A 60,948-nucleotide genomic window follows, 5' to 3' on the forward strand; every position below is an offset into this window, starting at 1 on the left:
GGGTCCTCCTCAGCGTGGATTCAAAGGGAGGTGTGGTGTGTTCCCTGTGGTGGTCATAGGTACTGCGGGTCTTGCGCAGGGCTGGCGGCTTCTCAGTTTCTTGAAGGCTGGAGCTGAGGAGCCTCCTTCGAGAAGAGCCTGGCAGGCTGCTGAGGCCTGCAGAGCCTGAGTCTCGAGAGTGTTGCCTAGCCAGGGCCTCTGGGAACTCAGCCAGGTACCTTATGAAAGAGCGGCCCAGGCCCTGGCGTGAGCTGGCCCGCTTCTTGGGCAGGTGGGGGTTGTTAGCAGTCATCTCCTTGGTCTTTCGGACCTCTAGCTGGGCGTAGAGCTTCTTTAATTCATCCTACAAGGAAGTGGGGGGAGGGGGGAAGCAGCAGAGTCACCTCTGAGACGGCTGAGCCCCCCCCCCCCCCCGCTTCCCCCACCAACATGCTGCTGTCCTCCTCGGTCCTTGTTTAAACTTTTTTTTTTTTCCTGGAGGAATCACCTCTCCAATGAGCTGTGTCCCTTTCTTGTTTCTAAAATTCAGAAGTCATGACTCTGTTCCTCAAGGCCAGAGCCAAGCTGGTTCTGAGCTGGTTCCAGGCAGCCCTGAGGGTTTAGAGAGCCCTCACTTCTTTGAGGGCACTGTGATCTCATGGGAAATGGACCAGCATTGGGAGGCGGGACTAGGTATGAGACCCATGTGTATCTCAAAGGTTTGTGTTTTTTTTGTCTTTGTTTTTTTGAGACAGGGTTTCTCTGTGTAGCCTTGGCTGTCCTGGACTCGATCTGTAGACCAGGCTGGCCTTGAACTCACAGAGATCCGCCTGCCTCTGCCTCCTGAGTGCTGGGATTAAAGGCATGCACTACCACACCTGGCTTCAAAGATTTTTTGTTTGTTTGTTTTTGTTGTTGTTTTTTGAGACAGGGTTTTTCTGTGTAGCCTTGGCTGTCCTAGATTTGCTTTGTAGACCAGGCTGGCCTTGAACTCACAAAGATCCACCTGCCTCTGCCTCCCAAGTGCTGGGATTAAAGGCATGCACCACTACGCCCAGCTTCAAAGCTATTTTTTAAAAGATTTATTTATTATTTATACAGTATTTTCCCTGCCTGTGTGTCTGTATGCCAGAAGAGGGCACCAGATCTCATTATGGATGGTTGTGAGGCACCAAGTGGTTGCTGGGAATTGAATTCAGGACCTTTAGGAAGAACAGACAGTGCTCTTAACCTCTGAGCCATCTCTCCATGCCTCAAAGTTATCTTATTGACCTCTCTGTGCCTTTGTATCTTTGTTTGTTTGTTTGTTTCTGAGACAGGGTTTCTCTGTGTAGCCCTGGCTGTTCTGGAACTTACTCTATAGACCAGGCTGGCCTCGAACTCACAGATCCACCTGCTCTGCTTCTCAAGCACTGGGATTAAAGGCCTGTGCCACCACCTCCTGGTGCCCCTACATCTTCTATGTGACCAGTGTTCACTTCCTTAGAACATTCTAGGAGGTGTTACATGTCAGGGTCAATGAACACTCTCACGCTCTGACTTTCTCCCCAAAGCCAGCGCAAGGGTGAAGGATTGGTCTGTGTTCTAAAAAGTGAGGGGCAGAGGTGGCGTGGCTGTGGAGCACAAAGGCAGATTAGGCAGGACGCAGAGGATGAGGAAGCCGTAAGGAGACCTGCAGAGGCTGCTGGGTGGCTTCCCAAAGATGGTTTCTTTGCGTTGGGTTTATGAGATCACGTGGTCTCCTGATTCTAGTGAAAGAAAGGGGATCCTGGAGGCTCCTCTGCTGAAACTTCCTAGCCCCCACAGCTGATGTTTAGAGGCCAGCAGCCGTTCAACCTGGCTAGTCTGTCCCCACCCCATGATAACATGGGGGGTTAAGAGTGAACTCTTGGCTGGCCCTGGGCCTCAAGAGACTGGGCATCTGGGTTTTAGGGGCTTGTTTCAATACCATCGAGGCCAGCCTGGTCTACATAGCAAGTTTAGGATAGCCAGGGCTCTGTTACACATAAGAAATCCTGTCTTAGGTCGGGCATGGTGGTGGTGCACGTCTTTAATCCCAGCACTCAGGAGGCAGAGGCAGGTGGATCTCTGTGAGTTCGAGGACAGCCTGGTCTACAAAGTGAGTCCAGGACAGCCAAGGCTACACAAAGAAACCCTGTCTCAAAAAACCAAAAAGAAAAGAAAAGAAAAGAAACCCTGTCGTGAGCCAGGTATGGTGGCTTATGCCTTTAATCCCAGCACTCAGGAGGCAGAGGCAAGACAGATCACTGTGAGTTCAAGGCCAGCCAAAGCTATACAGAGAAATCCTGTCTCGAAAAACAAAACAAAAAAACAAAACAAAATAAAACAAAACAAAAAGCCAACAAAAGAAACCCTGTCTTGAAAATCCAAGCCAACCAAACAAAAAACTGATATCAAAGGAACTGAGGTGGGAGAGGGAGACCTACCCGAATATCCCCCGGGTCCAGGCTGCGCTCGCTCCAGGCTGAGGCGATGCTGCTGTTGAGGTAGGAGCCCGAGCGCTGCAGGTCCAGCTCATCCTCGTACACTTCCTCTAAGATCTCCTCCCGGGGAGGCGCCCCTGGCTTCCAGAACTGGCCGAGACGGGTGGAGGGGACAGGAGACACCATGGTGCCCTGTCCACTCGGTCCCTCACCTGCTCTGCCTTCGCCTCATCAGCCTGCAACCCTACTCCTTCTCTGATTTGGAAACCAAGGCTTCAGGGAATTTAACTCCTTGTCATTCTTCCTCAGCAGTGACACAGGCACAGTGTCCCTTAGGCATGGCCTTCCACTCTCCAACCCGCTTCTATGAACTGCTCCCCACATCTTCAGAGTCTACCAGATGGATTAAAAGGATACCAGAAAACACACACACACACACACACACACACACACACACACACACACACACACACACAGAAATAAATAAAAAATAAATAAAAAACAAAATAAAATTTAAAAAAGGATACCAGGCATGTTGGCACATGTCTTTAATCCCAGCACTTTGAAGTCAGAGGCAGGTGGATCTCTGTGAGTTCGAGGCTAGCCTGGTCTACAGAGTGAGTTCCAAGACAGCCAGGGCTACATAGAGAAACCCTGTCTCAAAAAATCAACCAACAACCAAACCAAAGCAGCAACAAGAACAACAACTATTCTCCCTCCATCCCTAGCTTTACGCTTACGCTTGCATGGGAACTGGAAGCAGGGACTAGCTCCCTTTCTCTACCAAGTCCTTGCCTGGTTGCTCATTGCTCTTCCTGTTATGGAGAGGATGCTGAGGCGGCAGGCCCACAGTGTTCTTTACCAAGGGGCTGAGGGCCTACCTCATGCAGTAGGGGACAGACCTTACCTTCGGGATGAAGATCAGAGCCAGTGTGGCCGTGACTGTACTGTGCGTGTGGAGGAAGAAGAGGAGAAGGGTCCAGTCTGGGTGCAGGGAAGGAACCAGCACAAACCTGAGGGCCGGAGGGGACAGTGTGACCATCAGTGCAGTAGGGGGCAGCCATCAGTGCGGTGGGGGGCAGCCATCAGTGCAGTGGGAGCAGCTATCAGTGCAGTAGGGGGCAGCCATCAGGGCAGTGGGGGGCAGCCATCAGGGCAGTTGGGGGCAGCCATCAGTGCAGTGGGGGGCAGCCATCAGGGCAGTGGGGGGCAGCCATCAGGGCAGTTGGGGGCAGCCATCAGTGCAGTGGGGGGCAGCCATCAGGGCAGTGGGGGGCAGCCATCAGTGCAGTGGGGGACAGCCATCAGTGCAGTGGGGAGAAGCCGTCAGTGCAGTGGGGTGCAGCCATCAGTGCAGTGGGGGGCAGCCATCAGTGCAGCAGGGGTGGGGATGGAGGGGTGAGGGGTGAGCTGCCTGCCTGCCTCACCTCACTAGCTCTCCACCCCAGGCCCAGCCTGGTACTCACCAGCAAGGCACCCTTCCATCCCTCTCGGGATTACAGGTGTAATCTCAAGGTTTCCTCTGCTAAGGAGTCCTCCTAGGTAATTTTACCCCACTGCCGCTGTCTACCTGGTTATAGAGCTGTGCTCAGGACCCTGCTAGGGTCACCCTGTGGCTTGCTTCTTCCTCTACCACAGGCCCAGGTCCCCACAACCACACAGCTAGCCTGCTGCTCTGAAGGTTAAGGAATAACAAGGGAGTGAGGGCTTGAGGGGGAAAAAAACACTTAAGACTGAGACATGGAATTAGGAATTAGACACACTTCCTCTTCTTGTGGATTGGCTCTCTCTCTCTCTCTCTCTCTCTCTCTCTCTCTCTCTCTCTCAAGATTTATTATTTATGATATATACACAGTGTTTTGCCTGCATGTACACCAGAAGAGGGCACCAGATCTCATTATAGATGGTTGTGAGCCACCACGTGGTTCTGGGAATTGGACTCTGGACCTTTGGAAGAGCAGCTGGTGCTCTTAACCACTGAGCCATCTCTGCAGCCCTGAGTATCTCTCTTGAACAAAATATAGGGTGTTGGCTATAGGAAGGTTATATGTGGAGTCCTGCTGGGCAGAGCAGCATGGCCAGGATCACTGTTAGTTGGATCCCCTCCCCTGGAGGTGGGAGGCATTGGCAGGGTGGGAGGAGTCTGAGGAAGGAGGGTTAGCCCTTACCGGGCTGTGTGGAAGGCAGTGGAGAGAAGCAGCTCGTTATGCAGGGCGATGCTCATGTAGCGAGGTTCATGGAAGGCTGAGGGGACAGCCCGGGTGGCATAGCAGAGGAAGCTGCCTGAACAGAGCAGCAGCATTTCCGCTGTGGAGAAAGAGGGAGAGAGAGAGAGAGAGAGGGAGGGAGGGAGGGAGGGAGGGAGGGAGGGAGGGAGGGAGAGAGAGAGAGAGAGAGAGAGAGAGAGAGAGAGAGAGAGAGAGAGAGAGAGAGAGAGAGTCCTTACTACCCCAGCAGCCTGCTGACCCTCTCCAAAACCAAGTGTGCTGAGCAGCCCAGACACCGGGGCACTAGTGCAAGAAAACCCTGGAGGTGACCAATCAGGAGCCAGCCGAAGCTGGACTCAGCAGAAGCAGCTCACCCACAACCATGATGTAGTCCCAGTGGTCATGGTGACAGAGGGAGAAGTGGCGGCCAGTGGGAGTGTGGCCTCGGGTCACCAGAGGTGTGTCCTGCATGCCTGACTCCAAGACGCCGGCTGTCCACACAACCAGGAAACCCAATACCAGTAGCAGGAGCTGCCCTAGCCGCTGCAGCAGCTGCCCGCTGCTTGGGTGTGGGGCCCGCTGGGCAGTTCGAGACAGAAACAGCTGGAGCACCCTGAGGGGAGTAAGGTACATGTGGAAACTCAGGAGGACCGAGGATGGGGCCAGAGCCCTGAATTCTGTCCGTTGCTTCCCAGCCCTCCAACATGTTTACCTCTCGAACTATTCCCAAAAGCTACATGGAGCAGGAAAGGCTGAGAGATCGTGGCTGGTTGTGGGGTACCGGAGAAGGTCTGACTTTGAAACACCGCTCCCCACCCCCCCACTCCGTGTGAATGAACTGGGTGGCCTGGGGGGAGCGGAGCAGTGATGGTGGTAAGTCAGGGCCGTACCTGTGAAGCTTCAGGGTAATGGTCCCATAGACGACGGCAAAGCCCAGCAGCCGGACCCAGCGCAGAGCGATGCAGCGGAATACGCTGGGCTTGAAGTACAGAATGAACACCTGGTGGCAAAGGGACAGAAACAGCTGCTCTCCACTCTAGATCCGCGTCACATGACCAATGCTCCCGGCATCTCCACAGCCTCACACTGCCCTTTTGTAGAGCTGCAGCTTAAGTATTGGGAAGGGTAGGCGCCTAGTCCTAAACCACACAGCAGGTCAGAGAACTCTTTTAAGCCTGGGTCTCTGGCTCCAGAGCTCACTAGGCCAGCCTGCTGTTTCTGAGAATAGGTAGGGGGAATTTATTTATTTCATTTCTTTTCTTTTTCTTTTTTCTTTCCTTGAGACAGTATCTTTCTGTGTAGCCTTGGCTGTCATGGACTAGCTTTGCAGACCAGGCTGGCCTCGAACTCACAGCAATCCGCCTGCCTTTGCCTCCCGATGCTGGGATTAAAGGCATGCGCCACCACGCCCGGCTTGGTAGGGGGAATTTAAAGTCGCCAAACCTTCCTAAGAAGGCAGCAAAGGATTCTGGAGGACGGTGACAGTTTTGGGGGTGGGGAAGTAAGGCCAGCTACCAGGTACAGACTCACGGGAAAGTAGAGAAGTAAGGATCCAAAAAGGATGGTTTCCAGCAGGAAGATTCCAGATGCCCGGATCCTCTGTAAGCCCAAGGGGAAAAGGTAATGAGAGCATCAAGCCCAGCCTAGGCCTGTCTGGAGGCTAGCTCTGGTCCTGGTCTTCACGCTTCAGCACTAGCTCCACCCTCTGTTCACAGCCACGCCTCCAGTCTCACCCCAAGGGCCAGGCTGGGTTCATAGCAAAGGTTGCTGGAGTTAGAAAAAGAACCTCTGGCATTCCTCCAAGCCTTGGATTCAGACTGCACTTTGATCTAGAATAAGATCCCTTCTTTTCCCTATAAAAAGCCAGACTCTGGTATAACATTTTCTAGAAACTCTCTCCAATGCCATCCCCTCTGGGCTCCTGGAGCACTCGACAGCCACCTCCATCCTTGCCCCTGTCTCATCGCTTCCTCCACGCCATGGGGGACCCAGATTCCTTCTCCTTGAAGAGTGCTTATGTAGTGGTTGGCGCTGAGCAGGCATTCAACTGGTATTTGTTGAATCAAATACAGTGCCTTCATGTTGCAAAGTCATTGCCTACTGTCACACATTCAGGTGCAGAAAAGCAAGATGGATACCCACTCTCCCAGGACTTAGCTCACTAGCTGAGATGGGTTGGGTGCATGCACAGAAGAGAGATGTGGGGCCTCCTTGCCTTGCTCCTGCGGCAATGGTAGGCGACCAGCATACTCAGGAAGACAGCCAGCATGCAGCAGGCCTGGCACGCCAGCACTGCAGTCCTCAGCGCCAGGGCCTCCTCCACCAGGCACGGTGTGGCATCCAGACAGCTGGTGCAGCCTTCAGGACACGGGTGGCACCGCAGCAGCTTCCCTAAGCTGCCTCGTGGGGACCCGATTTGCCCAGCGGTGTGGGTTGCACTCTCCTCTAACCCTGCAAAGAACAGGATGGATATGAGGAGGGGAACTTGCCTAGAGACTTCTGAGGTTCTGGACTTGGGTCCTGAGAGCTAAAGGCTCTTCTGTAGCTTATGCCCCAGGACTAAAAGCGAAAGGGTGCGCCCTATGTAGGGGCAACAGGAAGAGCTGCTGCCAGGCTGAGGCTCACTCAGAGGCTACCGTCTCAGGCCTGCGTGTTTGGGTTTATTCTCAGAAGGCACACACCTACGAACAGCCCTGCTGATCTTTCTGTCTCTTTCTCTTTTCTCCCCCAACCCACCCCGCCCCGACTCCTGCTTTTCTCTTAAGACAGGGTCTCAGTATGTAGCCCAAACTGGCCTTGAATTCATGGCAATCCTCCTGCCTCAGCCTTTCAAGTGCTGAGACTACAGGCATGCACCACCATGCCCAACCTCTCTCTGTTTGACTTTCTGCTGTTGACCACCTCCACCCTCCCCACACTCCACCCACACCCACACCCCCCACCCACACCCACCCCACCCCACCCTCCACCCTGCCTCCCTCCCAGGGTCACCTTCAACCTACCTTTCTTCTATAGATGTTCCATCACAACTTACCTTGGCTTGCAAAACCTCTGCTTAGCCCACTCCACACTTACGTACCCCCAGAACCACTAGTCCCGTAGAATCCAGGTCGGCAGCGGCAGAGATAGCGGCCAAGGACAAAACCTCGACTCTCCAGAGGGACACACTGTGGGGGTAGGGGGTGACAGATGACATCTGTTTGCATGATGTTTTTCTTGGGAAATGTTCCTTGCTGGGAAGAGCCCCCTCCATGCATGGCTTCTGGGTTTACATTAGGGATTTCACGGGAAGCTTTCTCTGCTTCTTACCCAGCCCCCCTCCCCTCTGGAAACTTCCCACTCCCTGCTGTTAGGTCATTTCAAGGAGTATCCAAGAAAAGAGTACAGGATGCATAACTTTTTATTCAGACTGGCAGGAACAGAAGCCTAGTGTCCCATTTCCTGGTGCCCAGTTGTTGCTAGGGCTAGGTACTGGGGGAGGTGAAGGTAAAACTCAGTGCCCAGTCCTACCTTGTGTACCTACACCCTGCTTCAAAGGGTTCTGCCCCACTTGGCACATAGGTGGTGTGATGGCTAGGTGTGTGTGTGTGTGTGTGTCTGTGTGTGTGTGTGTGTCTGTGTGTGTGTGTGTGTCTGTGTGTGTGTTTGAGACAGGGTTTCTCTGTGTAGCCTTGGCTGTCCTGGAACTCTGTAGACCAGGCTGGCCTTGAACTCAGAGATCCGCTGGCCTCTGCCTCCTGAGTGCTGGGATTAAAGGCGTGCACCAGCACCACCCAGCCATGATGGCTAGTTTTATGTCATCTTGGCATAAGCTAGAGTTTTCAGGAGTGAAGGGAGGCCCAAATGAGAAAAATGGCTTCATAAGATCCAGCTGTTAGCCAGCCGTGGTGGCGCACGCCTTTAATCCCAGCACTCGGGAGGCAGAAGCTGGAGGATCGCTGTGAGTTCGAGGCCAGCGTGGTCTACAAAGTGAGTCCAGGACAGCCAAGGGTACACAGAGAAACCCAGTCTCACAAAAACAAAAACAGAAAAAAACAAACAGACAAATAAGATCCAGCTGTTTAGCCAGGCATGGTGGCACACGCCTTTAATCCTAACAATTGGGAAGCAGAGGCAGATGGATTGCTGTGACTTCGAGACCAGCCTGGTCTACAAAAAAATGAGTCCAGGACAGCCAAGACTACACAGAGAAAGCCTGCCCCAAAAAACCAAAAAAGAAAAAAAAAATAATCCAGCTGTTGGACATTTAAATTACTGATTGATATGGAAGAGCCATCCCTGGGCTGGTGGTTCTGGGTGTTATAAGAAAACAGGCTAGCCAGGCATGGTGGCACTCACCTTTAATCCTAACACTTGGGAGGCAGAGGCAGGTGGATCTCTGTGAATTGGAGGCCAAGGCTACACAGAGAAACTCTGTCTTGGAAAAAGAAAAAGAAAAAAGAAAAAAGAAAGGAAGCAGGCTGAGCAAACCATGATGAGCAAGCCAGTAAGCAACACTCCTTCATGGCCTCTGCATCAGCTTCTGCCTCCAGGTTCCTGTCCTCATTGCTTTTGATGACGAACACAGTTACATGAAGCTGTGAGTGAACCAAACCCTTTCCTCCCCCGGGCCTTTTGTTCATGGTAACATGTTCATGTACAACAGTAACCCTAACTAAGACAGGTAAGTTTAAAAGACCCCCCCCCCCCCCCGTAGCCAGGCGTGGTGGCGCACACCTTTAGTTCCAGCACTCGGGAGGCAGAGGCAGGCGGATCGCTGTGAGTTCGAGGCCAGCCTGGTCTACAAAGGGAGTCCAGGACAGCCAAGGCTACACAGAGAAACCCTGTCTCGAAAAACAAAAAAACAAAACAAAACAAAACAAAAAACCCAAACAACAACAACAACAAAAAAGATCCCCATCAGGACCTATCTGGCTTTAACACGGGACTACTTTCCTCAGCCTAAGGCCATGCTGGTGGGACGCCAAGGCCACTTCTTTATTCTGCTCCCTCCTATGGCTGTCTGTTCAGCAAGGGGACAGCCCATGGCCTCAGAGATGGACAGGGAAGCTAAGCACATGGCTGAGGTCACTGGCTAAGAACAAATGTCTGTGAAAGGGCATTGATCCTGCGCGTGGCTTGGAGTTTGTCACCTTCACCAGTCCCAGACTGGTTCAAGCTTTGGCTAGACCCCTCTTACACCCACCAGCAGTTCTATTTACTTCGGTGAGTACCCAAGGAGCGTCCTCTCTCCCATGAGACACTCAAGAGCTGTGCCAATGTGAAGCATGTGGCTTAGGGAAAACTCAGAAGTTTCCCTAAAGGGGAATCCTGGGGTGCCGAGTACCAGAGTGGAGGGCAAACAGGGAGGTCCACTGAGGTTTCACAGGCACGAGAAGTAGTTTTTTTGGGGGAGAGGGGGAAGATATAGATAGAGTAGGCTGTACACTGCCCCCTCCCCCCCTTACAAAAGCCTGCTATTCCACCTCTGCCAACCCCAAGATGTCAGGGTGTCAGCTGTTCACGGGAGCTGGGTGGGGGAAGTGATGGGAAAAGGGACTCTGTGGACGCATCCTCCTTGCCTGAGTGCTGTTGAGATCACACAGGTGTGTGTTAGAGTACCAGCCTGGACCGCTCGCGCACTGATTGATGTCCACACTTTGGAGGTCGATGTCCATCTGCACCTGCCCCCTAGGGCAGCGAATGAGCAGTTAGGGGCACAGTGAGGATGCTAAGGCAATCACTAGATTATGGGGCAGTGCGGTCTTTGCACACTTTAGCCCAGGGCCAGAAGGGCACACACACAATGCAGATCTCCAGTGACATTAACCCAGTCTCTGTGGCAACAGTCCCCCTCCCACCAGGTTCTCTTCCCCACTTCTCCACTCTTTGGCATCTTGGGCTTTTCTGCTTTTCATCAGTGGGTAGTGGGAAAAGGCCTGTCAAAATACGCAGGAGCCAGGGCTCCAATGATCACTAGGAAGGGAATCTTCACACTTGCCCATGGCATCTACACACACAACATATGCAGTTCAGCTATTTACCACCCCTTTTACTCTGCCCAAGCCAGGTCTGAACTAATCGCAGCAAAGGAGCCCTGGACTGGATAAACCCTGTTGGGACTTAATTGGGAGAGCTCTGGCCAGGAGCCAGGATGCCTGCTTACAGGAGGGGAGCCCTGCTGGGAACAACGCATGGGGGCAGAGAGCTGCATGCCTGGCCATGCTGTGCTCCTTTGCCGCCCGCTCCCCACAGGCCCTGGGCCCTTTACTCTAGCTGAAGGCAGAGTCACTTCTCTGAGGAGTATCACAAATTACTGGGGCAGCATACAGAATAATGGGGCCTGCTCGACCAAGAGTCTGGTCATTGGCAATGACACTGGGGACTGAGACAACTCCTGGACAGGAAGAGAGGGCGTTGGTTCCAAGCCCCTGTCCAGGATTTTTTTCTTCTCCTGGGAAGCCAGGAACATGGCTTATTACTGTCAACTCTCCTACCTCTCCAGTCTCTCTCTCAGACCTGAGAACCAAGACCTGTTCTTGCCTGTACTGACCCATCTGCGCGCAAACCCACCCACCCATGCACAGATGCATGTGGACCTAACTGCATGTGCGCATGCTCACAGACATACTTATTCTGCTTAACATATAAACAACACCAACAGATCCACAGGCACATACCTGTAATCCTAGCACTTGGAGAGAGGAGGCAGGAGGATCAGGATTACATGTCAGCCTTGGCAACATGAGAAACTGTCTCTTTAGAAAACAAAGTGAAACAAAAACACAGAGAGAGAGAGACAGAGACAGAGAGAGCAAAAACAAAACCAATAGACGTGCAAGTGAATATGTACGAACTGACTGGTTCATGCACACAACATGCACACTCACACCTGAGAACGATAATAGGTAGTTATAGATTTCTAGTGCCAGCTGTAAATATACACAGTTGAATGCACACACACACACACACACACACACACACACACACACACACACATCTGTGCCCCCTAGACACACACATGTTCTTGCCAAGTGGCCTATACATAGTGCAGTAGACTTGTGTCCCCCTCATCCTCACAAACCCATCAGCTCCTTCCCAGACCCACTTACCTGACCTCTGGGGTGAGGTCCGGCTTGAGTCCATAGAAGGTGGCAGAGACTGTGACTAGCCAGCCAGGACGGAGCCGGCCGTCATGGCATTCCAGGAAGGGAGGAGACAGCTTCACCTGCCGTATGTCCCCCACGTATCCATCTGCCCGTTGCCACTTGGGACTGTCGAGACTCCTTAGGTCATTGGTCAGTACACGCTTCTGCAGGTCGGGGCCATCCGGGTCTTCTTCTGGATTCTCTTCCTGTACCGTGTTCCCAGACAGGTCCTGAAGGATGGTCTCATCCCCCATCCGAGTGGCCTGCAGGGCCAGCTGAAGGTGGCTGGCCCCTGGTGGAGGGTTAAAGGTCAGCAGAGCCCTGTAGGCTTTTGGGTCCCCCTCTGCCACGCTGCGCACAAGGGCCTGATACCACTCCACGTCCTCCTCCACGCTTGACTCCCGGATGTCATTGGCTTGTAGGAGCATGTTGAGGAAATTGGCGGCCTGGGCCAGGGTGCCCGCCGCTCTCTGGAGGACTGGGGGCATGCCTGCTCTGCCTTCTGCCCCGAGGACTTCGTAACTCTCACTGCAGTTAGCTCCCGAGAGCTGTTGGACATCTCCAGAGTAGAGAAAAGCCAGGGCTGCTTCAGCCCCCTTTGGGGGTCTCCACATGGTCCCAGATCCTGGCTTGGCTTGCGGGGGAAGCGGAGGCAGTGAACGCAAGGGCCTTTGGCTCCTCAGAGCCCAACTGCACAAGAAACAGTAACTCAGAAGCCCCCAAACAAGAGAGGGTGTGGCCGTGACCGCTGCCCTGGTGCCCATGCTGCAACTCTCAGACCCCTGGAGTCCAGGCTGCCTAGAGTTTGGGTAGCTCAGAATGAGATGCAGGCAGAGGCTGGTATGTAGTCTGTCCCCACACTTCTCTCCTCCCTCTCACGCGCCCTCCTTCCCTCCCTCCGTTTGTCCTCTCTCTCACATTAGTGCCATCTAGTCTTGTGTTTGTTTGTTTTTTGATGTGTGTGTGTGTGTGTGTGTCCCTTCTTGACCCCATCAATTAGCTTCTGGATATAGGTATGAGGGTCCTGCCCCGCCTCACTCAGTGTGTTTCCCACAAAACCTCTTAATCCTGGCATGCTACTCTTTTCTCTACGTCTGGTCCAGTATGCAGACACACACACCCCCCCAAACACACACACATACACCCCACATCTGCTCCAGAGAGAAAAGAGGGGAAGGGAGGGGACAGATTGTTCTCTCTCTATCCCCCTCCTCCCTCTACCTTTAGCTCCATTAGGGGAGATGGGCAAATCCCGTCTGGGGCCCCATAGCAACCACAGAGGGGTCCATGTGGTGTCTCCCTCCACCCCTCTGCCCGACTTGGCCTCTTGGCAGCGACTGCAATGGACATAATAAAGGGCTATCTGCGTGTCCTGGCAGTGTGTCCCTGATGCCCGCACCTCTGTCACTGGGCTGCTTAGCGGTGTTGAGATGGGGGAATGGCAAAGGCAGGTCAGAGCGCCCAGGAAAGCCAGAACCAGCCTGTGAGCAGACTGTGGCAGTTCAGGAACTAATGAGTCCTGTTCCACAGCCACAAATGGTGGCTCTTCCTAGCCCCACTTCTCAGATATGACACTAAAGCCCGGAGCACCCCGAGAACGCAGTTGCCCGGAGTTATGACTCCTCTGCTCCAGCTGTCACTCAACCTCAGAGCCATAACGACACCTCCTTACAGAAGAGTAAACGGAGGCCCCGGGATGAAGCCACATCCTTTGGGCTACACTGCGGGACTGTGACCGAGCTGGAGAGTCACAGAGGGTTCCTCTCCTGACCCCACCCACAGGATGAACAGGCACAGCAGCATGGGGCTGGGAGCTGGGGTTGCGGGTGGGGTGAGGTGGGAGTGGGAGTGGGGTGGGGTGGGGGTGGAGTCGGGTGGGGGTGGGGTAACAGGCAGGGAGAAGAAAAGGAACAGCTTTGCCTCCACTTCTCCATCTTCCTGTTAGCCTCCTAACTTCTCTGTGCCTACTTTGTGAAAACGACTTCCTCTCATTCTCCTCTCCCTCTCTTTCTTTTTTTAAAAATTAGTTTTGTTAAGCCGGGCGTGGTGGCGCTCGCCTTTAATCCCAGCACTAGGGAGGCAGAGGCAGGCGGATCGCTGTGAGTTCGAGGCCAGCCTGGTCTACAAAGCAAGTCCACCACAGCCAAGGCTACACAGAGAAACTCTGTCTTGAAAAACCAAAAAGTAAAATAAAATCAAATATAAAAAAGCTGAGCTTCATCCACTGATTCTTGTTTTTTAAAACAAGTTGTCCCTCTTTAGCCTAGCCTGGCCTCAATTTCTCCTGACTCAGCCTCCCAAGTACTGGGATAATAGGTGCGAGCTACCATGCCCTGCCCAGACTTTTCTTTAAAAATAAGGAAACTAAAATCCTGAAAGGTAAGGGACATGCCAAGATTCATGCCGCAGTGAGTGCCACCTCTGGAAACAGAATTCTGCACTGTGTATCTATAGGGCTTCCCTTGGCCTCTCTGATATTCCTCCCCCATTCTGTGGTGTGTGTGTGTGTGTGTGTGTGTGTGTGTGTGTGTGTGTGTGTGTGTTTATGTGGTGTCTCTGATTCTGTGTGCTGACTGATGTGGGGAGTGAGGAACTCATTCCATTACTTGGTATCACTAGAATCCATTAACACCCTTCCCCCAAAGGCTTTTTTAAAAAGCTTTTTCTAAGAGTACCTAACATTTATGTAGTATTTTAGAATTTGGCCAGTGCTTTTTTTTTTTTTTTTTTTTTCTACCTAATCTCCACATAAACCCTGTCAAAGTGGGATTGTGACTGACCCACTTTGACAGATGGCACTCTGGTCCAGAGATGACTATGATCATCAGGACAGCCTTTCACCGGGTAGCCCAGGCTTGGCACTGAATTCTCAATATTATTGTCCTATGTGTGAGATTTGAGGTATATGTTGTCATGTTTGGCTTTATTAAGTTTTTTTAGACTTATTTATTTTTATGTATACAGTGCTCTATCTGCATGTATACCAGCACGCCAGAACAGGGCATCAGATCAAATTATAGATAGCTGTTTGTTTTTTTGTTTTTTGAGACAGGGTTTCCCTGTGTAGCCTTGACTGTCTTGGACTTGCTTTGTAGACCAGGCTAACCTCGAACTCACAGAGATCGGCCTGCCTCTGCCTCTCAAGTGCAGGGATTAAAGGCATGCGCCACTACACTCGGCTAGATGGTTGTGAGTCACCATGTGGTGCTGGGAATTGAACTCACGACCTCTGGAAGAGCAGACAATACTCTTAACCACTGAGCCCTCTCTCCAGCTCCCAGGCTTTCTTAATTTTCTTTGAGATACAGTGTCACTGCCCTGGTTAGTCTGGAACTCTAGTTAGTCTGTGAGGCTTGCTTCTGCCTCCCAGCTGCTGGCATGAAAGGAGTGTGCCATTACTCCCAGCTTTTGTTGTTATTTTTGAAGTGAGGTTTTGCTCTGTTGCCCAGGCTGGTTTTGGACACCTGGGCTCGAAAGATCTTATTGTCTTAGCAGGAACACATATGTTTGGATGGTCATGTATCTCTAGTCCATGGTATAATTAGAAATAAATGAGCCATAAATGTTGAGAGGGACAGGGACTGCATCTGTTACACATCACAAACCTTGGCTATTGCAGATGGACTACAGGAAGCTCAGCATTCCTATAGGAGCTCTAGACCATTGTTCTTACAACTTTTTAAAGTGCTAAGATCCGACCACTGTAGTACACACGCACTCGTCTCCATATATAGTTTAGACTGACGTAAAACTCACAATCCCCCTGCCTCAGCCTCCCACAGGTTCTGGCATTACAGGCATGTACCACCGGATCTGGCTTATAAGAACCTCTTTTATAGCCTTTAAGAGATGTGAAGGTGTGATGGGAGGTTTTAATGTCAGTTTGCCACAAATTAGAATCACCTGAGTAGGGAGCCTCACCTGAGGGATTGTCCGGGTTGCTTTAATTGATGTGGGGGAGACCCACCCCACTCAGAATGTGGGACTGCACCTTCTGGTAGCAGTCCAGATTAGAGGGGGGCACGACTGAACGAAGGTTGTTTGTCTTTTGCTCAGTTGGTCTTCTCTCTTGTCAGAAAGTTAATTTACTCTGTTGCTGAAGCTGCTGCTGTTTTCTTGGCTGGTTTTGACCAGCAGCTCTTCTGGTTTTTGGCACAAGATTGGAACTGCTGAGGCACCCAGGTCCATGGACTGAGAAGCCATGGGGTTCTCAGCCTTTCAGGTGTGAGACAACTGTTGTTACTATTTCAATATATGCTTATTTAATACATTCTCTCTCTCTCTCTCTCTCTCTCTCTCTCTCTCTCTCTCTCTCTCTCTCTCTCTCTCATCTTGATTGCATAGGGAGACCTGTCTCAAAACAAAACCCAACTTAAGCCGGACATGGTAGCACATGCCTTTAATCCCAGTATTCAGGAGGCATAAGCAGGTGGATCTCTGTGAGTTCGAGGCTAGCCTGGTCTACAGGGTGAGTCCAGGACAGCCAAATCTACAAAGAGAAATCTTGTCTCAGAACAAAAGAAAACAAAACAAACAAACATACAAAACCAACTTAACTGTAGTCTAAGTCATACAAAAAAAAAAAAAATATATATATATATATATATATAGAGAGAGAGAGAGAGAGAGAGAGGGAGAGAGGGAGTGAGTATGTGTGTCTGTTTTCTGAGACAGGATTTCTCCATGTGTAGCTTTGGCTGTCCTGGAGCTCACTCTGTAGACCAGGATGGCCTTGAACTCAGAGATCTAACTGCCTCTGCCTACAGAGTGCTGGGATTAAAGGCATGCACTACCACCCCGTCACTTTTGTGTTTGTTTGCTTGTTTGTTTTGAGACAAGGTTTCTTCGTACAACAGCTCTGGCTGACCCTGTCTTTGTAGACTAGGCTGGCCTCGAACTCATAGAGATTTGCCTACCTCTGCCTCCCAAGTGTATATGTGTGTGTGAATATATGAATGTACATACATTTATATATATATATATATATATATATATATATATATATATATATATATATATAAATTCATATATATATATTCATCCTATTAGTTCTGTCCCTTTAGAGAACTCTGACTAGCCATTGAACCACCCAAGCTGGGTGGCTTGAGGGCAGGAGGATCGTGTGTTCCAAGCTAGTCTTGATTGCATAGGGAGACTTGTCTCAAAACAAAACCCAACTTAAGCCGGACATGGTAGCACATGCCTTTAATCCTAGTACTCGGGAGGCATAAACAGGTGGATCTCTGTGAGTTCCAGGCTTGCCTGGTCTACAGGGTGAGTCCAGGACAGCCAAATCTACAAAGAGAAACCTTGTCTCAGAATAAAACAAAGAAAAGAAAACAAAATAACAACTTTACTGTAGTCTAAGTCATACAAAAATGTATTCTAAATTTATTATTATTATTATTATTATTATTATTATTATTATTATTTATTTTTTTATTTTTTTTATTTTTTTTGGTTTTTTGAGACAGGGTTTCTCTGTGTAGCCTTGGCTGTCCTGGACTCACTTTGTAGATCAGGCTGGCCTCAAACTTACAGTGATCCGTCTGCCTCTGCCTCCTGAATGCTGGGATTAAATGCGTGCATGAGCCACCACACCCAGCTTATTAATATTTATTTTTTATTCGGGGTCTCACTACGTATCCCTGGCTGATTTGAAACTCACTATGTAGACCAGGCTGGCCTCAAACTCGCAGAAATTCACCTGCCTCTGCCTCCCTAGTGCTAGGACTAAATTAAGGTTCCTTCTTAATTTTTTTTTTCCAGACATAGGGTATAGGCCTGAACTGTTAAGGAACTGCAAGAGAGGTGATATTTCCTTTCTTTCACTTTATTTTCCTTGTTTTTTTGTTCTTGTCCTTCTTCTTACTGAGAGCTGTGCCCTACACCTCTGTGGGCTCCCGAAAACTTCCATTACCCCATGGGTTTCAGAGTTGGCCTCTTCTTAGGAGAAAAAGGAGCAGCTGGTCGGCAGATGGCGCTGCAGAGCCGCAGTCCTTGCCTTTGTGAAATGCTTCCCGGTCGGAGCATTTCCCAAAGAGCCAGGGATCTTTAGAAGCTGGCTTTTATTTTAGGCAGCAAGTGGTCTGTGGTTCTAGAGCACCCAATTTTCTTTCCCTCCTTCCTTGCTTCCTTCCTTCCTTCTTTTACTTCTTTCTTTCTGTCTGTTTCTTTCTCACTCTTTTCTTTTATTCCCTTCCCTTCTAGAAGGCAGAAGTAGCTAAGGGGAGCAAGGATAGAGAAGAAAATCTTTGCAACAAGACAGTTAGTTTTAAATTCCACTGCATCTTTTATAATGGATTGACCATAGATGAATAACTCACTGAGGGTCGGTTTGTTTCTTCATTTACAAGAGTGGCTGCTAATCCTTTCGTGCAGGATTAGAGGTGGATGCAAATTAGGGGTCTTTCATGAGGCTTAAGGTTGCACAACAATTCTGTATTTATGTATCGAGGGAATACTCCATGTCAGGCAGATTCTGACACTAGCAACAAACGAAGCCTTCCAGAACTTACATTTCACGAGGGGAGGCAGATTTTTTTTTCCTTTTCTTTTTGTGGTTTTTTAAGACTGGATTTCTCTGTGTAGCCTTGGCTGTCCTGGAAGTCACTCTGTAGACTAGGCTAGCCTTAAACTCACAGAGAACCAGCTCCTTCTGCCTCCCTGAGTGTTGAGATTAAAGATGTGTGTTATGTTATCACACCTGGCTGGGAGGCAGATTTCTTTTAAAAAGACTTATTTTATTATTACTAGTTTTGTTTTGTTTGGTCTCTGGCTGTAGCTCTGGCTGTCCTGGAACTCACTATATTAAAATGAAATAAATCTTAACTGAGCCATCTCTCCAGATCCATGATTTATTTCATTTTAATTGATTGGGTTTTGGACACAGGCTTCCTCTGTGTAGCCATGGCTGTCCTGGAACTCACTCTGTAGACCAGGCTAGCCTCAAGCCTCTGCCTCCCGAGTGCTAGGATTAAAGAAGTCTGTGCATGTGAAGGCCAGATGGATGGATTCCCTGGAACTGGGGTTACGGGTGGCTATGAGCTGCCTGATATGGGAGTTGGGAATTGAACTTGGGTCTTCTGGTAGAGCAGTCTGTGTTCCTAACTGCTGAACAGATTTTGTTTTGTTTTGTTGTTTATTTGTTTAAGACAGGGTTTCTCTGTGCAGCCATGGCTGTCCTGGACTCACTTTGTAGACCAGGCTGGCCTCAAACGCACAGAGATCCACCTGCCTCTGCCTCCTGAGTGCTGGGATTAAAGGTATGCGCCACCATATCCAACTCTTGGACAGATTTTCAATCAAATCACACATGTGCAATTAAGTGCAACAAAGGCTTGGTCTTCAAGCTCAGAGAGACGGCATATCTCCCTGGTGTAGCGAGGAGAGTTCAGTCTGAAGGTTGGCCAGTTCACTAAGCACAAAAACAGGGAAAATTAATCCAAGGAAAAGATTAGTTAGGTAGGAGATGTTGCTCACTGGTTGAGTGCTTTGGAGGTAGAAACTTTGGATTTGCTCCCCGACACTGAAGAAAAAAGGGTGTGGTAAGCCGGGCGTGGTGGTGCATGCTTTTCATCCCAGCACCCGGGAGACAGAGACAGGAGGATTGCTGTGAGTTCAAGGCCAGCCTGGTCTACAAAGCAACTCCACTAACGTAGAGAGACCCTGTCTCGAAAAACCAAGAAAATAAAAGAAAAAGAAAAAAAGAAAAACTGGTGTGGTAAATAACAGATGATGTTGGAAACGGGAGTGTTAGTAGAACTAAACTGCACCGGAGAGACAAGATACAGCTTGGTGGGCAGTGTGAGCAATATGGCAGCCGGAAGACCATCAGGGCTCTAGATATCTCCTTAAGGAGCTCTCTCTCTATCCTAATTACAATTGCAGGCTGTGGGGCTGGAGGAGTGGCTCAGCGGTTAAGAGCCCTGGCTGTTCTTGCAGAGGTTCTGAGTTCAATTCCCAGCAACCACATGGTGGCTCATAGCCATCTGTAATGGGATTTGATGCAGTCTTTTGGTGTGCAGATGTACGCGCATGCAGACAAAACCCTAGAATATATAAGTAAATACATCTTTATAATCTTTACAGGCTGTGAGTAAACTCCTATTTTGAAATGGCCCCACTGGGCTGGGAACATGGCTCAGTTGGCAAGGTGCCTGCTCCTCACTGAGCCCAGAGCACATCCATTTGGATAAGTTGGCTAGTCAGTGAGCTCCAGGGATCTCCCTACTCCTAGGGCTGCCTGGCTTTTATACTGTGCTGGGAATACAAACTCAAGTCTTTACATTTGTGAAACTGTCTAAAAAAAAAAAAAAAATGGGAGCATGAGCTCAGTGTTGGTGTGGTGGCACACACACACACCTTTAATCCCTGCACAGACACATCTCTGAGTTCGAGGCCAACCTGGTCTTCAGAGTACATTCCAGGACAGCCAGAGCTACACAGAGAAACCTTGTCAACAGCAAAAGTGGTACGAGACAGAGAATACACACACAGACACACACACAGACACACACACACACACATACACAAATACACACACAGACACACACACACACACACACACACACACACAAACACACACACCTACAAGTGCAAACATACAGAAGTGCCTGAATATACACATGAATATACCAAGCACACAACACAGTGGTTCCTGAATTCTTCCCCTCAAAGCTCCTTCAGATACTAAAACTGCTAAATTCTGCTAGCTGGTCCTTCCTCCTTATCCCCTGTGAGCCTCAACATGCCCCACAGGGACAATTGCAGTGACTTCCTGTCTGGTTTCTCTACCTCCAGTCTCACCTCCACACAGACACACACACACAAACACACACACAGACACACACACACAAACACACACACAGACACACACACACACAAATACACACACAGACACACACACACAAACACACACACACCTACAAGCGCAAACATACAGAAGTACCTGAATATACACATGAATATACCAAGCACACAACACAGTGGTTCCTGAATTCTTCCCCTTATAGTTCCTTCAGATACTAAAACTGCTAAATTCTGCTAGCTGGTCCTTCCTCCTTATCTCCTGTGAGCCTCAACATGCCCCACGGGGACAATTGCAGTGACTTCCTGTCTGGTTTCTCTACCTCCAGTCTCACCTCCACACAGACTTTTTTTTTTTTTTCTCCGAGACAGGGTTTCTCTGTGTAGTCTTTGCTGGCCTAGAGTTGCTTTGTAGACCAGGCTGGCCCTGAACTCACAGCAATCCACCTGCCTTTGCCTCCCAAGTGCTGAAATTAAAGGCGTGTGCCACCACACCCGGCTTCCAACCCCAGTACTTTATTTAAAGTAAAGCTCAATTTTTTTCATTACAGATTACATCATAATATTTTCATCTTTTACAATCAATAGAGCATTTAAAAATCAACAGAGCAAGAAAACAATCTAACAAAAATTACAAACAGTTCTGTATAACCTACAATAAAACATATAGTAAAAATCAATCAATTTCCAAACAATGGTCAGCATGACCTGATTATTATTTCTTTTTCGTTTTTGGCTTTTTGAGACAGGGTTTCTTTGTGTAATAGCCCTGGCTGTCCTGGAACTCTCTTTGTAGAACAGGCTGGCCTCGAACTCCTAGCGATCTGCCTGCCTCTGACTCCTGAGTGCTGGGATTAAAGGTGTGCGCCACCACATCCAGCTTGATTATTATTTCTTAAACAATACTGGGAAAAGTTTGATCATAAATTTCCCTGGGCTTTAAGCCATTGTGTTTACATGATGCAACATGGCTTGAAACTAAACAGTCTTAACACAGAAAAAACTCGACTTACTTCCTATCCCAGACCAACAGGTGTGCTATCCATCTTTATCCAAGCCTAGGATAACTGCCAAGGGGTCCTCCATTGTAAAACATCTGTAAAGCAGGACATTCCAAGCTCACCTTCTATTGCTCTCAAAGCAGGTTCTAAAGAAACTTTTGATTTACTATAAGAACAACTTTTACTTTTCTACAGTTAACAATACCTAACCAGGTACTGTTATGTTAAAGTCCTAACTTTCTTTTCAAGAAGTTTCTGCCTGGTTGCTCATGATAGTCAGAGCCAAAGCTCTCTCATTGTCTCAAGCCTTTGGCCAGATGCCTTCTTTCATCATTCTCTGTGGGGAAAAGTCTCCCAGTATAAATTTCTTTCTTTCTTTCTGTCTTTCTTTCTTTCTTTTTCTTTCTTTCTTTTTCTTTTTCTAAGATTTATTTATTATGTATACAATGTTCTATTATCATGTGTGCTTACACTCCAGAAGAGGGCACAAGATCTCATTACAGATGGTTGTGAGCCACCATGTGGGTGCTGGGAATTGAACTCAGGACCTCTGGATGAGCAGCCAGTGCTCTTAACAGCTGAGCCATCTCTCCAGCCCTGTAAATTTCATTAGGGCTGAACTCAAAGTGAAAAATAGAGAGAAAGGCAGTTTTAGGAGAAAAGGCAGATTTCAAAGGAGTTTTTAGGCAAAATTAGACCTGGACCATAGATATAGATAATATTTAAGGGCAGTGGTGATCAGCCAGAGATCTTTGGAACTTTGTCAAGCAAAGCCTCTACAACTTGTCATCACGTCTCTGACATCCCTTGCCAAGTAAGCAAGGCTACAATGTGTGCCTTCCTTTTTCATTGGTAGAAATGGGGTCCAATGGTGCTAGAGGGCAGATTTATGCCAGCTTCTGAAATTCAGTTGCTATCATTTCTGGAATTTTGTATGCCAGTTAGTTGTTAGACATAATAGATTCTTAGTCTTCTGACTAAGATCAAGTGCTGTTGTGGGGCAGTGGTGGCACACGCCTTTAACGTCAGCATTCAGGAGGCAGAGGTAGGTGAGTCTCTGTGAGGCCAGCTTGGTCGACAGACAGAGAAACCCTGTCTCCAAAAACAAAAAAAGATCAAGTGCTATTAAACATAGTCACTGGGCTGGAGAGATGACTCAGTGGTCAAGAGTGCTGGTTGGGTTCCCAGAGGACCTGTGTTCTATTCCAAGCACACAACTGTAACTCTAGTCCCAGAAGTCTGACACTCTTCCCTGGATTCTGAGGACACCAGGCAAGCATGTGGTGCACAGACAATACATGCATGAAAGAAAAACACCCACAATACATTTAAGAAACAAAACAAAACAAAAACCCGCTACTCTTCAAAATTAAATTATATAAATTTATAGCAATAGAGATACAGCGTAATGGTAGAGTGCTTGCCTGGCATGCAGAAGTCCCTGGGTTCAATCCCCAGCAATATATATACATATGCATATATGTGTGTTATATGTATACATATACATACACATGTATACATGTCTGTTACATGCATATATACATATATAAACTTATACATTAAAAATACCCCCCAAAAAGAACACCCCAAAAAACAGATGTACTACATTCTCAAAACTTGTAACTTTTTATTACATCTACTTATTTATTTCATGTGGTGTGTGTCTAATGTGCCATGGCACATACGTGGAGGCTAGAAGATGATTTTCAGGAGACAGTTCCATTTTCCACCATGTGAGTCACATGGACAGAACTCAGGCTTAGGCGACAAGTACCTTAACCCATTGAGCCACCTTGGTGGACCCAAACTCATAACTTTACCTATGCTCCTGGGATTATTTAAGCTCACTGCATGTAACGAAACCTACCACATAAAGAATGGTACATTAGAGCTCATGTCTTCCTGAATTTACTAAGGTCGGGTGCATATTAGCCACTGAGCAAGTGCTACAAACCAGTGGTTGATTCGTTGTTTGCTATTCACCTCGACTTTAAAAATGGTGGAGGAGGCTGGACAGATAGGTCAGCGGTTAATAGCACGTTCTGCTCTTGCAGAGGAGCAGAGTTCAGTTCCCAGCACCCATGTCCAGTGACTCACAACAGCTCATAATTACAGCTGTAGGGGATCTGGTGCCCTTTCTGGGCACCCGCACACACGCTCATACAATGTACACACACATCTTTAAGTGATGGCGGCTATGAGTGACTCTGATTTACACCTCCTGTCGATCAGTACGTGTCGCATTAGGACTAACACGAAAAGCTGAAGAAATTTCCAGTGGTTGAAAACTGTCCCAATTCAGCAAAGTTATCTCCATTATTGACAATTTGATCAAGTTTGTCTGTTTTTTTTTTTTTTCCACTGTCCTCTTGCATCAACAGAGGAAAATATCAGTAAAAATTCTTGTGCCAGCATATACCTGAAAGATGCTCCACCATACAAGGACTTTTGCTCAGCCATGTTCGTAGCAGCTTTATATGTAATAGCCAGAATCTAGAAACAACCTAGATGTCCCTCAACCGAAGAATGGGTAAAGATGTAAATGTGATACCTTTACGCAGTGGAATATTACTCAGCTGGCTAAAAATCTTGAAATTTGCAGGCAAATGGATGGAACTAGAAACAGTCATCCTGAATGAGGTAACCCAGACCCAGAAAGACACGCATGGTATAGATTCACTTATAAGTGGATATTAGCCCAACATAGATGTCCTTTGAGAGATCCCACCGCGGGGTGGGGGGGTGGGAGGGATTGGGACAGATACTGGAACTCTGGACTCTGGGCGGAACGATGAGAGTTGTATGGAAGAGTCGGGGGAGGGGATGGAAGGCCTGGGAATCAGGACCTCTACATGGAGACCATCAAGGCCGGCAGATCTGGACCCAGGTGGCCTGCGTAAACTGATGCATCAAGCAAGGACAACGCATGCAGAGAACCTAGACGCCCTGTTCGGATGTAGCCGATAGACGGCTGATTCTCCAAGTGTGTGTGTGGGGACGGCTGCCACTGAACCTCTGACATGCACTCTGGTGCTCACGATTTGGTCACTGCTCCTTGCAAGAAGGCTTTGCGGGCACACAGAGAAAGGGGATGCAGGCTTATCCTGATGAGACCTGGTAGGCTGCGGCCAGACAGTGGGGGAGGAGGGTCCCCTCTGTCAGAGGTCTAGGGGAGGGGAATAGGGCAGTAGAGGGAGGGGGGATGGGACCGGGAAGATAAGAGGGAGGGGGATAACAATCGGGATGTAATCTGTGAATAAGTTATAACAAATTTATATATAAACTCTTGTGACAATTACACTTCTTGGTCACTTGTCACCAGTCTGGAAAGGGCTGGGAGACTGAAGCCGGGTGGTTGAATTCATGCTTAGCATGTGCCACATCTTGGATTCTATCCTCAACATGACACACAAACACACACACACACACACACACACACACACACACACACACTATGACAATAAGTGGAAGTACGCATTTGGCAATCAGAATTGGCTATCGTATTTTTTTTTTTAAAAAGACTTATTTATTATGTATACAATATCCTGCCTGCCAGCCAGAAGAGGACACCAGATCTCATTATAGATGGTTGTGAGCCACCATGTGGTTGCTGGGAATTGAACTCGGGACATTTGGAAGAGCAGTCGGTGCTCTTAACCTCTGAGCCATCTCTCCAGTCCCGGCTATGGTATATTTTTATTTCTTGGAGATTGTGTGCCACATCCTTGATTCCCAGTGGAATTCATGATAACACGATGTAACTATATACACACCTTTTCTTTCCCCAAAGAACCAGTTGCTTTAACAAGGCACAGCACACCGCCGGATCTAGAACACCTTTTCAGTAGTCATTCCATAATTCACTGGATTCCAGGAAAGAGGACTCAGAATTTTTTTTTTTAGTTTTTCGAGACAGGGTTTCTCTGTGTAGCCTTGGCCATCCTGGACTCACTTTGTAGACCAGGCTGGCCTCGAACTCACATCGATCCGCCTGCCTCTGCCTCCGGAGTGCTGGGATTAAAGGCGTGCGCCACCACGCCCGGCTCAAGGACTCAGATTTAATGAAATGACTTGGCCAAGGTCACACATCCCAAGGAGCATAGATAGGACAAGACCCAGGGCTCCCAGGTCCAGACCCGGGTCCCAATGCCTGCTCCGCTCTAAACAGAAGAGTGGATAGGGCCCAGGCGCCCGGGAAGTGAAAAGGCCGGGGTCCGTGCCGGAGACTAAGGAGGCCACAGAACCAGCAACCGGCCAATAGCGAGCAGAGCCGAGACAGCGTCAGGCGTAACGGAGGCAGACGCTGCGTACCTTAGGGCAGGGGGCGGGACCTATCCAGGAAGTGACGTCTTGGGGGTGGTCCTCGGCGGCGGCGCGCTGCCTGGGCTCGCCTTGGGCTCCGCGCACCCCCCCCCCGTTCCCCCCGCCCCCTCTATGAGGCAGAGGCCGCGGCGGCCGTTAGCGCTGTCGCTCCGGGGGCAGCGGCGGGCGGGGCTCCGGCGGGGCCCGGCCTAGTCCCCACCCAGCCCGGCTCCCAGCCGCCCGCCCTCCCTCCCTCACCCCGATGCAGGGGGCCGAGCTCCGGGATGGCGAGGCGGCGGCGGCGGCCGCTTCGTACCGGGTCCTGAGCCGCCTCCTCGGCTATGGAGATGCGGCCCCCGAGCCAGGCCCGCCGCCGCCGCCGCCGCCGCCGCCCCCGGGCCATGGCCCATCGCCGCCGCCACCCTTCCTCGCTCGGCCCGGCCCGCGGGGCGCCCGGCCGCCGCAGCTGATGGTGTTCCGCAACGTGGGGCGGCCGCCGGAGGAGGGGGACGCGGAGGCGGCCCCGGAGCCGGGACCCTCGGAACTGCTGTGTCCCCGGCACCGCTGTGCGCTGGATCCCAAGGCCCTCCCGTCGGGCTTGACGCTCGAGCGGACCTGGGGTCCGGTGGCTGGACTAGAGGCGCAGCTGGCGGCTCTGGGGCTCGGGCAGCCGGCGGGGCCGGGGATCAAGACTGCCGGCGGAGGCTGCTGCCCGTGCCCGTGCCCCCCGCAGCCGCCGCCGCCTCAGCCCCCGCCGCCTGCTGCCGCTCAGCAGGCCGGGGAGGACCCCACGGAAACGAGCGACGCGCTGCTGGTCCTGGAAGGCTTGGAATCGGAGGCCGAGAGCCTGGAGACTAACAGCTGCTCCGAAGAGGAGCTCAGCAGCCCGGGCCGTGGAGGAGGAGGAGGGGGCGGCCGGCTTCTGCTGCAGCCCCCGGGCCCCGAACTACCCCCGGTGCCCTTCCCGCTGCAGGACTTGGTCCCTCCAGGGCGTCTGAGCCGAGGGGAGCCCCAGCAGCAGCAGCAGCAGCAGCTGCAGCAACAGCAGCAACCTCCCCCACCGCCGCCGCCTCCCGGGCCCCTCCGGCCCCTCGCGGGCCCTTCTCGGAAGGGCTCCTTCAAAATCCGCCTCAGTCGACTGTTTCGCACGAAGAGCTGCAACGGTGGCTCAGGCGGTGGGGATGGGACCGGCAAGAGGCCTTCTGGAGATCTGGCAGCTTCAGCTGCGAGCCTAACGGACATGGGAGGCTCTGCGGGCCGGGAGCTGGATTCGGGGAGGTGAGATTGATTGGCTTGGGGGGGGGGGCAGGCGACAAACTTCCATTTCTTTTCCCCTACTGCTAACACGATACTGTCAGTTGTCAAGCTGTGGACTTCTGGAAGAGGCCGACACTTGGGACTAAAGGTGGTAACATCTTCCATTAGATCAGAGCTAATTGTGGAAACAGCTTTCACTCTTGGAGAGTTCACACTCGGTGACACTTCTCAGTGGGTTAGCGTCTCTTGCTGGGGATGATTTGAAGTCCTGCCTCACCCTCCATCTCTGTACCTGTCCCACTTTTTAAGCCAGCCCCCCCCCCCATGTCTGTCATTACTAACAATGCTGGGAGGTTGCTGCAACTGTATGGCCTTGAGGCCAACAAGCTGTGTCAAGCACCTGCCTATTATTTGGACCATCTTGCTTATTCTCCCTGCGCACCTGCCCCCATCCTCTTCACATGTACATGCCTTCAAATGGCCTGAGGAGTTTGGCCAGCAATTAGCTGGCCATCTCTATTCATAGTATTTTCCTGGCTGTTTTTAGATATTTGCCATGTAAAGCCTGTGTGCTGACCACATTCTGAGAGTAGCTTAGGCCTGCTCTCTCTTTCACACAGACCCGAGAATTCCCGGTGAGGTATACACATTGACATCTAGGCTAGTTAATGACAATTCCAAACTTAGATGTAGAGGTTCCCCCCACCCCTGAATTTCTAAAAAGTGGCTGGACTTTTGGCATTAGGACATAGCTCTGCTGTGTCCGTTTATATAAAGCTGCCAGCTTTTGTATCCCTGAATGAGATTTACCTTGTGATATACCTGTGAATTGTAGTTCTGAATTTGCCTTAGACTTGAATTTGTGGCTTTTGTTTTGTTTTTAGACAAGCTTTTATTATGTTGATCAGGCATTGAATTCACTATGTAGCCCAGATTGGTCTAGATCTCTTGATCTTCCTCTCTCTCATCCCCCTGAGTCCTGAGTCAGCCTCCCAAGTGCCAGGACTATAGGCCTGTTGCCACCATGCCTGGCTGGAATTTGTCTTGGTGTAATTTATGTGATGGATTCTTGAAACATACTGACAGTGACAAACCAAGGCCAAAAAGCAGAGGAATTGATAACTTTGCTGAGCGGTAGAATCTGGGGGTGGGGTGGGGGTGTTGAATTTTTAAAGCTCCCCAGTGGATCGTTCCTGGATTCAAAACCATTCATTCTTGGATGTGGGTTTCTCAAGGAAACTTGAATACTCCGAGATAAAGGTATGGGATCAATTTGGCTTTGTTGCCAATGGATGCCATGGACCAAACCCAGATCCCTGGTTGTTTGCTCCAGTATGTTGTCCCTTTAGGTAGGACCTATGTTATTTTATTTTTTACTTTTTTTATTTTTTTGTGAACTGCTGAAGGCTCAGTTCTTGAAAAGTGTGTGACTGCTGAAACTGCATTTTCCTCTCCAGTAGTAGGTTCTGTATTTGATGCTCCACTTACCAGTATGGATGAAATTTGCATCAGCTGAGGGTGGAGGGCAGGATTGAAGCTGAGGGTGATGGCACAGGATGGATTGATGCTTTTTTTGTGGTTTGTCTTGTCTTTGTTCCACATTGACCAGGACTTCATCTAAGATTCCCGAGACAAGTATGAGGTGTGGTGTGAAATTAGCTGCTACGTCTAATAGATGAGGGAGTGGAAAAGGCATATAGCATTGTACGGTGTTTTGCCTTTCGAAGCAGAATTTAATGGCCATTGGCTGCTGTCATCAACCCTCACACCAAGCACAACACCGATGTCTGCTGCAGAGCAAATTAGGCTGCACCTCTGCAAAGAAGCTTAGTTCAGGGCACTGGAGAAAGACGTTGTTTGGGTCTAAGAGCTTTTTCTGATGAATTGGAGAAGAGCTAGGTATTTGTGTGTAAACATTTGGTTGACTTGACTGCTATTTGGAGGCATCATGTTGTGTAAGAATCAGGAAGCTCAGCATTAGTTGTGGGACGGAGGGCAGATCTGTCCTCTTCATCCTGCCCTTTTCATCGGTGAAATGGGACAGCTATGAACTGTCCTGTTCATGTCCTTACAGGGGATGTGAACACTGTATGGAATATTTTGTGCTTTTTGGAAGAGAAGTAGTAGATTGAATTGGTACTTTCCCCTATGCTAAGCTTTGGTGTTGCTTGCTATCTTTTCTGCACTTAGCATGTGCCAGTCTTGCTGGCAGCCTTGAGGCTGTGAGAACCTTGCTAAGTCTGGCCAGGGTAGTTGTGATGCCTGTGGATCTGTGTCTCCTAAGCGAGTCCTCCCTTGTTAGGAAGAGCAGTGGCTTGGAGTTTTCACTCGTCTTCTTGTTTGAAATGGTAGGACCCGAAGGTCTGTCTTTGCCAGTTCTGAGGCTTCCGGAGCCATGTGGGTTTCAGTTAATTATGGGCCTCCGCTGTCTTTGCCATGTAATTTGGGGCATTTATGGTAACCTCTAGGCATATTTCTCTTTGCTCTTCTCAACATCTAACTTTCCCATCTACACGTTTCCGACAGCTATCGCTTTCAGTGGCAAAGTATTTCCTAACAATCGTTTTTATAAGGCTCAGCAGTCTGCATTGGTGAACAACTCAGCTTCCTTTCACATGCTTTGGATTTGCTTAAGTGGACCTGCCCAGATATGCAAGTCCTAAGAATATAAGTATAGGTGGGACTGGAGAGATGGCTTAGAAGTTGAGGGTACTTGATAATCTTGCAGAAGCTCAGAGTTTGGTTCCCATGTACCCAGGTTGGACATCCAGGTTGGGTAGCTCCTCCTGTAACGAACGCTACCTTCAGGGGATGCAAGGTCCTCTTCTGATCTTAGCAGGCACATACATGCACACACATATGTAAAAATCCTAAATCTGTAGAAGCAAAAGAGTATGAGGGTCAGCAGGACAGCTCACCAGATGGAGGTGCCTGTGCCGAGTCTCATGATGACTTGAGTTTGAACCAGTCTGGGATCCATGTGATGGAAGGAGAAAAATGCCTCTCACAAGTTGTCCTCTGACCCCCGCATGTCTGCACCCACCCCAGACTTCTTAAACATAAATAAACGTTGCTGGGCATGGTGGCACACACCTTTAATCCCAGCGGGAGGCAGAGGCAGGTGGATCTCTCAGTTGGAGGCCAGCCTGGTCTACATAATGAATTCTGGGCCAGCCACAGCTACATGCGAGACCCTGTCTCCAAAAAAAATTTTTTTCTATTAAAAAAAAAAAAAGTGAGTTAGCTTTGAGAGCTCTTTATAGTAAGATTAAGCCTGCCAACTAATCAGATTTCTGTTCTTTAGGAGCTGGGCTAGGCCTTATATCACACATATGTCAGAATTCAGAGAGCTGGGCTTCGTGCCTGTGGGCCTTGGTATAATATAGAACTTTGCTATTTCAGGAAAGCTAGTGGAGTTCCCTTGTCTGTTTCACATGTGTTGAGTTGATTGTCTTCAGATTTGGTGAAAAAAGGCATTTATCTGCCCTGTTAGAATCATCACATAATACCCACCTGGTTGGGAGCAGCACTGTCCTCAGGGGTTTGTCTACTGAGTTTAACAGTACTGTCCCTGGCAGTCTTCATGGTTGTGAGAGGCTGAGATGGAGAGCAGTTCTATAGTGATGTTTGATTTGTTGGGGGAACGGTGCAATTCTGCATCAGAGAGGCTCTTTGGCATGAGTCTGGGGCCCTGCTGTCATGGGTAGACTTGGCTGAGAGCAGAAAGTTACTGTTTCTTTGGGTCTTGAGAGCCAGGGGAGGGGTGTATTTTGCTACTGTTTTTTTTTTTTTTTTTTTTTTTTTTTTTTCCTTTATTCCTACTTTTGGTTTCATTAAAAGGATTTTTAAAAAATGTGTATGTCTGTATGTATGTGCACATAAAAATTGTGCCTGATAAGGTCAGAAGAGGGCACTGGGTCCCGTAGATCTGGTGTTACGGGAAGTTGTGAGCTGCACAGCTTGGGTGCTGGGAACCACACTCAGCTCCTCTGGAAGAATAGCAGGAAACAGCTGAGCCATCGCTCCAGCCCCTTTTCTCCACCTCCCCATCCCCCTTGTTGTCTTTTTGAGATGCAGTCTGCACTGGCCAATCACCTTCCTGCCTAAGCTTCCTGGAGCTCTGGGATTACAGATGTGCCTGGTCTTGGATAGCCCAGGATGGCCTCACACTTACTGTGTGTGCGCGCTCAAGGCTGGCCATGAGCTGATCCTCTCGCTTCCACCTCCCACGTGCTCACATCACAGGGGTGCTAAGGCCACCATATCAGCCAGGCTCAAAGGGGCCTTTTTGAGTCATAACATGATATGCCGAAAGCAAGGTGATACTGTGGTGTGTGAGCTGTGTTTGGGTTTTTGTTTCATATTTTGTTGGCCTTTTAAATTATCTTTTTACAAACTGCTTGTGGCTGTCAGCTCTCTCAGAACAAGTTCCCTGGCTTTAAGACTTTTGTCTGTCTAGTGGAGTCTTGTGCGGTTAATATTCTCCTTGGCAACATCATTCCTGAGGGTTTCAACATTGTCAGGCTCTGCCCCTGGTTTTTCCCTAGAAGTTCCCTCCATCGGTTTTCTAGTTGGTTTACGACAGAGTTTTGGATATGACCTTGCTGCACAGATGTCTGTGTATTGGAAGTAAAAATGAACACATGGTTTTTGTGCTTGTAGCTAGCACATGAACAGACACTGCCTTGTGACGTGTTGGAAATGGCACAGGCTGCCTGGCTTGGCACTGGGTGCCTTAGAGGGGCAGAGGTGTCTTGGAGGCACACAGGCTAGTATGTGAGCATCCTAGTTTGGAAGGTGCTTTAGCAAGGATACATGCAGGCTTTAACAATAAAGGGATTTACGGACAAGAGTGGTAGATATGACGGTTCATTGTTTATATTCTGAGTTCCAAGGATTTTGAAAACTGGCCAATAGTTACATCTATGTGCTGTTGTCCTGTTTAGTCTAGCGCTTTTTTTTTTTTTTCCTTTTTGGAGACAGAGTTTCTTGTGTACTAGCCCTGGCTGTCCTGGAACTCTCTTTGTAGACCAGATTCACCTGCCTCTGCCTCCCGAGTGCTGGGATTAAAGACGTGCTCCACCACGCCCTGCCTAGAGTAACACTTCTAATTCCTTTTATCTCATTAATCTGTTGCAATGCAGATAATTTGCAGAGTGAAAGTCGACAGGGGTGTTCTCTTGCCTACAACTCAGGCCATGGCATACTTGACTCAAAGGATAGCAGTCACCCCAAAAGACCTTTGCCTGAAGCCTTCTGTCTGAGGTCACTTGAGTCATGACCTACTAAATCCTTAGCCTGCCTCTCCAGTGAGTCTGTTCTAAGATGCAAGTGGCCCACTGGCAAAGTTAAAGTACTATAATTTTGCACTGCAGTGTTTTTCGTGGTGATGTGGGAAGGTATCAGTAACCCATGAATATGGTATGGAGGGTTAGTTAGGATGCTTAGCTGGGCTGGGGATGGAGCTCGGTTGGTGGCCTGCTTGTCTGGTATGCTCAGAGCCCTGGGTTGGATTCCCAGCACTGGAGAATATGTTTCTTTGGAGGCCTGGGATGTATGGCGCTTAGCTTGACTTTAATCTCCAGCATAGACTGCATAAACCAGGCGTGCTTGTAACCCAGCAGTGAGGAGATGGAGGCAGGAGGGCCATCCTCAGCTACTTATCAGGTGCAGAGAACCCTGTGCCAAAAATAAAGTCACAAAACCGTCCTGTCAGCTGAGAATTGGGCTTTTACCATCCCGGATGTTTACTATATGAAAGGGGGTTAGGAAACGTGTGCACCAAACACATAACCAGCTGCTCATCGTTAGGCTTAGTAAATAGGCTCATATTGGCCATGCTTTATCTACACTCAAGTGTTGCTTTCCTCATGTTTTGTCCTCCCCTAGGTAGCTGCCATCCTCAGTTTTATTTTATTTTTTGTTTTTTCGAGACAGGGTTTCTCTGTGTAGCCTTGGCTGTCTTGGACTTGCTTTGTAGACCAGCTGGCCTCGACCTCACAGTGATCCTCCTGCCTCTGCCTCCCGAGTGCTGGGCTTAAAGGTGTGCGCCACCACGCCTGGCTGCCATCCTCAATTTTATGTTAAATTATTTCCTTGCTTTTTTAAAAAAAAGTCATCTAGATTGACCTTTTGATGAATGGTAGACCTTAGAATGCTCACAGGGTCTTGGGATAGGAAATGGGTTTTCAGTTAGGCAGCGTGTCCCGAGAGGGAGAGTGCTGCACGCCTACTGTCATTTCAGCCTCTCAGACCCTCTACCTTTAGCTTCCAGCCCCGAAGCGCCCATCTCTGCCAGGAGGAGCCATACAGCACTGTCAGATGGCTCTGCCTGGGTTTACATTCAGATGGTTTCTTTTTCTAGATCCTAGAAACTATGATTTTCTTCAAAATGTCGGGGGTGGGGGAGAAGATGAGCTGAAGTGAGAAGGCCCCCGCAAGACGTGTGCACTTGGGTACTGCTGTTCTTCAGAGCTTGGCACTGGAGAGACTCGTCCCTAGCATGGGCAGATGGCAGAGTGATGCAGTTTCCTTTGAAAAGAGGCAAACTGCCAAATGGCTGAGGTGTGAACCTTTTGAAAGGCCAGTGCTCTGGGTTTCTACTTGCTGAGTTTAATGTTGTACCCACAGTTACCAAATAAAAGTCAGCTTAGATGCTCCTCAGCTTCTAAATTCATGTCCAGTGGGATTAACTTTCCACTCTAGGCCTTTGGGCTGTTGGCACTAAGCTGTAGGCATGAGCAACTTTTATAAATGGAGACCATGTGTGGTGGTATCTTGTTTTTTTGCAGCCATGTCCCCAGTGTGGGCTGTGGATGTATTCAAGTGTGGGTGTCAGACCTCTTAGAAGGAAGCTGCCTATATTTCATCTCTTTCTTTGACACTAGGTGTATGTAGCCCTTGCTGGCCTGGGACTCAACTTATAGATCAGGCTTGCTTGCACTCACAGAGATCTGCCTCTGCCTCCCAAGTGCTGCTGAGACTAAAGGTGTGTGCCTTTTTTGTGTGTTTTGTTTTTTGAGTTATGGTCTTGTTATGTAGCTTTGAACTTGAACGTGTAATGGTCCTGCTTCTTTTCCCACGTGCTGGGAATAAGTACGCAGCACCACATCCAGGAAGCTGAGAATGAAAACCAAAGTTTTCATTGTCTGCTTTTGAAATTCTGTTTGCAGTTTGAGAAGCTCAGGTATTTACATTAAGACAAAAGCAGGAGTGGGAGAGAGATGGCTCAGCACTTAAGAGCACATGCTACTCTCACAGAGGACCTGAGATCATTTCCTAGCACCCATGTGAGGCAGCTCAGAACCACCTGTAACTCTAGCTCCAGAGAATCTGACACCTCTGGCCTTTGATGACACCTGTACTTACATGTGCAAACAAACGCACAGACACATAATTAAAATTAATAAAAATTGGGGCTGGAAAGATGGCTCAGAGGTTAAGAGCACTGGCTGTTTTTCCAAAGGTCCTGAGTTCAATTCCCAGCAGCCACATGGTGGCTCACAAGTATCTACAATGAGATCTGGTGCCCTTGTCTGGTGTGCAGGCACACATTTGGGTAGAATGCTGTATAAATAATAAATATAAATCTTTTAAAAATTTAATAAAAATTAAAAGCTGGTGTGGTGGCACAAACCTTTAATTCCGGCACTTGGCTGAAGCAGGCAGATCTCTGTGAGTATGAGGCCGGCCTGGTCTACAAAGTGAGTTCAGAACAGCCAAGACCACACAGAGAAACCCTGTCTCAAAAAACACAAAAACAAACAAACAAACAAACAAGCAAGCAAGAAATCCAAAAAGTTAAACAAGAATGCAAAGCTGGGCATCCTGCTGTGCACCTGTGGTCCCAGCAGAGAGAGTTCAAGCTCATCTCCTTAGTGAGTCAGGGGCCAGCCTAGACTACATGAGGTTCTGTTTCAAACAAAACAAAAACAAAGCACAAACAGTTTTTGTTTTGAGGCTGGAGAGAGATGGCTCAAGGGTTAAGAGCTCTTGCTGTTCTTCCAAATCACCTGAGTTCAGTTCCTGGTGTCCAGAGTAGCTCACCGGAGCCTAGGACTCTTCTAATTCCAGGGGTCCCATCTTTAGCCTCAGTTGACACCCACATACGTGTGACAGACAAGCATACGCATGCCTATAAATAAAAACACATTAAAAATTTTTTTTAATTTTAATTTTTATATGCATTGGTATTTTGCCTGCCTGCATGTCTGTGTGGAGGTGTTGGATCCCCTAGAACTGGAGCTACAGACTCCAATTACAGTAGCTGTCATGTGGGTGTTAGGAATTGAATCCAGGTCCTCTGAAAGAGTAGGCAGTGCTCTTAACTGCTAAGCCATCTCTCCAGCCCCCAAATACACATTAAAAAACAAAACAAAACAAAAACCCCTAAACCCCCTACATGTTTTTGCTTTGTGTGGGGGCTGGTGCAGAGATTGACTTCAGGGCACTGTGCGTGATTGGTGGCATTTCACTAACTAGGCTGTACCATGGGTCCTGAAAGCAAATACTTTGTTTTGTTTTGTTTTTGGGTTTGTTGTTTTTGTTTTTCAAGGCAGACTTTCTCTGTGTAGCCCTGGCTGTCCTGGAGCTTAGAGCCCCTCCCCCACTTTCAGTTTCCCAAGTGCTAGAAATAAAGGAGTGCACCACCACACCTGTGAATACAAATGATTTTAAATAGGATCTCATTTTAGATTTTTTTCTTCTGTAATAAAGGGTTTGCTTTGTGTTTTAGAACATTTGAAAGCCAGAGTTTTAGACATGTGTGTTCGCTTCTCCCCTTATTCTCCGTGTGTTTTCTTTCTTTCTTTTTTTGAGACAGGTTTCTCTTTGTAGCTCTGGCTGTCTGAGAACTCACTCTGTAGACCAGGCTGGCCTCAAACTCGGAGAGCCTCCTGTTTCTGCCTCCCCAGTGCTGGGATTAGAGGTGTGCACCACCACCCAGCTTCCTGTGTGCTTTCTTACTCTATTGGTTCAGCTGAGAGTTAAAAAGAGTTTACTTTTATTTATTCCTTTGGATCACAGTATTTCTGGAAGGTGAGCCAGCTGTGATATCTGGAGTCATACATTATGTAACTGTAATTATAATGTCTAGAGTCAGTCAATTGTGGGATGGGGTTTTAAATATTTTTAAAAATATGCATATGTTTGTGTGTGTGAACATAGGTACACTGGTGTGTGGGTGCTGAGGCCGCAGAACCCCTGCAGCCTAGTCAATGCAGGTGCTGGGAATTGCAGCTTAGGGCCTTTCCAGCTCTCCAGCTGCGGATAAGACTTTTTTAAAAGTCTGGTTTATTGGACTATAAGTTTGGCTTATTTGCTTGCTTTGTTGTTGTTGTTGTTGTTGTTTGTTTGTTTATTTGTTGTGTGTTTTTTGGTTTGGTTTTTCTTTTCTTTTCTTTTTTTTTTGGTTTTTCGAGACAGGGTTTCTCTGTGTAGCCTTGGCTGTCCTGGACTCACTTTGTAGACCAGGCTGGACTCGAACTCACAGCGATCCGCCTGCCTCTGCCTCCTGAGTGCTGGGATTAAAGATGTGCGCCATCAAGCCCGGCTACTTGGTTTGGTTTTTCAAGACAAAGTTTCTCAGTGTAACAGAACCCTGCCTCTCTTGGAGCTCAATTTGTAGACTAGGCTGGCCTTGAACTCACAGAGATCATCTACCTGCCTTTGCCTCCTGAGTGCTGGTGTTAAAGGCGTATGCCACCACACACAGCTGGGGTATAAATTTTATGCTACAAAATTCACCTTCTTTAGGTGTCCAGTTGTATTGATTTTGGGGTGTGTGTGTGATACTTTGTTTCAGACAGTTTCTGACTATGTAGCTTTAACTAGCCTAGAACTCAACATATAGACCAGGCTAGCCTGGAACTCCCTTCAGGTGGTTGGTATTAAAAAGGTGTATGTCTTCATGGCCAGATGATTTTTCTTTCTTTTCTTGCATGGGGTGGGGGTGGGGGTGGGGGGTGCCTCCCTGTTATGTAGTACTCACCTTTGGCTATTCTAGAACTCACTATGTAGGCCAGGCTGGCTTGTCTCTGCCTCCTGAATACTGACATTAAAGGTCTACACCACCATGCCTAGCCTGGCTGATTTCTGACAGATTTATGTAGTCGTCAGAACCTACTTCTTGCCCTTTGTGAGCACATAGCTTGTTTCTACCCCCTCAGTAAAATCTTTGTCATCTTGAGGTGAATGAAAAGATGTTTTAAGCCAGGCAGTGGTGGCTCATACCTTTAATCCCAGCACTCAGGAGTCAGAGGCAGGCTGGTGTCTGTGAATTCCAGGCCAGCCTGGTCTACAGAGTGGATTCCAGGGCAGCTGTGGCTGCACAGAGAAACCCCATCTTGAAAAACCAAACCAAACAAACAAACAAGAAAAAAAAAAAGATGTTTTAAGTTTAGCTCATTTCGGCTGCAAAGTCTGTGTTGGCATCTTTTGTTTTTCATTGTTTGCTGAATTGTCACCTTGGTGTGTAAATGGAAGATGGCTTCTGGAGAACGCCAAGGCAGAGCTGTGTGACTCAGGGAGGGGAGGGTACACTTGGTGCCAGGCAGAGCTGCCCACCTGTTAGCCATGTCCTTGGCTCACATCCCAGGGCCATGGGCAGAGAAGTGGTCATGGGTGAAGGTGGTAATGGATTTTTTAGTGTTCTTCTGAGTCTGGGGTGTGCTCCCTGGCGCCCTGGCTCTGTTTGGAACCTTGTCTTAGAGTCAGGCCCGTAGGGAAGCTGTTGCTCCAAGCTGGCAGCTGCTTAGGCCTAAAGCCTTTGGCTTGGCTTTCAGATGAAAATCAAGTCTGCATCCAACTTTGTTTCTTGTGAAATAGACTTAGTAATTACCCCTCAAGGTGTTTAATGTGCTGGGCATGTTAGGATCCAAAGGATTGCTATTGCTTTGGAGGCTGGATTCAGTAGCCAGATCTATTTAAGGAATTGCCTTAATCATTTCATTCTCCTTTAAATTTTAGGCTTCATTACGGAAGTGTTGCCAGCGTGTCTGTAATAAAGGGTTTGCTTTGTGCTTCAGGACATCTGGAATCCAGCGTGCTAGTGATTTAAGTGCATATGTGTTCATTTCCCCCTTTTTTCTCTGTGTGCTTTCTTGCTCCCTAGGAAACCCAGGTTGACAAGAACTCAAAGTGCCTTTTCTCCGGTCTCCTTCAGCCCCTTGTTCACAGGTAAGGATCATACCTTTCTTTCTCTCTTCTGACAACTGACATTGGGAATGTTCTGAGCCCTTTCACGAATACCCTTGCAGATGCATTGCTGGGGGAGCTCCATGCACCTTCCCAGCTGTCTGCAGTAATTTCCTTCATCCCATGCCCCCTGGGTTGGGATGGCATGTGGAGTGTGTTCTTGATTTCAGATGCTTTACCTTGAAGATGAAGGCTGCTTCGTGGTAATTGGGTAGCCCTAGAAGTTGCACAGTTTAGTGCTATTATATATAAATTAAAGGCAAGAATTTAAAAAATATAAGCTTGCAATGCATAAAAGATTTCCTTGAAGTCATAATTCCTGTCCCAGCTTCCAAGGAAGTCCATAGATTACCCATGAGTGGCTGGCCTGGTCTGGTCTAAAGTCTTAGGGCAAATGGGATTATGTGAGCTCGTGTCTTACCGTTTTAGGGGGTAGCAGTTCTTGCAGCTGTTAGTGTTCTTCATTGTGTCTATTTTAAGTCTGTCCTCTTGCAGCAGGGAACACAGTTGCTAAAGTGAGAAGGCTATTGAGTGTCCTCTTGGTAGCGGGTTACTCCCATGCCATCTCATATTATGGGAAACGTTTCAGAGAGAGACCTTCTGTTCTGTCAGTCATGGGTAAAGCTCCTGGTTGAGCAGAAGCTGTAAAAAGGTCTTTTTCACGTCGTTTCAAGTCTGAGAAGCCAGCTGCCCTACTTGGTTGTGACTAAGAAGCCCTTTAAAAAATAGTCTTTGGTTGGGTGTAGTGATCAACTTCTGTAATTCCACCACTTGGGAGGCAGAGGAAGGAAGATTGCAAAATTCAAGGCTGGTGTGGTCTATGTAGTGATTCAGGCCAGTCCGTGCTAGGTAGTGAGAGACCCTATCTCAAAAACGTAATTAACTAAATTTAAAATGTCAATCTCTAACTTCTTTGAATATTATGGCCCTTTTAAAGGTGATTAGAAGAATTGATTTAGAATGGACATTTCCAGGCCAGTGGGTTCCCCCCACTGCAAAGGTTCTAGTGAGTTGTTAGAACAAATGACATCATGTAGACATGTGCTGTGGTGGGTCTCCGTACACAGAATTGCTTATCTTATTGGCTACATACTTTTCTAGTTAATGGGGACATGCACATTTGTACTTTTGGGTTAAGACAGAGCCTTAGCACTTTAAAATGACATCCTAGACTTTCCTGACAGAGACGTGCCTGTGCCTATTGCACTGCTCGAAGTAGTGAGGCTGACAGTTATCAATCCATAGCCAGTGGTGTCCTACAACTTTCACTGGTGCCTCAAATATCCAATGAGGAGCAGAGGCTGGCCTTGAACTCCTGCCTCTGACCACTGAGTGTTGGGTGCCCTGCTACCCTGAAGTTCTTTCTTTTTTAAACATTTACTGTGTATGCGTGCACATATGTGGGAAGCTGGAAACAGTTTGTAGGAGTTGACCTCAGGTCTTCAGGTTTGGAGGCGAGCACTCTGTATGCTGAGCCGTCTCACTGCTCCTTACCCAGTTGTTAGTTTTCTGGCTCTTGCTTTTGTCGTGTCCATATGGCATATAGAAAACTACTTGCTTGCTCCACATTAGCATGTTAGCGTGCAAGGACAAGTGGTATGGTTTTATTTGATAAAGAAGATTTCTTTTCAGAGTTAGAGCCCTTATTCAAGGGAAGTCAGTGGCCCAAATAGCATTGGATAGCTTTCTCACTGTCAGGCCAAGCTAATGCTTTTCTCCTAAGGAAATCTGGCCCCTAGTGTAGTAAAGGGATGATAGAATTTTTATTTTATGTGTATGGGTATTTTGTCTACATGTATGTCTCTGTGATCCTCTTATGTACCTGGTGTCTGTAGAGCCTACAAGAGGGTATCAGATACCGTGGAACTGGAATTATAGACGGATGTGAGCTGCTGTATGAGTGCTGAGAATCAAATCTTGGTTCTCTGGAAGAGCAGCCAGTGCTCTTAACCCCTGAGCCATCTCTCCAGCCATGAATGATCGGATGAAAACATTTTAAAATTTTTATTATTTTATTCTTTTTTATTTACTTCTTATTTATTGATTGTGTGTCACATCATGCTTGTGGAGGTCAGAGGACAGTGATCAAAAGTCAGTTCTTAACGCAGGGCATGGTGGCGCACGCCTGTACTGTAATCCCAGCATTTGGGGGGCAGAGGCAGGCAGATCTCTGTGAGTTCGAGACCAGCCTGGTCTGCAAAGTGAGTTCAGGACAGCCAAGGCTACACAGAGAAACCCTGTCTTGAAAAACTAAAAATAAAAAAAGTCAGTTCTTTTCTTCCACTATGCAGAGCTTAGGGATTGAATTCAGATTGTCAGGTTTGTTGGCAAGTCCCTTTACCTACTGAGCCATCCTACCATCCTCCCCCCTTTATTTTAACTTTATGTATATGAGTTGATTTGCCTATTTGTGTATACTCTGCGTGTTTCTGGTGCCTGCAGAGGCCAGAAGGTGGCGCTGAATGCCCTGGAACTGGAGTTAGGGTGGTTACGAGCCACCATGTTGGTGTGGGAAAACAAATGTGGGTCTGCTCAAGAGTAGCAAATCTTGTAACCTCCAAGCCAGCTCACTAACCTGAGGAGGACTGGAGAGCCTTGTTTTGTTTTGTTTATTAGACAGTTTCTGTGTAGCCCTGGCTGTCCTGGAATTCACTCTGTAGACCAGGCTGGCCTGGAGCTCACAGAGAACCGCCTATCTCTGCCTCCTGTGTGTGCCACCACGCCCGGCAACAACTGGATTTTAAGCCAATTAGTGTTGAGGGTAATTCCAGCCTGGAGAGATCAGACTCTGAGCTTTGGGACCCTCGGCCCTCTGGCCTCCCTTGCTTGCCCTGCGTTCCCCTTTCCTTTTGGCCTCAGCTTTGGGCATGGTGCTTCTGTAACATGCTTGCTATATGAATCCCTCAGGTGAGACAGTGTCGCTTGTGGACGTGGACATTTCTCAGCGGGGCCTGACCTCTCCACACCCTCCAACTCCCCCTCCTCCTCCAAGAAGAAGCCTCAGCCTCCTAGGTATAGTCTCCGACCTGCCCTTTTGCCATCTTACCCTAGAGGGAGGGTGGGCTCTAGGGACTTGTTCTTTTTGTCAGGAGCCAGAGACGTGTCTGGGTTTCTCTTGATGACCCAATTATCTCCCGACCCTTTCTGCACACCCCTGTCATATCTCTAGGCAGTTGGGTGGGCGGGCATTTCATCTGCACGCAACAACATTTACTGTCCATGTTGACTAGCTGCACATCCCCTTGCCCTCAGTCTGTTGCTGCTGAGCTGCTTTAGGAAGACCCTCATTCTCCTGCTTTCTAAGCAAAGCAAAGCTGGTTAGGAGGACTTGACCCGCCATGCATAAAGATGTCCTGAAGCCTGGCCTCCGGGGCCAGGAGAGCAGCCTGAGATCCTGTCCTCCTCTGCCTTCACCTCGCTGCTCTATGCTCATGATGCTGAACCTCTTGCTTTTCTTCTCTCTTCTAGATGATATCAGTGGGACGCTGCCTACATCTGTCCTTGTGGCTCCGATGGGGTCTTCCTTGCAGTCTTTCCCCCTACCTCCGCCTCCTCCACCCCACGCCCCAGGTTAGCTTAGCTCAGAGGCAAGGCTTCTAAGAGTGGAAGGACGGGAGAAGTCTACTTATGGAAATTACAACTCAGAAGAAAGCCTCAATTTTTATCCCTTGGCTGGACTAGAACTTGAAAATGAGTCTGAAAACTATTTTTTTTTTTTTTCTAACCTGTTCCTTTATGGAAGTAAATCTTACTTTTCTTAGAGATGAAAAGCTGGGGTGTTTGGTCCCTTTTTCTGGGGCTGTTTTGCAGCTTCTCAGTGATTTCACTTAAGAAACTGCCTTAATTTCAGCTCAGGGAAGAGGGTTAGTATGTTACTGGTTATCAAAGTTCTGTGGGTTTTTTTCTCTAAGCTTTTGGTATTTACTGCAGCCTTGTAAATAAGTACCAAGCATTTAGTAGCCCATACCTGCTTTGCCAGCCTCCGGTACCCAAGGACTAAAATGAATGAAATCAGCATTCTTTTCTGCTTGCCTGGCAAAGTCCTTACTCTCCCTGGGCAAGTAAGCGAGTCACTATTTCCAAGGCTGCTTTACCGGCACTTCACTTCGAGGTGGGAGAAGCTGGAATCGCTCTAGGCTGGTGAAGCCCCTGAAGTAGTCACCTTAGTCAGGTTAGTGAGCGGCTCCCTACCGCCCCACCCATCCTTCACAGCTTACACGAGCCCACACAGCTTTTTGTTCCAGCCCATTCAGCTCCTTCCCACTGCTTTGGCTTCACCCTCTCTCTCCAGCTTAGCTTCTAATGCCTTGCCCTCTTCAGTTAGCATCTCTTTTTTTTGGGGGGGGGGCAGTGTGGTACGGGGAGTCTGCCTGTGGGTAGGAACAGCATAGGTAAACAAGTGGCCTCCACTCTTGCTCTGCAGATGCGTTTCCCCGAGTTGCTCCCATCAGAGCATCAGAGCCCCTGCACAGCCAGCCCCCGCAGCACCTCCAGTGCCCCCTCTACCGGCCGGACGCAAGCAGCTTTGCAGCCAGTCTCCGAGAGCTGGAGAAGGTGGGGTGCCTGAGGGTTGGCAGCTCAGCTGTCCTCCCACACCCGAGTTCCATGCCTGAACTGTCCTTATGTTTTTAGAGGAAGAGGTGTCTTTTGCTTCCGTATTCACAGTGGCTAGACAGTAGGCTATTGTTCATTTCATAGGAAATGTAAGAAGGCTGAATTTGAGTGGGAAAAAGGTAGACACAATGGAGGAGGATTGTAGAGAAATATTTGGAATAGTCTAAGGTGGTTTGCTAGGTAAACTGACCCAGTTCCTTCTGGTCCTGAAAGGACCGTTGGTAATAAAATGTAGTCTTGGGGGGACTCAAAAATGTAAGGAGACTGGCGTTCACTGCTGTGGTTGGCACAAGAGTTAGTGGCTTTTGCCTTCTCAGATAGTTTAGAGAAAGGGGGACATCTCCACTGTAAGACAGATTGTGCCCAGGATGTTGGCATTTCTCTGTTAGCTACCTTACTATTTCCTACCTTTTATAGTGTGGTTGGTACTGGGGGCCTATGAATTGGGAAGATGCAGAGATGAAGCTGAAAGGGAAGCCAGATGGTTCTTTCCTGGTACGAGACAGCTCTGATCCTCGTTACATCCTGAGCCTCAGCTTTCGATCACAGGGTATCACCCACCACACCAGAATGGAGCACTATAGAGGTAAGAGGCACTGCCCGGGAGGACGCCTTTCTCCAGCTTCGCCTTTTCCTGCCTTTGCTGAGCTAGTCCCCTGCCCTCCTTTTAAATTTTTATTTCATCATTTTTATTTTATGTGTGTGGGCTTGAGTGTATGTGTATGCACCACCTGAAGAGGGCATTAGGTGTCCTGGAGCTGCAGGATATGAATGGTAGCCACCAAACCTGCAAAGGTAGTGACTGCTCTTAACCTCTAAGCTAGTTTCCAGCCTATCTGCTGTGTGTGTGTGTGTGTGTGTGTGTGTGTGTGTGTGTGTGTGTGAGAGAGAGAGAGAGAGAGAGAGAGAGAGAGAGAGAGAGAGAGAGAAAGAGAAAGGAGAAGCTGCTCTTTGCTACTTTGTGAGTTCTTCTTTTTCCCACCCTTTATCACTCCCCTCCCCCATTTCACTCCCTATCACTAGCTGGGAGAGAAAGAGATAGCGATCCCCGAATCTAATTTCTTTCCTTTTGTTTCTTTTTTGAACATGACTACTAACAAGCTGGAGCCAACCCCCCTGAATGACTAACAACCACTGACCATGTCTATGGGGCTTTAGCATTTATATACCCTCTGAAAAGTTCCCAGAATTCCAAATGTCACACAGTCACAGAAATTATCTGCAGCTGGCAAAACTATGCTTCTGCTAAAGCACGAGGCAAATCATGGTCAGCTGCTGCGCACAGCTGGAAGCGGCCCCACATCCCCACATCCCCACAGCTCACTAGGGTGGGGGAGGGGTAAGTGCAGGAATGTACATGCTACAGGGCGCCTGTGAAGTTGGGGACACCTTGAACGTCTTGAACATCAGCCTGTACACTTTCCCTTGAGACTGTCCTGTTCACTAGTGCAGCATACATCAGCATAGTTGGCCTGAGCTTCTAAAGGACTATCTTATTCCTGCCTCCCATCTTGCCGGAGGAGTGCAAGACTGGACTTGAACTCCTGCTTTCTAAGTGCTATGATTGTAGGCAGATGCCACAACATTCAGGGTTTTTTTTTTGTTTTGTTCTGTTCTGTTTTAGTTTTTTGCGACAGGGTTTCTCTGTGTAGTCTTGGCTGTCCTGGACTCACTTTGTAGACCAGACTGGTCTCAGACTCACCTGCTTCTGCCTCCCAAGTGCTGGGATTAAAGGTGTGCGCCACCACGCCCGGCAACATTCAGTTTTAAATATCTGTCAACTCTGAAAAATATTGGTGTTCCAAATCCTGCAGTAGCAAACATTCAGCCAAGACTTAATTCTTTTTGTTTGTTTGGTTTGAAATTTTTTGTTTGTTTGTTTCTTTTTGGTTTTGTTTCGTTTTGTTTTGTTTTTTTGAGACAGAATCTCTCCACATAGCCCTGGCTGTCCTGGAACTCACTACATAGACCAGGCTGGCCTAGAACTCAAGAGATCTGATGCCTGCCTCTGCCTCTTGAGTGCTGGAATTAAATGTGTGCTCTATCATGACCAGTCCAGGATTTAATTCTTTTTATAAAAATAACAGACATATTCAGCTTAGCATGCAAATGTTTTTGTCTTTAATAAATAGTAAAATTGTATGTTCTAAATAATTAAAAGAAAAAAAGCTTGGGGTAAGGGGAGTTGGCTCAGTAGTTAAGAGCACCACTATGGTGGTACACACCTTTAATCCTAGCACTTAGGCAGAGGCAGATGGGTCTCTCTGAGTTTGAGGTCTGCTCTATAGAATGAGGTCCAGGACAGCCAGGGCTATAGAAAAATCTTGTCTTGAAAAGCCAAAAACCAAACCAAAACAAAACAAAAAAGATGCCATGAATTAGCTTAGGAAAGATGGCTTAGTGGTGATGAACACTTACTTGCTGCTCTCCCAGAGTTCAGTTCGCAGCATCATGTCAGGGGGCTCACAACTGTTTGTAACTCTAGTTCTAGGGAATCTGGTGCTTTCCTTTGGCCTCCATGGGTACCCGTACATACATGGAACACACACGTACACATAAATAAAAAATACAAATAAGGCTTTAAAAACTAAAGAAGCTATGGGTTAGGTAACTGTTGGGAGTAGGATGTGGTAGGAAGTCATTGCTGCCTGTTTTTCTGCTGTTCCAAAAGAGCAGGATCACAGATAAACCAATACAAAATAAAGCAGTTCAGAGTGAGGCAGCTGTTAATACTGAGAGTGGTAGAGGAATGCTTCTTGATCGTTAGGTTCATGAGAGGTGAGGAGGACGAGCTATCCGAAGTACTTCTCCAGTGACTGTTTGCTTAAAGGCCCTTTCTTCTTAAATAAATGGGGTTTTTGGTAGAAAGCAGCTTTGTGCCTGTGCCTGTTGGCAGAGGACATGCCTTCTTCCTTTTCAGTGATACTGTAAGAAAGCTGCAGGGGCCGGGTGTGGTGGCGCACACCTTTAATCCCAGCACTCGGGAGGCAGAGGCAGGCGGATCTCTGTGAGTTCGAGGCCAGCCTGGTCTACAAAGTGAGTCCAGGACAGCCAAGGCTACACAGAGAAACCCTGTCTCGAAAAACCAAAAAAAAAAAAAAAAAAAAAGAAAGCTGCAGGGACTTGAGTCTGCAGTTCCCTGGAGTGTTAGTGACCCCAAACTGTGCTCTTTCTGTGGTTAAGTCTTTTGGAACCTAGCTTTGGGTCTTGGGGGTTTTGTTTGTTTGTTTGGTTTGGCTTGGTTTTTTGAGACAGGGTTTCTCTGTGTATCCCTGGCTGTCCTGGAGTCACTTTGTAGACCAGGCTGCTCTGGAACTCATAGAAATCTACCTGCCTCTGCCTCCCTTTGGAACCTAGTATTAAGTTATAGGAGTTAGATTCCCCTTTCCCTTTGTGACTCTGGAGTGTGAGGTAGAAATGTCACGCTGGGGTTTTAGAAGCTTCAGAAGGAAAGACCTAGTTTGCTTTCTCTGTGCCTGTTAGACAAGAATGGACACTTGAAGAGTGAGTAGTGTGCACACTTGAAGGCTGAGGTCTGAGATCACACGCACTTTTACTATAGTCCTTTCCCCTCACACCCTTTATAGCATGTGTGTGTCCTTATTATATGCCCGATATAGTTAGCATTTATAAACATAAATATGCGAAGTAAGACATTGAAGGCGTAGTAATACATATGGAAGAAAAAGTCTTTTACACTTTTTCTAAATGTAATTTTTAACAATTCTTTTTAATTTATGCATTTTGTGGCTGATTGTGTGCAAACGTGTGTGTACGCTATCCCATGTGTATGGTAGATTGGGCAATCTGAGGGAGTCAGTGTTTTCCTCCTGCTATGTTGGTTCTCAGGTGAGAACTCAGGTTGTTATCTTTGGTGGCAAGTGCTTTTACACACTGAGCCATCTTGCTGGCCCTCTATTTTTTTTTTATCTTAAGATTTTTGAGGTTTTGTTGTTGTTTGGTTTGGTTTTTGGGTTTTCAAGACAGGATTTCTCTGTGTGGCCCTGGCTGTCCTGGGACTCTATAGACCAGGCTGGCCTTGAACTCAGAGATCCACCTGCTTCTGCATTCAGAGTGCGAGGGCTAAAGGTGTGTGCCATCATCCCCAGCAAAGTGAACTTATTTTTTTAATTTATTTTTATTTTTATTATTTATGTATTTATTTTTGGTTTTTGAGACACGGTTTCTTTGTGTAGCCTTCGCTGTCCTACACTCACTTTGTAGACCAGGCTGGCCTCGAACTCACAGTGATCTGCCTGCCTCTGCCTCCCGAGTGCTGGGATTAAAGGTGTGCACCACCATGCCCGGCCGCAAAGTGAATTTTTAAAAAAAGTTGTTTAAAATTTATTTGTTGTTTTTTTTTCAAGATGATTTCTCTGTATACCCTTAAATTTAATTTTTAAGAGTTTAGTTATTGGGCTAGAGAGATGGCTCAGCAGTTAAGAGTACTGACTGCTCTTCCAGAGGTCCTAAGTTCAATTCCCAGCAACCACATGATGGCTTTCAACCATCTGTAATGAGGTCAGGTACCCTCTTCTGGAGTGCAGGCACACATTCATGGCACAACATTGTATACATAATAAATAAATAAATCTTTTTTTAAAAAATAGAATGAGTTATTAAAAACATTAAAATGTTCAGCCAGACAGTGTTGGTGCACACCTTTACTCTCAGGACCAGGGGGCAGAGGCAGGTGGATTTCCGTGAGTTCAAGGCCAACCATGTCTATAGAGAGAGTTCCAGGGCAGCCAGGCCCAAAAAACAACAAAAGAAACAAAAAATTTTGTTTTGGTTTTTAAAGATTTATTTATTATTTATACAGTATTCTATCTACATGTGAGCCAGCAGGTCTGAAGAGGGCGTCAGATCCTAGTATAGATGGTTGTGAGCTATCATGTAGTTGCTGGGAATTGAACTCAGGACATTTGGAAGAACAGCCAGTGCTCTGAACCTCTGAGCCATCTCTCTAGCCCTGGTTTGTTTTTGTTCTTGTTGTTTTTAGAGTTTTGCTATGTACTTCAGTCTGTCCTCTAGCTTAAATCTTCCTGCCTTAGACTCCTGGGTGCTAGGGTGACAAGAATGTATTACCATACCCTACCAAAAAAGTTTGTAAATTTACTCTTAACTTTTCCTTTCAGGAACCTTCAGCTTATGGTGCCATCCCAAGTTTGAGGATCGCTGTCAGTCTGTGGTAGAGTTCATTAAGAGAGCCATCATGCACTCCAAAAATGGGAAGTTTCTCTACTTCTTGAGATCCAGGGTCCCAGGTAAATCTGTAGTTACAGTAATTATTATTGTAACTTTTGTGAGACAGGGCCTTACTGTGTATTTCAGCTGGTCTTGAACTTTCTATGTAGCCCAAGCTGGTCTCAAACATCTGGTCCTTTTGCCTCAGTCACCTGCTAGTTATATTAATTATTAAACCCAACTTGGATATGATCTAGTATCCTACCATAATGTTCCAGCCCCTAAACAAAACCACAGCTGAAACTTTGTCCTGCAGAGTTCATTGACTAATCCCAGCTCTTGTACATTGATCCTACAGTGTTCTGAAGAGTGGTGTCAGCTTCTCTGAGCACATGAGTAAGAAAACTGCTCCATCTCTGATGCCCGTGCACCTTGTAACATTTGACAGTGAGAACGGCTCCTTGTCACTGTTAAGGCTTCTTAACTCTTACATGTGAAACAGAGCAGTGTGAACAGTCATTTCCCCAGGAACGGGGGTGAGAGTGGGCTCACCAGACAGGCCACAATGCTGGGTTCAGTTGTAGTTTACAGAGATGCCTGCTGTGGCTTCACTAGTGTGGTCATACAGTCAACCAGCCCATGCAAGAAGGTAGCTCTGTCTGGTCTCTCAGAGGAGATGAAGGAGCAGTGTAGAGGAGCTTGGTTCTTAGCATTTTATGTGAGGAATTTGTAGGATACAAACAGAACTTAAAGTGAGAACTTCCTGTTTTCACTTTGAATCAAATTAGCTTCCTAAGCGGGTGCCAAGAAATTGCTCTAAAATGTAGGAGTTGTTGGGGAGCCTCGGGCAGAACATCAGGAACAGGATTGGGCCAGGTGACAGTGATGTTTATATAATGTTGGCGATTTAAATAAGGCAAGACAGGGTGTGAACTGTATTAATTCTCACTTCATTTGGTATTCGCTGCCATGCTGCCAGCACTGTCGGGGGACTTGTGCGCTTGCTTGTCTTAGTTGAAGGAAAATGTTAGAATTCTTCATAGGATTGACTCTGCTTAGCAATTTTAAACATTTGTGGATATGATGGATATTTATTTAACAAACATTATTTGTAACTCAGTGTAAAAGTAAGCCAGGTGACGCCCTGCAGGAGCACACAGACTTAAGGAAGGGATGGTATAGAAAGACAAAGACATGATTGCAGAAACAGGGTGATGTGCTCTGCTTGTTGGTGAGCTAGGCAACGCTCAGCATGACTCTGGAGCATCTCTGCGAGAGACTTGGTGGACTCTTGGGCTCCACCAGTACAGCTCTTTTTATCCCACAAATGTACTTTATCATCAGAAATTGCAGCGAAAATTTCTAACGCTGTGCAGGGGTAGAGTATTTGCTACAGTGTTACTGAGTGACTGTCGCATATCTCTTAATTGTTATGCTACCCTAAAGGTAGCTAATCGGTTCCTCTAGTAAAGTCATAGATAACGGGACTGGGCATCAGCCCGTTTGGTGGAATGTTTGTCTAGCATGCATGAAGCCCCAGTTCAGCCTCCACACAACATAAACTGGGCGGCGTGGGCATATTTGTAATCCCCACATGAAGCATGTGAACTGAAGCCAGGGTCTTGAGCACACTGAGCAAGCTCTGCAGTGGAATCGCACTCTCGGCTCTGTCTGTTCTTTCTCTGTGCATACGTATTTGCTTTGGGAGGCAGCATCTCATGGACCCCAGGCTGGCTTCAAGTACACTACCTAGCTGAAGATGAGCTTCTGATCTCAGCACTCAGTATGTAGCCCACATTAGTCCTGAGCTTGTGCAATTCCCTTGCTTTAGCCTCCTAAGTGCTGGAATCATAGGTGAAAGCTGCTCTACCATATTTATTTTAATAGGTGAAAGTTGTTATGCCTTTTTTTTTTTTCTTTTTTGGTTTTTGGAGACAGGGTTTCTCTTGTAGTCCTGGCTTGTTCTTGACTCGCTTTGTAGACCAGATTGGCCTTGAATTTACAGAGATGATCCACCTGCCTCTGCCTCCCGAGTGCTGGGATTAAAGGCGGCGCCACCACTGCCTGGCTGAAGCTGCTATGCCTTGCTGGGACAAGATTTTAAACATATCAAGTTGTGTACTCTAGGATGAGACCCTATCTCAAGAATACTTTTAAATAAAATATCATTCTGTCTGGAATTTACCTATTGTAACCCCATGGTAACAGTATGGGTCTCTGAACTTCCTGTAAAATCATTATTGGATCTAAAGGTTTGACTGGTCTAGTTTGGACAGTTGGTGGAGAAGAGGTAACTGTACCTCTTCTAGGTATAAGGTGAAAACCACGCAGGCAGAACTTGAACACCGCCAGCCACCGCACAAGCCTCCTGGTTTCCGTTGATAGTTGAGACTTTCTTCTGTTGCTCTTTCTTTTTCTAGGCAATGTCATGCAGCCCTTGACTGTTCAGCTCCCCAGTGCTGGCATAAGTGTGTGGTTTTCATTTTTCTATTACCAATAATTGGATCATTGAAATGCCTATCCCCTCAAAAATCCAAAACAAAACCAAAAAAAAAAAAAAAAAAAAAAAAAAAAAAAAAACCCCAAAAAACAAAAACAAACCAAAACAAAACAAAAACATACCTATCCCTATACACTACAGTTTAGTCATACCCCTTTTCCCAAATTTGATGTTTTTTAAATCTCTCTCTTTGAGTGATGGTCTGTCTATAGCCCTGGCTGTCTTAGAACTCACTAGGCCTGGCTGGCCTCTCAAACTCACAGAGATTCGCCACCCTCTGCACCACCCCGCCCCCAGTGCTGTGGTTAAAGGCTTGCACCACCACGGCCAACTTTTAAATCTTTAATTTTTAAATGTTTTTGGTTGCTTTTTTTTTCCCTTTAGATTTACTTATTTATTTATTTATTTTTAGTTTTTCAAGACAGGGTTTCTCTGTGTAGCCTTGGCTGTCCTAGATCAAGCTGGCCTCAAACTCATAGTGACCCTCCTGCCTCTGCTTCCCAAGGGCTAGGATTAAAGGCATGTGCCACCATGCCTGGCTCTGGATTTATATATTTTATTTGTATAAATGTTTACCTGAATGGGTCTTTCTGCCTCAGTTAAAATAATCAAGACTGGGCAGGGCTATACAGAGAAACCCTGTGTTGAAAAACAATACAAACAAAAAATAATCAAGACTGTCCTACACAGGCATGCCCATTCTAGGTGATTATAGATTGATAAAATGACAGCACTAGAGTCCAGGACAGCCAAGGCCACACAGAGAAACCCTGTCTCAAAAAACCAAAACCAAAACAAACAAACAAACAAAAAATGACAGAACTAACCATCACAGTTCTACCTCTTGTCCCTGCAGGCTCATGGCCATCTTATAACATATATAGTATAGTGTCTGCCTTCCAACTGACTTTAAAAATCCACATTGCCTTTAATATTTAATCTTTCTTGGTTTTTCAAGACAGGTTTTCCCTGTGTATCCTTGGCTGTCCTGGACTCACTTTGTAGATCAGGTTGGCCTCGAACTCACAGAGATCTGCCTGCTTCTGCCTCCCGAGTTCTGGGATTAAAGGTGTGCGCCACTGCTGCCGCCACCACCACCACTACCCAGCCAATTCCTTTCTTTCTTTCTTTCTTTCTGTTTTTTTGAGACAGGATTTCTCTGTGTAGACTTGGCTGTCCAGGATTCACTTTGTAGACCAGGCTGGCCTCGAACTCACAGAGATCCGCCTGCCTCTGCCTCCTAAGTGCTGGGATTAAAGGTGTGAGCCACCACACCTGGCGACCAATTTCATTTTTTAAAAATATTTTTAATTTAATTTTAATGTATATGCATTGGTGTGAGTGTGTCAGATCTTGGAGTTACAGACAGTTGTGAGCTGCCATGTGGGTGCTGGGAATTGAACCCAGGTCCTTTGGAAGAGCAGGCAGTGCTATTAACCACTGAGCCATCTCTCCAGCCCCCCAATTTCATTTTTTAAATTAAAAGATGTATTACATTTATTTATTTGTGCTTGTGTACACACACATTCCTGTGCCATAGTGCTCATGTAAAGCTCAGAGGTCAGCTTGCTGGAGTTGGCTCTCTCCTTCCACCGTATGGGCTCTGGGTGTTGAATTCAGGCTTGGCTTCAAGTGCTTTTACCCCACCCATCCACCTTGATCACCCAACTCTTGTTTTGTTTTGTTTTTCGAGACAGGGTCTCTCTGCATAGTCTTGGCTGTCCTAGACTCACTTTGTAGACCAGCCTGGCTTGGAACTCACAGGGATCCACCTGCCTCTGCCTCTCCAGTGCTGAGATTAAAGGTGTGTGCCACCACCACCCAGCTATCAACTCTTAAAAAAAAAGAAAAAAGCCCAGAGTCTTAACTGTGAGCTCCCATAGAATCAAACAAGCTACAAACTTGGAGCTTTCAAGGGTCCTGGTGTGCTGTAAGCTTAGGCTTTCCTTTAAAGCTAGCCCAGGTCTTCACAAGATGGGCCCCGAGGGCGAGGTTTTCCCACAGACCTTTCCAGTTAGGCTAGTGCTGATAGGAGGTGCCTCTTCAATGGTGCTGATCTCTTTAACAATTACAGCCACTCTCTCAGCACTAGCACTCTCAGCACTGCCCTCTTGTTTTGAAATTTCCTGTGCCAGACAACTTCCTCCATTAGCTTTCCACGTTTCTCGGGTTCTCAGGCATAAAAAGAATGAAGGCACATTCCTGGCTAATTAAGTTCATGAGTGGCCTCTTGCCCAGCTCCTGGTAGAGTCCTTGTCCCCTCTGGGGCCTGGTGAGTGGCCCACTATTCCAGGGCTCCTCAGTGCTCCTGCCTTCCTAGTTCCCATGAGGAGGCCAGCGAAGCTCTGGTTCCTGCACTCTGGAGCTTTTCCGTGCACTGTTCAACACTCGTCCACATTCCAGCCACAGAGCAGGTTCAGTGACCCTGTTCCTGGTACCAATTTCTCACTTAGTTTCTTGTTGCTATGATAAAATGCTGTGAAACAGCCTAAGGAAAGCCAGAGACAGAGCTTGTGGTTAAATGTCCGTCTTGCTTTAGTGGGGAACCTGGGTTCCATTCGCAGCACGCAGATGGCACTTCACAGCTGCCTGTAATTCCAGTTTCAAGGGATCTAGCTCCCTCCTCTGACCTCCTCAGGCCAGACACGCATGCAGTGCACCTACATACATATAGGCAAAACACTAATACACATGAAATAAAAATGAATAAACCTTTTTTTAAAAATACGTGCTGCTCTTTTAGAGGACTCAGGCTTCATTTTGAGCACTCATATCAGGTGGCTCACAACTGCGTGTAGCTCCAAGTCGGGGTTCTCTGCATGCGTGTGCACACATGGTACACAGAAACTCAAGCATGCACACATACATACACAGAAATAACTAAAAGTGCTTTCTAGGCTAGCCACGGGCTATATAGTGAGACCCTGTCTCAAAAAAATATATAATAATATCATATAAAAAAGCAACCGAAGGCCAGGCATGGTGGCGCATGCCTTTAATCCCAGCACTCGTGAATCAGAGGCAGTCCTCTGTGAGTTTGAGGCCAACCTGGTCTACAAAGTGAGTCCAGGACAACCAGGATGGCACAAAGAAACCCTGTCTCAAAAAACAAACAAAGCAACCTAAGGGAGGAAGTATTTATTTTATCTTTGAAAAGTTTGTTTATTTATATGCATCCTAGTTAGGTCATTATTGCTGTGATAGAACACCATGACCAAAGCAACTTTGGGGAGCAAAGAGTTTATGTGGCTTACCTGTCCTGAGTCACAGCTCACTGAGGGAAGCACCCAGAGGCCGGAGCTAGTGCAGAGGCCGTGGGGAGTGCTGCTCACTGGCTTGCTCCCTATGGCTTGCTCAGCCTACTCAGGGATGGCACCACCTACAATGGCCCTACCCCCATCAGCCACTAATTGATAAAATACCCCACAGCCAAAATGGTCTGCCTACAGTCCAGTCTTTAGAGTAATTTCCTCATTTGAGCTTCCTTCCTCTTAGATTACTCTAGCTCGTGTCAGGTTGACATAAAACCATCCAGCACAATGTATATGGATGTTTTGCCTGCATGTGTCTGTGTACCACAGGTGTGCCTGTATGCCTAGTGCCTGACAAGGCCAGAAGACGACATCAGATCTTTAATGATTTAAAAATTAAGACATAAGATGCGCCAGGCATGGTAGCGCACACCTTTAATCCCAGCACTCAGGAGGCAGAGGCAGGCGGATCTCTGTGAGTTCGAGGCCAGCCTGGTCTACAAAGCAAGACCAGGCAGCCAAGGCTACACAGAGAAACTCTGTCTCAAAAAAAAAAAAAAAAAAAGCCAGTCAACAGATATTAGATGGAGATGTTTATTAAATTGAGCTTGGGAAGAGAAAGAAAGGGAGAGGGGTACCCCAGAGAGACAGAGAGGAAGAGAGGAGGAGGGAGAGAAAAGAGAGAGGAGCGAGTGGTTTGTCCTTTTATACACTGGGCAAAGCCATGCCCAGTGACAGGTAGGCAGTGGCATCACAGGCAGGCAGACTGAAGCAGAGTCCTAGGGTCCCCTGAAACTGGAGTTGTGAGCTGCCGTGTGGGTGCTGGGAATTGTCCTGTGGAAGAGCAGCCATTGCTTGTAACTGCTGAGCCCTCTCTCCAGCCAGAGAAAGAGTTTTAGCTCACAGTAATGTGGTCAGCTTAGCGGAGGCTTGAGGCAGCTGCTCACATTGTATCCAGGCCCAGGAACAGAGCAGGAAGCGCCTGTGCTGCTCAGCTCCTCTGTACTTATACAGAGGAGGGTCAGGTCTCCCCTCCTCAGCTAACGCCAACAAGATAATCCTCGGTGATCAGATGGACAGTTAACACTAACCAGCACAGCTGCGTACTCTACTCTCACCTCTCTTATCTATTTTTTTTAAACCTCATTTATTCATTTTGGGTTGCTGGGCATTAACTAAAGCTTTGCACATGCTTAGCATGTGCTGTCCCACTGTGCTATACTCTGAGTGCCCTGCTTTCTTTATTTTTCAACTGGATTATATTATTTTTATTGTTGAGTTTTTAGAGTTCTTTGTACATTTGGTATAAATCTCTTGCCATATCTGCAACTACAGCCTCTCATTTTCTGTTGCCTTTTTAAGTTTTTTGTTTGTTTTGATTTGAGTCAGGGTATAGACATGCTGGCCTCCAACTCAAGAGATAAATCTGCCTCTATTTCCTGAGTCAGTACATCACTATGCCTGGATCTCAGCTGTGTTTTTACTTCCTTGATAATATCCTTTGAAATGCATAAGTTTTTTTGTCGCATGTTCCTTTGCTAACTCTGTATTGCCTCACTAAGGCATAAAAGCAGTGGGACCAGGCAAGCGTGGACTGGAGCTTCTAAAACCAGAAGCCAAAGAAACTCTTTGCTTTATAAAACATTGGCTTTCTTGTGTTAATGATCTCCCACTTGTCCTGTCTCCCCCTCCCCCTCCCTCTCCCTCCTTCCCTCCCTCCTCTCTCCCTGTCCCTTCCTCCTCCCCCTCCCTTGATTGCTTCCTGACTTGGGAGGTAGAGGCAGAAGGAGCCCATCCCAGACTATATGAGACCTCATCTCAAAAACCAAAACAAGGGATTTGAAGAGATGGCTCAGTGGTTAAGAGCAATGACTGCTCGTCCAGAGGACCCAGGTTCAATTCCCAGCACCCACATGGTAGCTCACAGCTGTCTGTAATTCCAGTTCCAGGGAATCTGATACCTTCACACCAATGCACATAAAATAAAATTAAATAAACTTCAAAAACAAGGCAACAACAACAAAACTAAAGAAAAGGGCTGGAGCCAGGTGGTGGTGGCGTACACCTTTAATCCCAGCACTTGGGAGGCAGAGGCAGGCGAATCACTGTAAGTTCGAGGCCAGCCTGGTCTACAAAGCGAGTCCAGGACAGCCAAGGCTACACAGAGAAACCCTGTCTCAAAAAACAAAAACAAAAACAAAAAAAAAAAGAAAGAAAGAAAAGAAAAAAAAAAAAAGAAAGAAAAGGACTGGAGTAAAGGCAGAGGGGTTAAGCATGTTTGTTACTCTTTAGAGGACTGGGTTTTCTCTTCCCAGTGGCTCACAAATGCCTGTAAACTCCAGCTCCAGGGGACCTGACACCCATCTCTGGCCTCCTAGGAGTGGGGGTCATAGAGATGTACACAACACATAGTGAAAGATTGGGGGGGGGGGGGAAGCCAGGGCTGGAGTGATAGCTTAGAGGTTAAGAGCACTGTCTGCTCTTCCAGAGGTCCTGAGTTCAATTCTTAGCAACTGTATGGTGACTTACAAGCATCTATATGTGATCTGGTACCCTCTTCTGTCCTGCAGGTATAATATAATAATATATAATTAAATATATATAATCAATATAATCAATCTTTTTAAAAAATGAGCCACCTGGATGGGGGAAGAAGAATAAAGGCTTTCAAAGAGAGAAGAGGGACTTTAGTCTGCCAAGGGTGAGGTGTCTTGCAAAGGTTGGTCATGCATAAAGTGCTGGCTGCCATGGGTAGCTATTACCAGTGACAAGTGCTCAGAGTCCCCCAAGAAGGGAATTAAGGTTCCCTGTGTTGTATTCCTTAGATGGAGAGGTGCTAAGGGTAGACTGTCTATTAGTGAGTGCAGTGCTTGGAACAGGTTCTCTAAGTGCAAAGGCACTTAGTGTCTTCATGTGTGGGATGGAGGTAAGAGCATCTCTTGGTTTTGAATTAAATGTTGGTTTCTAAAGGTAAACACAAAAGCTTTTCTGTTTACTGACATGCAGAATGGTTGTTTTGTGATTGATTGGCTTTTTGGAGAATGTCAGTTGTCAACAACCATAAAATGGTTTTTTGAGGCAGCCTAGAAGCTTCACTTTCTTTTTTTCTCAGGCCTTCAATCAAAAAGATTTTAAAACTGTTTGAAATTAAACCCCAGTAATGATAGGATTTTATTTTCTAACCAGTTGTGTTTGCAATATTTCTTTGGATATGACTGTGGCTAAGAAAAGAATTCCTAGCTGGGCATGGTGGCACATACCGGTTAGTTCCAGTACTCAGGAGGAAGACGCAGGTGGATCTCTGAGTTTGAGTCCAGCCTGGTCTACAGAACAAGTTTCAGGACAGCCAAGGCTACACAGAGAAACTCTGTTTTGACAAACCAGAAAAGGGGGAAAAAAGAAATTCCTTCCTTCAGTAACTTTTCAGCTTTTTCCTTTCACTTATAGAAACCAGGGCACTGTTGGTTCATTTGAATGTGTTTTGGTGTCCCTGCCATTCCTAGTGGTGTCCGTTCTGTGGCACTGACTGGGGGTTGGGCTTCCCCTGCCCAGAGCTGCTGCTGATCCTGGGGGTGGGAGAGATGTTTGCTTGGAGCCTGGTAGGCACAAGTCCGCAGGCTCCAGAGCATCGTGTTGCACTAAGCCCAGCTTGCTGAAGCCTCTGTAGCTGCTCTTTTAAAAGCATCATCATCATTTTTGTTCCTGTAATCCAGCTTGATGCTCCAGTAGGTAGAAAGGAGAGTAATGGGGGCAGGAAAAGTACCAAGGTGGCCTGGCCTGAAGAGACAAGTGCCGGAGTGGCAGCTTTGACATCAGCTTCACCTCCTACCTGCCCTCTTCCTATGTGCCAGCTGGAATGTTGTAGGGCCTTTCATAGCATGTGTGTTCTGTGCCAGCACTGCCATAGACATGGCTAACCTTTTAACACATGACCCTTCCTGGTAATAAAGGCTATTCAAACCATTGTACCTTTGAATGCCCAAGCCTGGTCTTCATGACACTGCTGGACACTGCTGAACAGATCTCTCCCATTCCCAACAGGGAGGCTTTGGGGTCTTGTCTGTCCCTGAGAGCCTCAGGCTTGGGCTTGGCACCTTGGTCCAAGCAGTCTCTGGCTGCCTTGTTCATTGGGCTATTTTTTACAGTTAAGAGTAATTCGAGAATCCAAGTGTGATGGCTCACACCTATGGTCCCGGTACTCAGGAGGCTGAGGCAGGAGAATTGCTTTAGGTTGAAGTTAGCTTCTCTACCTAGTGAGTTTCATGGCCTATGCTATATAGCAAGACCCTGTATGGAAAAAAATGAAAACAAAGTGTTGCTGGAGAGGTTATCAGAGGACACTAAACTCCCTGGAGTAAAACGTGGTAGTGGTGTTTCCACAGATGGCCGTCAACAGCCCTCTTAGCACAGGGTACATACATGAACTCTAAAACAGCTCCACGACACCCCCACACTTCTGTTCCTGTAGGAGCTGTAGTTAGCTGCTCTATTCTCTCTGAGGATTTTCCTTTGTTTTCATTCTTGAAGGACTGCCACCAACTCCAGTACAGCTGCTCTATCCAGTGTCCAGATTCAGCAATGTCAAGTCCCTCCAGCATCTTTGCAGATTCCGGATCCGGCAGCTTGTCCGAATAGATCATATCCCGGATCTCCCACTGCCTAAGTACAATGGGGTCCAGGGTTGTGCTTGGGGCGGGGTGAAGGGAAGTGATGTGAGCAGAAAAGCCGCTGCATCTTGCAAGTTCCTCCCGAGGTCAAACCTGACATAAAATATGTGTAGGCAGTGTTCCTTGGTTTCTTCGTGTCTTAGCACTAACATTAGAGCTATGAGCAAAAAGGGAGGAAGATCTGTATGTCGGCCTCACGTGCAGGCCTTGGGCAGCGTGCAGGGCAGTAGAGGGAGGGAGACAGAAGTGTGCACCGAGGGAGAAGGTGAGAAATTTGTCAGGCTGGCAAAGGCTGTTCAGTAGTCACACCCATAAAGAATGGGGAAGGGAGGAGAGTTCAGCAAGAGGTGTTTCTTAAAGGAAACAGCAGCCAAATATCCTGAGAAGCATCTCTGTAAGTGGTACACTTTGTGTCTCCTTGCCTTTCACAGACCTCTGATCTCTTACATTCGAAAGTTCTACTACTATGATCCTCAGGAAGAGGTGTACCTGTCCCTAAAGGAGGCGCAGCTCATTTCCAAACAGAAGCAAGAGGTGGAGCCCTCCACGTAGCAGCAAGGACCCTGTCGCTCAGCATGAAGGTAGGAACACCTGCCTCTTTGTCAAGCCTAGGCACTAGGGCACTTCCTGACCCACAGACTTGTCTGATAATTGGTTCTCTAGTAGGTACATACTTCATTTGAAGAAAAACGCAACAGGCATGAAGGCCTTAGACAGTGGTTTGATCTTCCGAATGCTGCAACCCTTTAATAGAGTTTCTCATGTTATGCTGACTCCCAACCATAAAGTTGTTTTAAGAAATATTTTATTTAGCCAGGCATGGTGGCACATGCCTTTAATTGCAGCACTTGGGAGTCAGAGACAGGCAAATTGCTGTGAGTTTGGAGGCCAGCCTGGTCTACAAAGAGAGTTCAGGACAGCCAAGGCTCTGTGAAACAGAGAAAACCTGTCTTGAAAAACCAAAAAAATAAAACCAATTTATTTTTATTTTTATTTTATTTATTTATTTATTTTTATTTATTTATTTTTTTTTTTTGGTTTTTTGAGACAGGGTTTCTCTGTGTAGCCTTGGCCATCCTGGACTCACTTTGTAGACCAGGCTGGCCTCGAACTCACAGCGATCCACCTGCCTCTGTCTCCCGAGTGCTGGGATTAAAGGCGTGCGCCACCACGCCCGGCTTATTTTTATTTTTAATGTTCATGGGTGTTCTGCTTGCATGTGTTTCTATATTAAGGTGTTGGATTTCTTAGAATAGGAGTTACAGTGGGTTGTGAGCTGCCATGTATTGAGGACTTGAACCTCAGTCCTCTGGAAAAGCCGCTGGTGCTCTTAACTGCTGCACCATCTCTCCAGCCCCCATAACATTATTTTGCTGCTACTTCATAACTGTAAATTTACTTTTTTGGATAAAGATTTGCCAAAGGGTCATGACTCACAGGTTGAGTGAGAACTGCTGCCTTCTAGAGTTTGCCATGCCGAGCTTTCTGAGCTGCAGAGTGGATCCAAGGCGACTCAGACCCCATCTTAACCTGGAGAGTGAAACGCGAGATGCAGTGCAGTAGGAGAACACTCGGCAGCATCCGTCACACCCTAGCCCTGAGCTTAGTGCTATACACACCTGTGATCTAGCAGCTGGGGGAGAGCAGCAGGAGGATCACGAGGTCAGCTCCAGTGTAGGGAGTGACATCTAAGCAGTGTGCAAGCTAATCACTGAGTGTAACTGCACACATGTGCTGCAGCTGCTCCAGGACGCTGTACGCACAGACACGGAAAGCAAGAGCCCCGTGGGGGGGGGGGGGTAAACTTAAAGGAATTCACAAATGCCTTTATTTTAAAAGTCATGCATTTCAGTAAGCGTTCCTCCAAGGCCCACAGCTTGAGCTGGGGCACGAGAAGGAGCAGCCTGCCTTTCCTTAGTCACCACAAAGTAAATGTTCAAAAGGACAAAGTAGACTGGCCATGGTGGCACTCACTCATAACCTCCCTGCGGTGAAGGCATAGGATCAGTATTTAAGGTTGGCCTTAGCGTGCCACTGCAAGATTGAAGCCAGCTTCATGAGACCATGTTCAAACTACATAACCCCACTCCCCACCCCCACCCCTGAAAATGGCCAGGTAGTGGTGGTGCACGCCTTTAATCCCAGCACTCAGAGGCAGAGGCAGGCAGATCTCTGAGTTTGAGGCCAGCCTGGTCTACAGAATGATTCCAGGACAGCCTAGGCTACACACAGAGAAACCCTTCTCAAAAAACCAAAAAAAGAAAAAAAAGAAAAGAAAAAGAGAAAAGGGACAGAAAATCGGTGGTGGTGGCGCATGCCTTTAATCCCAGCACTCGGGAGGCAGAGGCAGGCAGATTGCTGTAAGTTTGAGGCCATCCTGGTCTACAAAGTGAGTCCAGCACAGCCAAGGC

General features: G+C 47.6%; 2 protein-coding genes across 2 annotated transcripts in view; one reads left to right on the forward strand and one right to left on the reverse strand.

Moving 5' to 3' along the window:
* The window catches only part of Gpr179 (G protein-coupled receptor 179), a 17,383-nt gene extending 4,790 nt beyond the window's left edge, over positions 1 to 12,593 (reverse strand). The window contains exons 1-11 of the mRNA XM_051158439.1: positions 11,722 to 12,593; positions 10,192 to 10,300; positions 7,710 to 7,797; positions 6,846 to 7,081; positions 6,161 to 6,229; positions 5,521 to 5,630; positions 5,005 to 5,243; positions 4,592 to 4,730; positions 3,331 to 3,436; positions 2,427 to 2,573; positions 1 to 343 (exon numbers count right to left, since the gene is read on the reverse strand). The exon at positions 1 to 343 is cut by the window's left edge and continues 4,790 nt beyond it. Of these exons, the coding sequence (XP_051014396.1) occupies positions 1 to 343; positions 2,427 to 2,573; positions 3,331 to 3,436; positions 4,592 to 4,730; positions 5,005 to 5,243; positions 5,521 to 5,630; positions 6,161 to 6,229; positions 6,846 to 7,081; positions 7,710 to 7,797; positions 10,192 to 10,300; positions 11,722 to 12,521 (2,386 nt within the window). The 5' untranslated portion in view covers positions 12,522 to 12,593. The remainder of the gene's footprint in view (positions 344 to 2,426; positions 2,574 to 3,330; positions 3,437 to 4,591; positions 4,731 to 5,004; positions 5,244 to 5,520; positions 5,631 to 6,160; positions 6,230 to 6,845; positions 7,082 to 7,709; positions 7,798 to 10,191; positions 10,301 to 11,721) is intronic.
* Positions 12,594 to 26,130: 13,537 nt separating this feature from the next.
* On the forward strand, positions 26,131 to 59,098 carry Socs7 (suppressor of cytokine signaling 7). Its single transcript, XM_051158428.1, has 9 exons — positions 26,131 to 27,146; positions 38,236 to 38,300; positions 41,226 to 41,330; positions 41,787 to 41,888; positions 42,742 to 42,872; positions 43,350 to 43,518; positions 48,071 to 48,199; positions 58,398 to 58,533; positions 58,969 to 59,098. The coding sequence occupies exons 1-9, from the start codon at positions 26,131 to 26,133 to the stop codon at positions 59,087 to 59,089; spliced, it is 1,974 nt and encodes a 657-aa protein (XP_051014385.1). The 3' UTR covers positions 59,090 to 59,098.
* Positions 59,099 to 60,948: the final 1,850 nt, after the last annotated feature.

The sequence above is a fragment of the Acomys russatus genome, chromosome 16, assembly GCF_903995435.1.
Source record: "Acomys russatus chromosome 16, mAcoRus1.1, whole genome shotgun sequence".
Lineage (NCBI taxonomy): Eukaryota > Metazoa > Chordata > Mammalia > Rodentia > Muridae > Acomys > Acomys russatus.

What these genes read in the sequence shown, in the direction of transcription:
- Socs7 (XM_051158428.1), top strand. Translation starts at nt 26,131, where the DNA reads ATGCAGGGGGCCGAGCTCCGGGATGGCGAGGCGGCGGCGGCGGCCGCT. An exon ending in CTTCAGCCCCTTGTTCACAG is followed by an intron (nt 38,301 to 41,225) that starts GTAAGGATCATA and finishes TGAATCCCTCAG; the next exon opens with GTGAGACAGTGTCGCTTGTG. An exon ending in CTTGAGATCCAGGGTCCCAG is followed by an intron (nt 48,200 to 58,397) that starts GTAAATCTGTAG and finishes TCATTCTTGAAG; the next exon opens with GACTGCCACCAACTCCAGTA.